General features: G+C 41.6%; 2 protein-coding genes across 6 annotated transcripts; one reads left to right on the forward strand and one right to left on the reverse strand.

Moving 5' to 3' along the window:
* Positions 1-9,992: 9,992 nt before the first annotated feature.
* Positions 9,993-19,589, reverse strand: COPS4 (COP9 signalosome subunit 4). Of its 2 annotated transcripts, XM_086464927.1 has the most exons (10): positions 19,468-19,587; positions 18,170-18,249; positions 17,197-17,348; positions 15,804-15,907; positions 14,784-14,937; positions 13,539-13,689; positions 12,983-13,153; positions 11,513-11,628; positions 11,058-11,142; positions 9,993-10,560 (listed from the first exon to the last, which is right to left on the reverse strand). In XM_086464927.1, exons 1-10 carry the CDS (start codon positions 19,539-19,541, stop codon positions 10,427-10,429), a joined length of 1,221 nt encoding a protein of 406 aa, XP_086321053.1. In that variant the 5' UTR covers positions 19,542-19,587; the 3' UTR covers positions 9,993-10,426. The 2 variants fall into 2 exon arrangements, with proteins under 2 accessions (XP_086321053.1, XP_086321054.1); XM_086464928.1 differs by lacking the exons at positions 9,993-10,560; positions 11,058-11,142 and adding an exon at positions 11,150-11,185 and having other exon boundaries at positions 19,468-19,589.
* A 358-nt stretch (positions 19,590-19,947) lies between these two features.
* On the forward strand, positions 19,948-59,805 carry LIN54 (lin-54 DREAM MuvB core complex component). Of its 4 annotated transcripts, XM_086464923.1 has the most exons (15): positions 19,948-20,149; positions 32,588-32,608; positions 36,825-37,537; positions 43,303-43,423; positions 46,336-46,481; positions 48,040-48,195; positions 50,522-50,738; positions 51,455-51,528; positions 51,678-51,875; positions 53,707-53,798; positions 55,046-55,117; positions 57,375-57,477; positions 57,669-57,806; positions 58,502-58,704; positions 59,272-59,805. In XM_086464923.1, exons 1-15 carry the CDS (start codon positions 19,948-19,950, stop codon positions 59,471-59,473), a joined length of 2,658 nt encoding a protein of 885 aa, XP_086321049.1. In that variant the 3' UTR covers positions 59,474-59,805. The 4 variants fall into 4 exon arrangements, with proteins under 4 accessions (XP_086321049.1, XP_086321051.1, XP_086321050.1 ...); XM_086464925.1 differs by lacking the exon at positions 32,588-32,608 and having other exon boundaries at positions 20,118-20,128; XM_086464924.1 differs by lacking the exons at positions 19,948-20,149; positions 32,588-32,608 and adding an exon at positions 34,057-34,118.
* Positions 59,806-63,701: the final 3,896 nt, after the last annotated feature.

Below are 63,701 nucleotides of genomic sequence, written 5' to 3' on the forward strand. Positions count from 1 at the left end.
GTGAGCACTAACATGAAGATGTGTTCCTAAGTAAGAACTTAATTTGATGGAAAAAAAAAAGCAGTAGAGGATCCTCCATACCCACAGAATTTGTTCCATCCAAGCTGTAACAATTTCTATGTTTTATATCTGTTCGAAACAAAATTTGGCCTCGTTTTCTGGGCTTGCTTTCTTCAGCCCCTAAAAAGTTTACACCCAATGTTGTGTAGGGCTATCATATCTTTACAGTTCAAGAAAATGCTGGATTCCAGCTTTTACAGGAGTGAGCTTTAACTTTTAACAGGATATTGGAGAAATAATACTGTGTTTGGAAGTGGAGCACCTAAAGCACGTTAAGTGCCACAGAGCCACGCTGAAGATGAATAACCCCAATATAGATTTCTGAAACATGACCAGTGTCTTCTGTTGTGAATGTGTTGGAGGCTTAGTGGGATGAAGGTTCTCCATTCTTGTCTGCACTCTCTCAAAGTAGCCTGACAACAGGGACGAAGAGGTAAAGTTACAGTATTAATGCAGCAAAGATCTGAGTGTCTATTTGCAATACTTATTACGTTGGTGAAATACACATGTAAAGAAACAAAAATATATCAGTTTAATTAGTCTTTCCTAGTATATTGTTCTTCAGTATGTGAGGTACACCAAAACTTCCAAATTCAGAGGTTGGAAATGGGAGCACAATGGCAATATTTCAATACAAGGATATTACACATGGAACAAGATGGTGGTTTAAGTTAAAAAATGTGCTTTCTTCTAGACTCAGAGAAAGCTACAACACACCTATAAGCTAAAGGTGCCCAGCCCACAGGCTAGAAGCCCCTCCTTACCCAAGTTTTACACACTTTTCCCCCCTCTTGCTACTTTCCCACTGCACTGCATGTACCTGGTGTCCATTGCCATCTCTGTTACTCTGCTCTCCCTTAGTGCTGTGCTAACAGCTAAAACACACAAACAGCATAAGTCAGGGCAACAGTACGTCATGCTGTAAGAGTCCTCAAGGACCTTCATGCTGCAAGGAAGATAACGGTCTCCTCCACACCAACAAGAGCCACTGGCTAGGCAACAGCTGTAGGAGCTTTCCCCAACAGCCTCTGACCAGGACAGTGATCATTAGGCATGATGGCAACCACAAAGCCGAAATCAGATTCATGAGCAGTTGTGCAGAACATCAACTTAAGTGATCACATCCAGACTTCCAGGGCAGGGAAGCTTTGAAACAAATGCATTCTCCAAGTACTGAAAATGTTTTGGCCCAACTCATGCAGGCACAGCTTCAGATAAACGTAGCAAAACAAAATTGGTAACTGGAGCACTAAGGACCTCCCCCCACCTTCCAAACCACTGCTACAATGCTGTCTCACAATATTGCCATAAATACCTTTTTTTTTGAAAAGACAAGTAAAAACCCCACAGAACACTGTATGTCGCCCCACAAAGCAGTAACCTGAAAGCTGCTCCCTGACCCTGATAAGTCCTGAGTAGACGATGTCACCTCCCAGCAAAAGTATGACTAACTCAGTACGGTGCAACCAGCATTGCAGCCTGAGATCCAAAACGCGACAGTTCAATGCGGTAAGACATATCAATTCTGTTAGCCAAGAGAAGAAAAACTGTACAGGCAAGCTCAGGAATAAGAGACCAGCAGCTGCTGGTGTTAATGAAGATCAACTGTCTTTTGTTCCCAGAAGGTAGAGAAGTGACTTTCAGCCAAACCAATTAGTTTGATGCTTCAAACTAATGTACATGTCACCACAAGGAGAACAATAAAGCTCCATTCTGAACAGCCAAAGAAATCTAATTTTAAGAATGGTATAGAAATTGTCCCACTGAACAGGCTCAGTATGGGCTAAACGTAGAGAGGATGTTAACACATGGTCTATATATTTAGCTTTTCTTGGCTCTTATCTTTACTGAAACAAACTAACCATTTCATTTGGCCATTCTAGAGGCTGACACATTAGTGTAATGTTGGAAGTCTGCCCACAGCGCCTCTTCATGTGCTGTCAGAGAACAGACTTACCTATGACTAGCATGCGGAAAAAAAGTCAAAAAGACAGACAACTGTTACATTGGATTTTTTGTTACTGACCACAAGCACTCGATCCATTGATAAGAAATGTTGTCTGACCTGAAACTCATATCTCAGCAAAAATTTTTGGCATTTGATTTGAACACAAAATTCAAGCATAAGACCAGAGCAAGAGGGTAAAATCTCACTGGTTTTTGGCTGGACCATCGTATGTTTAGGAAGATTAGACACCAGTGTTGCTATCAGTAGCATGGGACTATAGTGAGCAAAGGGGAATATCATCTCACAGTATATGCTGCTAACCAGAAGTATTCCAAGCAGTCCACAAGGCTCCAGTTAACCAGATGCCATTTGGTCCTGGCTGCTTCTGTATGCTGAGCGCCTTTCTCCAACCATACGTGAAACTGCCCAGGACCTATTGTTGCCAAGTTACCCAGAACCCGGCAGCTGGGAAAACAGAAAGGTATCCCCCAGGGCTTAATGGATATAAAAATTAGAAAATTTATATAAATTATTCAAATATAAATTAGAAAAACTTCTGTTAAAACGATCAGGGCTAAAAGCCACCTTTGATTCTAATCTCTCCGCCTCACCTCTGATAGACCTTGGGGAGGCATTGACCAAAGAGAAAAAGATAGAGGGAAAGTAAGACCTCCATTTCCCAAAGGTGAGGGGGAAACCTGAGGGTGGATGCTTATTAGACAACTCACCTTAATTGAAAAAGTTTGTGAATTACAGTTGCAGTGGGGCCTAGAAGACGACCAAAACTTTTCTTATTGACACAGGGGCACAAATTACCACATTAATGCGAAAAGAAGCTGAACACTGTGGCATCTCAATCCCGTCTAAAAACTTAATCATTCTAAATGCTTTGGAGAAAACAGAAAATGCCTAAGGCTTCGGTAACCTTGTGGTTACCAGGAGAGGAAAAATCCTATGGTAGCCATAAGACCCTTTTCAAACCAATTTGTTGGGAATAGACATATTAGAAGGGAGATGGGGCGTGACACCCAAGGGAACTCATGATATTTTGGCGTTCCCCAGATCAGCTAGTTAACTAAAACATCTTGGGCACTACTGCAGACACACCTGCCTTTCTCCCCCCTAAGACTGCCAAGGTAATACCTTTCCCATTGCCATAAGGGGCCGGAGAAGGGATAGCCCCGGTAATTGATGACCTTAAACAACGGAGAATCCTAATATTTTTTTTTATATTTTGACACCTCCATGGAAGAACTTCCCCTTCATTTGAGAGATAAAAAGACCCTTGGGAGGTTTTGCAAATCAGTTATATTGGGCCTTTCCGAAAAATCAGAAAAGAAAAAAATATGTGTTAATAAGCATAGAAGTTATTTCTGGCTTAGTCTAGGCTGAAGCATTTGCACGAGCAACTGGGGAAAATACCGTGCATGTTCTGAAAATTTGGTTTAGTTCCCTTCCCAAACCTAATTCTATTCAGTCAGAAAATGGCATCCATTTTACCACTGCCAAAACACAGGAATGGGGAAGGGAAGAGGGATTCAAGTGGGTATTTCACACTTCATATTACCCCCAAGCCAATGGAATAGGGGAATGAACCAATGGGCTCTTAAAACCAAGTTCTGAAACCTCATAAGCCGCATTGGACAAAGGCCTTATGGGATGCAGTTACGAGAGTCAACAATCGCTGGGGTACAAATGCGTGTCCCCGACTGAATATCTTTTGCCCTAAACCTTTAATTCTAATCCCAAAATCTCAAGCTCCTCATTCCCTGGAAAAAAACAACTTTCTCCCCTAGACAGCCAGTATTAGTTGTAAAGCCGACAATTGGAACTGTTACCCTCGTGCTAACTGATCCCTTTAACAAATATGCCTGCAAGGCTAAAGATGCAGGGGGAGAACACAAAATTAATACCCATTGGATCATGCCCTCGTCCTGCTAACACAGTCGAAGCCTGACTAGGTCAAGGTGACATTCTCTTCTACATTACAGGAAGACCAATGAGGGAACGTAGCGGAGAGAGCAACCTTAAACTCTTGTTGTTTGTGCTATTATTGTTGTTTGCTTAACGCTCATAAGTTTGGGTTGGATTTGTAAAACAAATATTGTTTTCCCTGTTGTTGTGATGTATTACATGGACCATGACCCCTGGGACAATCAGTTATCCCCTCAGAAACTTTGGGAATGAAGGGAATGATACGGAGAATGCTTTCATGCAGGTGGCTGAACAAAGAGCAAGCGTTTATAACTGGATGAAATGTGGGATATGTGGAGGACCATTTGGTCTATAAAGTTGGCCCTGGGTAGCCGTGCCACCGTTGCGAAATGGTTAGTGAGCAGTTACAGAAAAAGAAAAGGGAATAAAACATGGGAAAGTCCACGATTCCCCATAGCACATACAATTTCCAGAGAAAGGTAAATATTGTCTAGCTAGAACACAAAAATATGGCCGCTTTGTGGGCAATAGCATGTGTGAATGGAACTACGAGAACATAAGTATAGCTGTTCAAGTGGGAGAGGGGCCACATGAAAGAGATGAATTGGTATATATGTATCCCTGGATGAATGACGAAGGATATGTGAACAGATTTGCACGATTTTGGTCTTTTCCGCCTAATACCAGGAGACACTCTGGGTCATGATTTTATTTGGGGCCGGGAAGCAGGAGCCTATAATTGTAAATATTGTAATAGAATAGCTTGGCCCCATTGCAGGACAACGTGGAAAGAACTATGTTCAGCTATACCCTGCTGTGAAATTACCACAAAAGAATTGCTATACTGCTGTGTTGAAAGTGACCCATTTGGTTTGGAACCTACCCCTTAATTTTGATTCTTCACCTCATGTGGAACATTGGAAAGGACCCTTTACTAATGGATTGATAGCCCGTAATGGACACTATTGGATACGTTGGAACTGTGCATATAAGGTGTTGCCAGCAAACTGGTCAGGAGTATGTTATGTTGAGGTGCTTCGTCCCTTGGTTTTCTTGCTCCTGGGAACGGGCGAAGATTATTTAGATGTCCAGGTATATGGTGATTTAAAGCGGGGGAAAAAAAATCCAGAATTATTGATACCTCCCTCACAGATGGGACTAGCCAATCCTGGGGTAAAGACATGTGGACAACCCCCCCACAACGTATCATACAACACTCTGGACCAGCAACATGGAATCCTAATTAGTGGATTAGCGGTGCTCAAGAACCCAGCTATAATCTAAATCACATAATTTGGCTGCAATCCACATTGGAAATTACCATCAACCAAACAGCTGGTGCCCTGGTCCTATTGGCGGATCAGGCAACACAAATGAGAGCTGCAATTTATCAACGTCTCATGGTTCTCAACTACCTGCTAGCTGAAGAAGGTGGTGTTTGAGGAAAATTAAATAACTGTTGCTTGAAAAAAATATTACTGCAGGGATACGAAATTTGGCTTACATCTCCATTCAGACTTGGAAAGGCTGGGACTTTGATATGTTCTCCTGGCTTCCAGGAGGTCCTTGGGTCAAACGCATCTTATTCTATTTCTTATGTGGTTTACCTATATTATTGTTCATGCCAGGAGTTATTCCATGTTTAATACAATTAATTCAAAGTGTTGTTACAAATATGCAATTTGCTCTCCACCAGCATGGTGCAAGGCATGGACATGTAAACTAATTCCAAATATGGAGCAAGGTACCAGTATAAAAGACAGAAGCTGTGAAAACAGGGGCTGGGCCTCCCTCTCATCTTTGCTATGGACAGACCCCTTTACCACTGGACATTAAAAGACACGAAGACCCTAAAAACTCATGTGATCGACGGGAACTCAAAGCAAACGAGCACATAATTAAAAACTAGTCTATTTCAGCTTATAGAGTATGCAATTTATTTTTACAAGTAACAGGACAAACCCATAATTCAATTCACATTTCTCCACTGTCTTGAAATAATATTCCATTGGTGAAAATAAATTGCCTAGCAACTGTGTTATATATTTTACATAAACGTGTATTTAGATCCATCACGTACTCAGTCTAAAAGATTTGTAGTAGTCTTAAGGGGCAGAGACAGTTCCTGCTCAATTTTCCCAGAGGCGAGTTGAGAAAATATGATAGTAAATGGCATTTGGGTAAAATGCTAAACAGTCATGGTAACAGGGAGAGTGCTCTGTCTAATGACTGCTCTCTAAAGGTAGTGTAGTCATGTAACATCCCAGGCTTGTTGGCTCCCTCCATAGGCAACTAGGGAAAACAGAGCTCTTCTGCGCATGAGATGCCCCACACATATTAAAAGGTGAACCACTTTCCTGTGGTGCCTCTCAACTACAGGAGACCGGATGATTAGTTATTCACATGCTACATGAGAAGCAGCCTTACTCCCTGACCACCTTGCAGGCCATACTTGAAATGGTTTGGGACTACTCACACTGGCTGTCCTCTCTGGTACTCTGGAACCCTAAATCCGGTGGGCTAGTATTAACGTGTTTGTAAATTAAAGCTACGTGACAAGGTCCGTGTCCTCCCTTATCTGAAACACTGGCATTAAAGGGATTTTTGAATGGGGTTGCATTTTCCCACAAATACTATGGGACTCATTTGCCTGAACATGCAAGAGCTTTGTGTGGCCTCCTATCACAGCTTGAGGCTACTTCTTCCAAGATTTGGCTACGCTGAAGCGTAGAAACAAACTCTATAACTCGCAGAGAGTTATAAAGCAGGTATGTTTATTACAGTGCTGGGTGCAAGGGGGATCGCTCCTCCTATCTTGCACACCGGGTCACATTCTAAAACTCTATTTATCACACCAAAACATGCATATTCATGAATTAGTACAATTAGTTTGGGGAACAGGTGGGGATATTGTAATTGTTTCTCGGAACTCATTCCCCCTCTTGGCGCATGCGTGCTGTCATCTGATGGTCGTCCTTTGGGGGTTTCTGGAGGAAGGCTCATAGTCTTCTTCACCGTGTACTTTTCACCTTTGGTATAGAATCCCAGACTGGCTTAACTCCAAACCGAAGAACCAGTCCGAACTCGATGATTGCTTCACAGAGATAATCAAGTCCTTCTTTCTCATGCAAGCTATTCCTGATATCTTAAACATGTCAAGGCTACTTATGCTCATTTATCTTATGCTAGGTTTGAACTGTCTAGCTAACTAGCTTCTGCTAAGCTATGCTAAATTAAACTCTTCATTCCCCAGATCAACACACTTCGCAGCATGGTCACACCGGGTGTACATAAGCTTGAAACGGAAAAAACATTCTGCCACTTGACTGTCGTATAAGGCAAAATGCAAAGTGCCTTGCAGCGAGGGTTGGCACTGCTTCCTCTCCTGTTCCTCCACTCACATGTCCCACAGGAGTCACTGTCTGATGGACAGAATAAGGTGCAAGAGAAGTTTGCTGTGTCCTGCAGACATAGCCTTTCCCCTTCCAGTGGCAAATTCCACTGTGCGATTCAGCTACTCGTTAAGGAAAACTACCCAGTTAATTCACCCTCACAGGTGTGGAGATGCTGTTTAGACATTAGGTGGCTCTGAAGGTCACCAGGCATAGCAGACATTTCCTGGAAACAAAAAGAACAAACCAAACTGCATGGAAAACATCAATAAACATATCCTGAGCACAGAAGTAAAGAAAAGCCTTTATCAGAAGCTCAAAAAATATTGCACATGATTGATTCATGCTCCAAAACAACTAATCAGTTTAAAGAATAACTTTTAAATCAGATTTAGATAAGAGAACCTTCTAGGTACTAAAACCAACACCATTTTACAGCGGCCATTTGTACTACTACGTCTCTGACACGATATTTTCGCTTGGTTTCCTAACTAGCTTCTGCTGCACGTGCTTTAATCACGTGATCCATTTCATTCAGAGATTACTCACTTGCTCAGAATTAGGCCCATGCTGACACACATCTGTGGAAGCAGTACCAAAATACGCTCCCTTTTTATGCAACATCAGCTTTCAGAAGTACAGTTCTGCTAACTCAGACTGGGGTCTTTCGTTCTCATGGGTTACCCCTTGGAAACAAAGGTTGGTGCTCTTGCACATCTACAGCACTTTGGACCATCATTCCAAGTCCCTGACTGTTACTTGGGAAAATGCGGCATACTGAGCTGCCAGACCTATAACCTCAGCCCATGCAGGGCACAGGTCCCAGCCACATGCAGCTCACCAGACCCTCAGCCGGAAGGACACAGGACAGGTTTATAACTGTACCCAGCATACAAAATGGTGAACACTCAAAACTAACAATTGAGCACATCCTGCTTTCACAAAAAGCTATTCACCTGGCTGGGACAGTCTGAGTACAGCAATTGTGATCTGCGTCTGGCACCAATGGATCTGAAGCAGTTTTGCGTCTGCCATGAGGCCAGTACAGATCAAACTGCCTGTGGAGCAGGGCTACCCTTTGTGAAAACCTCTGATCACCACCACGAGAACAAACAGTCAATTACAGGAAAATCTTGCCCTCATTTTCTTTATCCCTGATGACCTAATTCTCATTGTTCTTGTTTTTTTAAAATCAATTGTCCTCTTTGGAAAGTATTTCAAAGAAGTAGCTGAAAAGACTAACTTCAGTTAGAAGATGAGGCTCACTTTTCATCTCCCCCAAACATGTTTCTTTGAGGGCAGTCTGCAAGAGCTGCTCAGAAAGCAGTTATGAGTTGTATTAAACTTACTGAACAACAGAGTTCAAATTGCATTAAGTGTTCATGCTTAGTGTAGAACAAGACCGGTTACCTGCATGAGATGTACAGGTGCTAACAGAAGACCCCTGCCTCGCTACAACCTCCTTTCACGTAGTTGTAGAGAGCAATAAGGTCTCCTCTCAGCCTTCTCTTCTCCAGGCTAAACAGCCCCAGATCCCTCAGCCGTTCCTCACATGAGACATAGTCCAAATCCTTTTCTAGCTTGGTAGCCCGCCTCTGTACCCTCTCCAGCATGTCAATGTCCTTCTTGTAGAGAGAGGCCCAAAACTGGACACAGATGAACCACTCTTCACAAGGTCACTGTCTTTTCTAAAAATCTAACAGCACAAAAGTCAAGGCATTAAGAGTTGTGGATTAAGCCAAAACCTTTGACTCGAGAAGACATCAACAACCTCCAGATTTTGAAACGAAAAGACTAGCATGAACATTGACTGAAAACTCATTAACAGATTACTTGACTGAAATGAAAAAAGAGCTACGGTAATCCAGATCAAAGCTGCAATTACAACCTGAATAGGATCACCTCCAACTAAAACGTAACCTCTGGAGCTGTTGATGAAACTCTCTGCCTTGGCTCTTCATTACCAGAAGAGCTCTCTGTGAAACCCTCTCCAGCAAATTGCACAGTAAGACTCATGTATCTGGCAGACAATAAGGACAGGGTAGAGAGCGCACAACTCCATACTGATAAACATCAGAAGGGCCACACAGATTCTTTGTTGCTGTGCATAAGCATTTCAAGTTAGTCCGGCTTATCACGACACCTCTACCTAGTCATCCTACCTCATTATACAAGTAATCTGCACAGTACTCTCCCTCCACTCCAGTTTCAGGTGTTTAACCTTTTGTAGTGCAGAATCCCTACCTGTCCAGAGTCTTTTGTTACATCTCCAATTCCAAAAAAAAAGCACTGTGGATACTTTTGTAAAATTACCAATTCATGCTGACCTAGGAAATAAAACAAAGAGCATACTTGGCTGACCTTACTTGGCACATGCTATGTTCTCATCACTTACCGTATCATTGCCACAAGCTCTCTTGGGAACATTGGGCTTTTTTTACCCCATCTCTCAGTACAGACAACTCTGTGCCCTGCCGCACCAATGCAGAAGGGTCAGAATTTCCTTCAATTAAAATTTCAGACTTGCGTTTTATAAACGGAGAAGGAGGAAAAAAAAGCTAGTTTTAATTTCACATTTTTAGGGGTGAGACTGACAATTCCAAAAATTCAATCCATTTCAAGTTACTGCTTAAAAAAAAAAAATAAAAACAGGTCCCTGCAACACTTAAACCAAGTGGCTCATTCCAGCCTTTATTAGGATAATTACAACTAAAAGAAACATGGCACATATTTTCACAGCAGGACAAGGAAGTAATGGATACAAAACTATAGCAATACAGTGGAAAAAATTATAATTAAATAAACCAAACCCAAAGCTTGCTGCAGACATTACAGCTTCTTCTACATGGAAACCACAGCATTCAGGACAGCAGAGTGCAATGCAGAGGCAGCAACAACATCATTCTACACTCAGAGAACTGGGGGACTGTCACACCAAACATGCTATCACCTAATTGTGTCCTAAGTCAGAGTGAAAGCAGAAGGTGGGAAAATGCAGGTGGGTTATTCGTTTGGTTAACAGTCCTACTCAGTTCCCTTCTTCCAGCACAGTAGGCAGTTGATTGCCTCTATTCACACAATGGCTGCACAGTCACTGAGCCATCTGGGCCTCCATTGCCTGCGCTGTCCATTCTGGGGCTGTCTGACTTATCTTCTCCAGCAGGTTGTTAACCTGGAAACACAGTGACTGAATCTGCTTGTCCCAAGTTGGCAAAGCTTCACGAGCTGAAAAAAAAAAACCACAAAAAAATCATCCCATAGAAAACAAAGTAAGCTTTAGTAATTCCATTTCCTTTCAACTGCAACCTTTTCTTCTGCCACTGCCCTCACCTACCTCACAGAGGAAGCCTTCCTTGCAGCTACATCATGCTCATTTCCGTACTCAAAGGCTACAATGATTTTGACTGTATGTTACAAGCCTAACTCCTGCATTTCAAAGTAGAATTGAACAGAGAACTTCCTGGTAAACCTGCTCCCACAAGACGACGGACAGAACAAATGCTCGCTTTCCCGTGGGTAAGAGAATGCACAGTAGGGAAGGTGGGTGAAGTGTGATCCTCCATTAAGGCAAACTCTGCCACCTCCCGGCCACAGCAAGATGCAGCAAGCTTACTTCAGAGGGAAGATACTAAGAAACTTGAATTTCCCTTATCCTGTAAGGCAGCAACTCAAAAAGCTCACTGTGAATGGTGCTAAAAAAAAATTGCTGTGGTTGAACTTACTCTCAAAATGAACAATTCCGTCAATCTGATCAATGAATCCATTCATGCGACCCTCAGTTATCATCTGAGAAGCTATCTTTTCTGCCTGATACAATGAAGGGAGAAAGATGTTAGAAGCGTCTTCGATTCTGAAAGAAGTTAAAAATTATTAAGACTTAATAGTCTGTGTGAGTTTCTCAATATCTCCACACATTTGGGGGGGAATGACCTACAAACAACACTAATTATGAAATAATTAGACATGATTAGACATCAGTGGCATCTAACGCCACTGTTGTTCATTCCACATCATGTACTTTCCTACTCATAAGATTTACTAGATATTTAACCTTCCTCATAATATGGAATATTTAATTGTTTCCCAACACCAAACTGATTTTCCTAATATTTACCAAAGCTATTTTCTCTTGTCTCTGATGCTCCCTGTTTTTACAAAAGATGTAGAAAACTGATACCTTAGCTGCAGGGATCTCCAGTAATGCTCCAAGCTCTTCAAAAGTAATGTTGTTGTAAAGTTTGCTTGCAGACAGTAAGTTGTGTTCAATAACAGCTCTGTCCAGGATACTGGAACCTTAGGGGTTAGATGAGAAAAAAACCCACTACTATAAGGTTGAAATACTTGGTTTGCATTGTAGAGGAGATGGAAAACGTTTTTTTTTTTTTTCCCAAGGGTTATGCATGCAGAAGGTCCAGATGCAGCTGCCTTGGATCAGTCTTATGCTATGCAGAAGAAAGTGAACAAAAAGAAATGGATGGCACGTGGTTGATTTTGAGACAGGTAGCATAAACCCTTTTATTTAATTTCCAGAATAATCAAATGGAGCCCTTGGCTTTGTTACAAGACTCAACATCTGAACTGAGGGAGTTTGACCTCCTGTGATCAGTTCCTAGCCTGCCAAATGGAAAGACCATTGTTTTCTTATTACTATTCATTCAGCTCTTAGGGGTACAATTAACCTCTCTCTTACTGTGTTTGTACGGTGATAAACCCTCATCTAATGTCTCTCTTCTTGATTTAACAATTTAACTCATTTGTGCTTTAACCTCTAGTTGAAGATAAGCACATTATTAAACACCACCTAACCTGCATTCTTTAACCTATACGGACAAACAGTACAGGTTATAAATAAACAACAAACTGACACAAGGAAAGGGCTGCAGCTTATTGTTAGTAAGTACCTTAAACAACTGTGTAATTGCAGAGGTGAAAACTGGTTAATTTGTCCTCAATCAACGAATATTGTTCACTAAGAATGTTTTCCTTGATTAATAGGTATTTCATGCTTATGTATTTTTCCACTTCATAGAAAACTAAGACCAGTGTGTTTAGGATTCCAGTGAAGTCATTACTTTACATTATTTCTCGCTGTTCAGAGGTTCCAGGAAGAACAGAGCTTGTAAGACGTCAGTGAGATGGATCCGAAATCTATCTGGAGACAGTGTGAGGTCCAAGTCACCAATCACTATCAGTCATCTGCCGGTCAAGCCAGGAAGCAGTTCAAATAAATTTATCATCCACACAGACCATTTACAGCCTATATGCATGTGATGTGTTTCTAGGCATCCTAACAGTGCCTTAGACTGGAGAAGCTCAAAAGGACAGAGACTCAAAGCATGAGGCAAGGTTAGGAATACTGGGAGGCTGTCAGTGAAGAGGACTATACATGGACAGAAAAACAAGACTTTTACAAGTTATCTGGTAGAAGAGTATTTCAAAACCTTCATAGCCAATCAGAAAGATGAACTATGGCCAAGAAGCTTTACTATTAAACTATACTCATGAGGGTAACATGCTGGGAAATAATTTTAAAATAATCATAGAAGTAATACTAAATTCCTTTCCATCACACTTCTTGACTGCATAGGGCAATTCTAACTCCTGTGGATGAACACCTAGCATTAGGAGGCTTTACAGAAATATGTACCATCAGCTGTAGTTGCTTTCTGGTGAGGCATTAGCATAGCTGCAAACTCTTGCAGTTGATTTCCACGGATAATTCTGTCCAGATACATTTTCTCCAAGATCCCATAGGCTGCAAGCTGCTGGCATCTCTCGTCCTTGAAGAGTGTAGCAAGCATGCGAGAACGCTGCTGTCCTAGGAGAGTCAAGAAGAATCCTCATAAATGATCACCAAAGCATTGAGTATTTAGAGGTAAATTAACAGAAAGTTATCATCTTTTTTTCCCAATAGATGCAATTAACCAACAAAGCTCCACCAAAGAAGGAACTTGGTTTTGTTCAGTTCTAAAACACTGTTCGCCACTGACTATCTTTTCCATCTTTAGCCAAGATGACACCTTATCAGTGGCAAAGACACAGAAATAATCCAACTCTTGAGTTAACAGTATGCCAACACGCAGTTTTGACAGTGTTCACCATTTTCGATTCCTCCCCACAAGTAATGCACAAGCTGACTTGCTCCAGGGGATATGAAATACCTATCTTGGGTCTTTTATAGAAAAATGCAACGTGTATTTTACCTGCTGATGCCAAAATAGTACAATGCAAAGCATGCTTCAGTGCTTCCAGCCGCTCAGTTTCATGGACTATGCTCTTATAGGAGAGCTCATTGTATCTTTGGGCAGCCTCTATGAACTTTCTTCTGTAATCAAGAACTCGAGCATAGCAAACCTAGACAGAAAGTATGTCTCAGGAAAAGAAAACTAGCAGGGGTGGCTGCATAATATAAGTGTGTATAAATTGCGACATTATCAAGTGTCAGCTCCCATAAATGCTGCTCTACAGCATCCTAGAGAAATCCGTGCAAACGATTAGCTTGACTTGCAAAGCCCTTGGTAAAGTGTCACGGAAAGCAATTGGAAGGGCATTTCCCAGCACTATTCACATGCTAAACATTGCAAAAGTATAAACACCAGAAACTAAGGAAACGAAACATTGTACAGCTGATACTGTACTCACGTAAGCCTCCCCTTCACTCCTGACATTGACAACTAGCACTTAGGTAGCAATTTGTATGTTTCGAGTGCTTGCTTTTCCCTTTCAGCTCTTTAACAACATTTGACACTTCTTCTCTCCCTTCCTTTGTGCTTTTCTAACGCTTACAGAAAATATTTACACTTCCAACTAAGCGCACACTTTAAAATACAGCATGGGGGGAGAAAAAAAGAAAAGGGAAAACCAATACACTGAGTTACAGCTCATGGCACATCTGTTTTGTGTTGTATAATCCTAAACGCCACCATACTTGATTGGTACTGTCACACTACAGTTATCGCTGCTCATCTCAGTTACTATAATGGTGTGAGAAATTAGAGTATCAACTATGTACACTGTAAACCCACAAATAAGCAGTTACTTTACTACTTGAGACATAAAGCTACTTTTATGGATGGGACTTACTATTTAATTACTGTTGGGGGCAGGGGGCTTCTGTTGTCCCTAACATTTTTTCCCCACCTCTTAGATTTACAGACAAAGGTAGGGGCAATATTTTCAAAAATATTTCAGATGTTTTGAAGCCTAAGTTTTATTTTCAATCAGCACAGCTGGCATTTAAGGAACTTTTATAGACTTATCTCCAAATCATAAGGAATGAACTGTTTAATTAGTGTTAAGATGTGGCTCTCAAGCTCCCAAAACCATTTAGAAGCTTTTCCCTTTGTCTCTTTTCTCATCATTAAAGTTTTAATGGCATTGCATAAAAACATCTCAATGGGGAATCATCTCCCTTTAGAAAAAGAAAGCAACAAAGAAAGTTAGACAACCTTATAATGGATTTGCAGCTGTTCATTTGTCGATTCATTCTGAAGCAGGGAAGCTCGATTAATATAAGCTTCTGCTTGAACAGGGTCATCATCCTCCAGATACAGCCTGGCAATTTTCAGGTAGGTCTCCAGTTTATAATCTACATTGTATTGTCTGTAGAGAAACAGATAGGCAAGTGCTCTGAGTTGCTCCACAACCCTTGCTCTTAGTTGTTCTAAACATATGATTCCTAAGCACCTGGCAATGTTTGCTATACCCTGCTTCCTCCTTCCCCAACACCAAAGTTAGTGCTCTCTGTTCTGGGTAAGGAAAGTTGAGATAAATGCCAATACAAAACTGGCTCCTACAAACACCAGAAAAAATAATGCTGTCCACCAAGACACAAATGTACACTCTTTATAATCTGTTTTTAGTGGATTGGAAGTTTGCTGTAAGTGAAGAGGCAACTGAGTTAAGAAGCAAACTTGCAGTAGAACAAATAGGTGCTAAACAGGTAAAACCTACAGTAATTCCTTCTACATTCATACACAGAAAGAGAATAGAAAGCACAGCCAGAGAAAAGCAAGGGTTCTAGACTTAAAAACACCCCTAACCCACAAAACCACAAACAAAACCCCATAAAAATCCCCAACTGTATTTGCTAATATCTGATTTCAGACTATGTCTTCATTTCGAACTGTAAAGGCAAACACATGGAAGAACTGCCACCTTTCAAGAACCTTTCAATAACCTTCAAAGCATTTTTGTAAAATACTACCAGAAACGCTGTTTATTGGCAAGACTAATAAATAGCGCAAAACTTCTGGTGCCGTGTTGTGACCCCCTAAACTGTTTACTGTAATGGATAGTCTTCAAGCTATACTTCTGTCATCTGGCAGTAGTTACGGCCTGAACTACTGAAACTCTGGGAAAATATGCAACCCCAAAATTCTCACTCGCTGGTCTGCATACATACTGCATAAGTACAAAGGGAGCAAGTATATCTAACAACACAGAACTGTGTCTAGCACAGTACTTACTTTTGCCCTGTTTCCAAAGGGATCCCCACCAATACTTGTGCTGCATTTCTCCAGTCTTCTTCTTTCTCATAGATTGATGCAAGATGTTGCCTTATTGAAGCAACCTAAACAATAATAAAATCAATAGCAAACACTATAAAAGTTGAATGGTTCTTTATTAACATTCACATTATTTGTTCTTATTCATGAATCCCCTCAACCGATACCCTAGCTTCACAGACACAGCAACCTGTATGCATGCAACTCTTCCCACATGAAGTGTCCTGTGTGGGACTCCTGGATCAGCCTTTAATACCAAGCTTTTTAAATACGAGTGCTGATTTGAAGCATTTCCACATAAACTTGTAACAACATAAAAGGAGTTTTTCTTCAGAGAGTGCTAAGTTTTAAAACTTACAAAAGGTTTTACAAGATGAAATGGAGCTTTTAAAAAGATGAGATGAGGCTTTCAAGAACTGGAGCACCAAGATTCACAAGCCATTTCTTGCAGTTATACCTCATATCATGCTTGTGAGATATGAATGAGGTGAACTATGATTAGATCCTACTACAGAAACTTTTACTTTGTAGAGCAGCTGTCAGCAGGTAAAATATCAGTGCTTACAATTTGGGTTTTATAAGCAGAAGTGTGGTTAAAAGAATCATCTGCTGTCTTGCACTTAATTTATGCATAATCATTATAACATATAGGCAAGCATGTTCAGTTAAAGTTTGGAGTAAAAGCTGCTTAAAAAGATAAAAGATAAAGAGAAGCAAATACAAATCATGACAGAAACTGCCTTGCTTTTCTTCTCAAATAGTAGATCCTAAAAGCTTTAGATATAAACATCTTCTGTAAGAACTCTCACATGATGGTGAATACTCATAAGAAAACCAAGGACTGAACTGAAAAAGAACTGCAGCACATTCAACAGTTACCTAAAACTAAGACTTGAAGAAAACATTTTTTTCCTGCTAAAATTATGACTAAAACACACACTCACTGAGATATTTATTTTGAAACAAAAGCTCTTTGTCAAGATGCTTCTCGCTTTACATCACTTCCCTGTTCCATTAGTTGGGTAAAATGCAATACAATGAGTACCAGTCTGTCTCTCAACAGTACCTCCAGTAGCTCAAGTATAGTTTCATTGTAAGAAGCCATTTTCTGGTAGCGGAGGAATTACATGCCCAGCATCCTGATGAAGAGACAAAGTCTGCATTCTTTGTATGGTCCTAAATATTCTCTGCGTTTAGCTCAGGTTTTGCACGTACAGGAATGCAAAACTGGACTCTCAAGTAGGAATCTGTTTTGAACTGCTTTTTTAAAGACTTAAAATAGCCAGCAGATAACGGGAAAAAAACCCAAAGCCAGACCCACATAATAAAATACCCCTTGACATTGATCTCTCACCTGCTCCTCAAATGAAATAACTCTAGGCTGTATCTTTTCCAAGGTGAAATGGTAAATTTCTTTGGCTGTGCTGTCAGGAAGACTTGGAAGATGGGTACAGAAATCTGTCAGTAGCTGACGTGAGATCACTAGACTGACATTCTCGTTCACCACTGGTTCAGAGATGCATGGAAGAAAAACACAAGATGGATGCAATGCTTGTCAGTGCCTTCACTGTAAGTGATCATTTGCTTTTATATCAAATTTGAGTATTTCAAGTTTTTAAACCTGTATCCAAGTGAAGGAGTTTTCTTCCTTTGTCTATAAAAGGTGAATTTTCTTCTCTCAGAAACAGTTTGTTTACACTAGAGGTCACCAGAGTTCTAATCCCTGACAGATAATAATGAATTTCTCACTTTGATTTACGTTTAGAGAGCTGTTTCATTCTGAATTACTGTTCTCAGCTGCTGAAACATCTTGGACAAAGTAAACCTTTAGGCTAAATTTCGCTAAGTGTATTCTCAACTTATTACGACAGGTATAATTTACAGAGGTATTCAATAAGCCAGTCATTCAATACAACACAAAAAAACCCTAATCATTTCTTCCTGAGTGTTTTTCAAACTAACTTGAGATGAGTTCCCTCATCTCAGGGGTTGTTTAAATACCTTCCCTCAGGAAGGAGGGGGTTGTTTAAATACCGCTTGGCATCCAGCATCAATTTTAGCATTCAGTAGAGACTACTGTATGTTTTCACCTTCCGATGCTATCACACTGACAGCTTGAACATTGTAATAACTTAAAAAGCCTACAAGTCCATTCTCCCTTCACTTCTGAATATGGTGATGATGGCTCCTCTTCTAGTTGTCTTTGACTTCCAACAGGTCCAAAGTGTCATGTATTTATGTAGCCTCACATACAGCTACCTAATATGCAATTCCACAGACCTCCGGCCTTCACTCAGTGTGCAACCGATTATACCAGATGAACTTACTTGCTTCTACAAAAGCTTTCAAAGCTTCAAGTTGTTCTATATCCAACAGCTGAATGGCTTTTTCCAATATTTGACGATATCTGTCCACAGATTAGAAAAAAAATAATTAAAAAAATCACTCCTAGGGCACATTTTTCACTAACAAATTCTGTTTCTCTGCTTATTTCCTATGTCAGAGACCTAGGTTTGCTTATATTTTCTATACCTTTGAGGTGGCAATTTTCCAAATTGTTTGTGCTCAAATGTCAGGAATATTCACCTGGAATTGGTATCTGGCTCTTTTTAAATCCCAGGACTAGATTCTCAGATAACATAGCTCATAATTCTGTTACCTGTGAATACACGTGCCACTTTGAAGGTTGGGGAAAAAAAAAAAAATCATGTCCCTAGGGTGGTGCATAGAAAAAAGTAATGAAATCTATATTGTTCGTGGATTAATAGAGTTAGTCAAATATGGAAAACACTATATTTGGTAAGAATGAGAAACAGTGCTGGGAGTGGGTGGTAAACAGTATGTTACGGTCACTTGACGTGAGCACAGGCACATACTACGCATTTTTAAGTGTTTACTCTTGCATAAATAGCAACTCCAGGTTTCAGCCTTCATAAAGCTAATCAAATTTTGCCTAGGCCATAACCTTAGTGTGATTAATACTGATATAGTACTACATTCAAGTTGAAGCCACATTTTGAGAGGAATATTTCCAAGTTCTTACAGGAAACTACTAAAAGTGGAGCAATTCCTGTAGAAAATAAGCTACTGGACTAGGACTTGGAGAATTTCAGTTGACTAATCGACATCTGACTGAACCCTCGGGGGAGAGAAAGTCTATGTGACACTGTAAGTAGCTCAGACGCCAAGGTTTGCCATCCAACACACCCACCTAATGAAAATAATAATAATAATAATGAAGTTACTGACATGTCTACAGCAGTCGAGGAAAATACATTCCCCGACTATCAACTTCGCGCAGCCGAACTCTGAGGGGCGGCGGGGAGACACGAGGGAGCTACGGCGAAGGGTGAGGCCCCGCGCGGGACCTGTGCTAGGACACCACCAGCACAGAGCGTGCTGCCGTCGTTAGAAACGAATAATAAATAAAAATTTGCAGAATCGTGAGATTAAACCTTTCTTTCTTTCTTTCTTTCTTTTCATTTAAAGAAGCGGGGTCGTTGGACAAAAGCCGCCTCGCCCGCCCAAGGCCCGGCAGCCGCCCACCTCCCTCACCCAAGGCCGTAACCCCAACGGCCGCTCACCCGCCTCGCCCCGCCACGGGAAGGCCGGCGCCGGCACTCACTTGCCCGCCAGGTCCTTGTGAGAGCCGCTGGAGTTCATCAGCTGCGCCAAGTCCTGCCTCACCGCAGCCGCCATCTTCGCCGGCCCGCCGCCGTCCCCCTCGCGCGCCGCAGAGCTCTTCCTATCATAGAGCCGCGCCACCGGCCGACTAGAGAGGCCGCGGCGCACCGGGTCACGTGACGAGGAGCGTCCTCGCGGGGACAGCCCAGCCGAGGGGCTAAAAGCTCAGGCGGGCCCCACACACAGCTACCCCCACGACCCTAGAGCGGCACGTATAGACGTGTATAAGCGCGCGCGGGTGCGTGCGCTATAGGAAGCCTCGACGCGGGGCAAGGCTGGATACTCCTCGAGCGGCGCGCGCGTCCCCGGAAGCGGGCCGTCTGGCGCGGGTGGGGCGGGCCCGGAAGCGCGGGGCGGGGCGGTGCGCGCGGCGCTGCGCTGCGCCGGCGGTTGCCGGGGCGGCGCGGCGCAGTATTATGGGATGCGGCGGGGGAATGGCGCGGGGCGCGTGATTTTGAACAAACACGGCGGCTTCGTTGCGGGCGCCGCCGCCGCCGCGGGCGCCGAGCAGGGTAGCGGAGAGGAAGGGACCGGCGGCGGCGCGAGGTGCGGAGGGCGTGCGGAGACGGCGGCGGAGGAGGAGGAGGAAGAGTGCCCGCCCGGTGAGTGCGAGGGGCGGGAAAGCGGCGGCGGGAGGACGAAGAAAGGGGGTGCGGGCTCGGCGCCGCCGCTAGTGGGGAGAGAGCGGCGGAGCGTTGACAGCCGCCTCCCTCCGGGAAGGTACAGGCCCGGCCCCGCTGGGTGCGCTCCCCGCGGCAGGGCGGGCTCCTGGGCCGCCCTGCCGACCTCCCTGGGCTTGTGGGGACACCCGTCCTGGTCGCCTCTCCGTCGCGGGGGATGCCCGCTCGGAGGGTCTCATCACAGCTGCTTGCTGAGATCAACTGCATCCAAAGTCGCAGCGGAGCGGTAGGGTTAAAACGGACCCGGGGAGCGGCGGGGGGCCGGCGGCGAGGCTTCCTCCTCGGACTGGGGGTCTGTGCGGGACCCGCCGCCGCCCCCTCCCCTGCCGGTCCGGAAGCAGTTGTGGTTTGGTGGCAGGGCAGCTCGGGGGGGCGCCCCGCGGGCGGCGGCGAGGCGGGGCGGGGCGCCGGGGCGGTGCGGCGGGGGCAGGTGCGGCGGGGGCGGGCCGCGGGGGACGGCGGTGACGGGGTGAAAATGGCGGATCTTTCGAAATACGGTGGCGGTCGCTGACGGAGCCCGGCGGTTCGCGGCCGCCCCCGCGCCGCCCGCTGATGAGGTGAGGCCGCGGGGGGGAGGGGGGGGACGTGGGGCGGGTGTGGGGCGGCCGTTGCCGGCGTCGCGCGATGCCAACGGTCGCGGCCGCTGGGGCTCGCCTCGCTGGGCCTGGGGCCGGCGGGGCCCTGCTCCTCTGGCCCACAGGACAGCGTATCGGGTAGTGGGGAGCCCTTGGGGCCGGGCGGTCCCGGGTCTCTGGCTGTGGAGGCGACGGGACGCGGTGGCGTCTGGTTTAGGCCCGGGGACGATTTCCTCGCCCAGACTTGCCGGTGAGGGCCGCCGGAGGGGACCAGACTGGCCCCTGAGGACCTGCCGGGCCCGCGCCGGACTTGATCCGGGGTGAGGACGTCCTGCCTTTGTTTGCGGGGGTGCTCTCTCGGGCGCTGCTCTGCAGAGCAGGGTGCAGTGAAAACGGTGCAAGGCGTTTTCCACACTTCCTTAACTCATCCAAGTGCGAGGGCGTATCCGTGGCTTCAGCGCGCTACTGCACGGCCGTGGACAGCCTCCGAGTCCGAAGTGAATTTAGCTGGACCATCTTTTGGGGTAGTTGTAGCTTCTCTTCATCGCTCTTGCTCATTACAAGGTATATTGGCGGTCAGAATGTGTTATTAATTATTTGTGGTCTTGACTTTGAAGCACGTCATGTACTAAATACATAGTGTTTGGTGTGAAGGTTTTGAGTTCTGGAAAGCACTGTGGCATTGAGAGCATGTGAAATTGTCCACCGGAATATAGCGTGAACAGGAGGAAAGTTCTCAAGCTTAAGATTTCAAGTGAAGAAAGAACAGATATTTAAATGATCTTTCATTAAGTTCATCCTTCTGAATAGTTGCTTGAAATAATTAGTTATTGTAGAAAATACTGAATATAGAAAAAGAATTCAAAATATTCTTTGCAATGTTTACAGAAAACTGGCGGTAACAAGCAATGCCTTGTGCCTGTGGTTCGCTTTATTCACAATAGCCTCTTGGCTTATTGGAGGCAAGAAGAACAGCAGGTTATCAGCTGAGAATATTTCTTTTGTCAGGGGAATGCTTTCATAAAATAAAATGCATTATACTTGTCTTGTTTTGTTCCCATCCAGTTTACATGGGCGTCAGCAAGTGGTAACTGTTGGTTACATGCCTTGTGCAGACTTGTGTCGACCTACAGAGAGATGTATGGCTCTATTACTCTGTAGGCCAAGCACTCTTAAAGGCTGACTTGGACAGCTTCTCTAATGGGTTAAAAATGTACTTTGTGCTTGTTGTAATGTGGTAAGTTCCAAAAGTTTGTTATGCAAGGTTGATTGTTCAGGTTATGGATGAAGAACACTCTGCTGTTGTTTGGTTTGCTTATACTTCTGTGATGTCCGAGCTCAGATAGTTTGTAACTGATTGCTCTGAATGGTTCAGCTAGAATTCTCAAAAAGCTTTAACTGGTTTCAGGTTGAGTATCTGCTAACCAAAGGTAAATTTGAAGTGTTGCAATGAAGAGTGCTGTCAGATTTCAGCCTTGGAGACATTGTTATACGTTGGGATGTCTTTTATTTTGGGTTTTGAAAAGCAGTCAAAGCCCTTTAGATTCTTTTCCCTTACAGTTGTTTGAAAAATTGGGGGGGGGGGGGGGGGGAATTATGGTAGATTGGGGGGGTGTGTTTTGATTTCTGCTTCAGTACCTAGGAGACATCTCATGGTTGTTTTTTTTGGTTTGTTGTTTGTTTTTATTCTTAGCTGCAGGAGCCCCCAGTAAGAAGTGGAAAACATTTCTTGACCTCTTGATCCAAGGGTTTGTGTTTTGCCAGGCCTTACATTTGGGTAGTTTGGTTTCCTCAGTTGCTTGGAAAACCGGTAAGCAGCATGTGGCTTTCAGTACAGCCTGTGACTAGGCTTATTCACTTGGTAACATTAGAAAACATTAAAGTTTTTCTTGCATGAGAAAGGATGAGACTGCTGGAATAATTCCTTGATCTGCGATGAGGGCACGTAGCTACATGATGTGAGAGATTCAAGTTTCTCATGTTCCAGATCTGGAACACAATCCAGATTAGTGGCTCCTTAACTCTTCCAACTTGTGTGTCGTACCCCTTCACAAGCAGTACTTCTGCAATCAAACATGTTACTACCTACGAGAGGGTTATGCCTGTAGTTTTGGGCTCTGCTCTGATCTGTCATACAAGTTCCAGGTACATACCCAATTCCCATCTCTGTGGTCTGGTTGGGGTTTTTTCCTTCCTTTGGAACAACAGCAGTTTCTGCTATGAACTCAAGAAGCCTATCTGAAGAATATTTTGGAAACTTCTTTAGATGAATCTGTTGTTCCTGTGAAGTTTCTGGGGGTCTGTTGTTGTCGGGTTTTTTTTACATATACACTTAATAGAAAGTTCCCGGTGGTCTCGGGTCTGCCTACATAGCTTGATCTGCTCTTCCCACCAAATATTTGAATGGAACAGGAGACACAATCTGCAAAAAAGTGAAAGCTTTCTGATTTAAAATCTAGTTAATTGTTCATATTGTAGTGTCTGGGCAGAGCTTTTGTGGCAGCTTTTGTAGTTTCATACTTGCTTTCAATGTTTTTTTTTTCCTAAGTGCTGCTCTCCCATTTATTTGGGAGAAGATGTGGCTATGCACTGCTATAATCCCATGAACGCTTGTTGCTGCTTTGCTGGTGAGGAAGATGGCTATGCTCTTCCTGGCAGCTTCTTCCTCTTCCATGCTTTCCCCTTCTCTTGTGCTTTCTTAAGCAGCTATGTAGACCACAGTTAAAGACTGATCTGCATTAAAACTAGCTTGGCTTTTGTTCTAGGTTGTAGTGAACCTACACAAAATGACCCGACACAGTCTAGTGTTCTGCCACCGCTGAAAGAGTCGGATGTGCTCTTCCCCTTCCCTCTGTGCAGGAAGTAAAAATGCCCAGCTGGGAGGGGAATGAGGTTCCTGGGTTTCCACATCTCCCTGACCCAGCTGGATTGTTGGCTGTGGTGTGATTCCATAGTACCATTCTGGTGCTCATAGACTTTGAACGGAGCTATCTCAGTACACTGACCCATCAGAATTTGCTCACTACGTTGTGGCGTAGCTTTCTTCCTGGGTTGAACACCAGCGTCAGCAGCGTGGAGAAGGTAGGGCTGTGACAGCCCACGGTTTGGTTTGGATGGCCAGCTTTAACTACAGAAGTGTTTGAGAGCACAAGGAAGAATGTTTGGAAATGAGTAGGTGGATGCCAAAGGAGGACAGGAGAGCTTTAGCAGTAGTGCTGGCTTAATATGCACAGGGAATTGGAGTATAAGGAAAGTAACGCTGCTGATCATGCACACACAGTTGTCAAAGTAGCAAAGGATGCTATTTGACGTAATAGTGCAATAAAGATATTGCTAGAATGTTTTTCACAGTAAATCCTAAAACATTGTAGCAGGTCCTTGTTATATGAGTACTTAATTACCAGTTTGTTGTCAGATAAAGTTTTTTAGCTGTTTCCATTTAAAGTTATAATGGAAGCTTACGTTACCCAAAACTTGCCAAGGGAAGAAGGATCTCCTTATAACTGGCGTGCGGGCAAGTGGTTGGTTTGTTTGGTCTCTTTTTCTTCCAGCAATTCTTAAAAAGAAAATGGCTAGCATCCCTGTTATAAACATGGCAGTGGTGACATGAGCTTAATCTTTCTTGCCGTGACAAAAAAAGAAAACAACCAAAAACCTTAACTGTGTAATAGAAAACTCCCATGTCCATACAATTTGGTAACTGTTACTTTCAACACATAGGAGTTGCTATTTTGTGTACCTTGCCCGTTCCTCTGATACACTGCACACAGTTGTACATGTGGTGCGTCACATAGGGAGTGTTCACTTAACGGAATGTAGAGTAATGGGAAGGGAACGATGTGTGTATGTTGAGTGAATTATAGTTGCCTTGGGAACTATTATTTTCAATTTGCGACTATAGATTGTTAAATTTGTGGAGAAGAACATGGTATTTTCTTAGTATTCCTTGTAACCCATGAAAAGAGACTGAATACTCACACTAGTTATGTGTTCTGCATTTGATAAGGAGTAAGGTTGGGGCTTTTCCTTGCTCTCGTTTGCCATTTGTAAGTCTAGAACCTTGATTCTCTGCAAAGCATGCAGACAAACTATCTCCGTATCTTGTCTTCTGAGGAGAATGGAAGTTATTTTGTCTGTGTTCCGTATGCGTATTTTGTTACTGTGTTAAAATTACTTGCTTTCACTCCGCTGTTACCTATGCAGACATGGTGGGTTTGCAGTAATAGGTGATTAATTTTTCCACTTACCTTTGTTAATCATAGCTTTCTTACAGATAAATCTTTTTTTGGTTTCATGACGTGTTTTTTTAAGGCAATCTCTAGCTTAGCAAGCTTAAACAGAAGACTGTTGAAAAAATGCAGTGCTGAGTGATTTTGTAATTCTTTGCTTTACGACAAAACAAACCTTTCCATTTTAAAGACAAAACGTAGAGTGTCAGAGTAAGGAAATGCGGAATGCATAAAATGAATGACACTATTTTACCCACTATTGAAATGGTAGCAAAATTGAAGGATGGCAGTTAATTAGGAGAACTGAAGTACAGTAATATCACCTATGTGCGGTTGTGGACTTTCATTTGATAATATGCCTGCAGTACAGGACGAATCTTGGGTGTACATATGCTTCTGTGAAGGCCTTTCTAGCAAATGAGAAAACTCATGTCCAGTGTCAAGAGCGTCTTTAAGAACAGTATTTCCTATCTTTTTGTGCTATTGATCTTTGTGAATTTCAGTTGCCTGTAATAGTTGATATATGCTTGTAGGCCCTTGGCAAAAAGGGAGAACACAGCAAACAAGGAAATTAACTAGCATGCTCTTTGTTTTGGTTGTAAAATGAGTCAATAAAATTATTTGTTTCTCTAAGATATTTTTTTTCCTTCAAAATCAACTTAGGCAAAGTGCCCTTCACTTTCTTAACTATGGCTTGTTTCTTCTTTGCATATTAGGTGTTTTATGTCACTTGCATTAATAAGCAGTCAAGAATCTGTGGGACCTACAAGCTTTGTGTTTTTACATAGTGTGTTCAGTCTTCTCTTGAAATAAGTTTCTTCTGTTTGCTGGGTTAATGTCGGGAACATTAAATGAAGAGTGGATTTTTTCTGCTTGCAAAGAGGATTTCTGGTGCCAGTGCTACAAACTGGCCGCAGCAGAGCAACCAACAAAGCTTTAGTCAATTTAACACTTACAATGATATTAGCAAAAGCTGTCAATTCTGTTTCCTGTGAAGAAAAAAATTTAACAATTGCATGTGAGCTATGGATTCTCCCAGGAGAGAAACAGAAAACATGAGAGGGAGACTACTTGTGAATATTTACTGTTGCTACTGAAATGGCTGGGAAAAATAAGAGCTCATTCTCTCTGTTGAATGAGAAGGTAAGTTTTGGTGTTATGTCAGCAAAAAGACATAGGTTCAATAAAAATCTTTGACAAGTTGGTTGTCCTGGATTCTTAAAAAAAAAAAAAAAATCTTAATGACGTTGTTATCATGAATTGTTACATTTGCTTCTGTTTCTAATATTTGTTTATGGCTGCAAAGCAAGCTTTGTCCTTGGAAGAGAGTTCTCTTGGTTGTCCAGATAATAAAAACCTAGACTACCCTCAGCAATGCAGAGGGTACACAGTTTTGCACAAACTTAACCCATAGTCACTCACATTGCTGCTGCTCAGTTGGGTTTGATAGGCTGTGGAGATTGACATAGAGCTGTTTGGGTGCATGTCCTGAGCTGGATTCTGGGGGAACTTACTGAGGTGCTGAGGCACCCTCTGATTCAGAAGCATCCAGCTCGTTGTGGGTATGTGGTGCTTTAACAGTGTAGTGATCAACTAGGGCAGCTGAGTCACAGCGGATAACTTGCCAAGGCTACAGGTCAGCTCTGATGTCCCATTGTATATAACAATACTGTTAATCTCCAATCCCCAAAATTATAAATTGATAGTTGGCAAAACCTTCTTTTGTGTATACAGACTTGTCTTAGATGCAGTGAAGAGGGAAACTATGAGCTAGGTGACTTGTCCAACTGGTTGTAGAGCGTGTTTGTCATGAAAGTCAAATTAGGAAGGATATCCTGTAAGGAGAAAGGGACATGTTGAGCAGCATGGAGTGTGCATGCAATAAACTCTTCCTTCTAGGTGGCCTTAGTATAAAGCATCTCCAGGGATAGAGTAAGATACAGTAAATATCTGTCTGTAGCTTTCAGGGTGTTGAAAACAAACATTGTAAGAGATAATATGTGGTCCTAGTCACTGAAAAGCTTCTCTCTGGCTAGTCCTGTCTACTTTTTTTTTTTGAGGTGTGGATCCAAAAGCTTAGCTGTTGGTTTTCCTATGTACACCTAATGAAACTTACCAGTTTGTGTTTCAGAAGCTCTTCAACCTTTCGTTGTGTTATGATAAATGAGACTTCAGAGGTCTGAGAAGTCTACATTTGAAGTGGCCCATGTGGTTCTGGAGCAGAGATGAAGATTTCACTAAATTCCCATTTATCCTATTGAACTGATCTCTTGACTAAAAACCTTAATGTGGAATTTCATTCCACACAAGCCAGTCAGCTGTTGCACTGTCCGGGTTATTTAGATAAGTTTCCCCCAAAAGGAATACAAAGATGCTTTATCTAGAGATTAAAGTGGGAGGGATGGGGTAATAGTGGTTTATTTGGCATAGTTTGCCTGCAGGCAAGTTATTTATCTTCAGCTCAGTCCTTCTGCAAGTAAATATATTCTGTACTTGTTAAGTGTTGTCATGTTTAAGGCTGGTAGAGCTGCTGAGATCTGCAGCTAGAAGCCTGTTTTCTGGCAAACCACTGCAATGTAACTGTTGAGCTATTTTTGCTTTTCTTTCAATGCAACTCAAAAATGAAGAAAGCCAGCTTAGATTTCTAGTGTAAGTTTAAAAAGCAGTAATAGCCATAACAGCTTTCACTGCTGTCCAAGTCTTGACAGGACTACCCTGAAAGCATTGCAGTTTATGGTCTTAGATTTTTATGTGATTTTTATCTCTGCATTCTTCTAACTTTGAAGAGAAATATACGATTGCATAAGAAGCATAAGGAAATAAGTTTTTAAGGCAAAACTCTTCTCTGTGGCATGTTAGCATATTTTTGGAAATTAAATACTGAAATCAGTGTGGTGTGTGGTTTTTTGTTTCGGTTAGAATTAACTTTATGTATTGTACCTTCTGACTGGGCAATGCTGCTGAAGTGTACGTGTAGTGCACTGCATAATCATTGTGCTTCCTGGCTTGCAAAGTCTCAGTAAAATTGGTCACTTGCAATTCGGTTGTGATGAAGCTTTGCTCATAAATATAGCACTAAAATGCACTCTTGCTGAAATTACTGGCAGCAAGCCTAAACTTAAAAGGTGCCCGGTATGATAACACCTGTTAAAAGTCTGTGGGGAACTAGATATCAAGCCTATGGTGGCAGTTTTCATGCTTGTTGGTTTTAGGAGTGTTCTTGGTGTGATATTGCTGTGTATTCTGAATTCTTCTGTAGCCCCACATTCAAAGTGTTTGGAATTTGGAAAGGTAGACATGGCTTGAAATGCAGACTGATACCAGTAAAATGGTATGGTTTTGCCCCCTTCATAATGGACACTTGACTAGCATGTGAGAGCTAGGTAACAGCTGTGAGCCGTATTTGGGAAAGTAATTTGACCTTTAAGTGGTTTAGTTTTTTAGATACTAATGATTCTGGGTGAGTGCTTGGTGTTTTGTTGTGTTGTGGGTTTTTTGGGTTTTTTTTCCATAATACTACTTAGTCCCTCAGAGTGGCTAGAATGTTCTTCCTTACTAGTCTTGTTTTGTAATTGACGGTACATTTGGGCAATGTAATATTTTCTTCTTGTGGTGAAAAAGGGGTTATCCAATCTGGAGTTAGATATCTGAGTGTTCTAAAATACTGGTTTTCTAGCAAGCAATGCACTCACATGTATGTGTAATGTAATTCAATCACTTATAGTTTGTATGTTGTGCTGCTTTCATCAAAAACTTTGTTGTGGCTTTTTTCCTCTTCCTCTCCAGCATCTGTTTTGCCTGAAAGGTTCTCTGTGACTTCTGGGGATTTTTGGTTCTGTACTATATGTAAGGTCTTTGTTAGTTTGACTGTAAAGGTTGCTTTTGTACTTGGTGTGTGTAATCTAATTTCTGTGGTAGCATGCTGTGATTCCTTGTATGTGAGAATTAACTTTTGATGTGAAGAAACAGCTACAGGTCACAGGATAGCTGCATCTTAAAGTATATTTGTAAAAGGAGTTGTGGTGAAGGAAGAAGATGCAGTCATGTTGCGTGCATCCCTTCTAAAGCTTAGGGTATGATCAACTAAAGATTTTTCTGGTGAAGGCAGTGTATTTCATATCAATATATTGGTAAAGCATCTCATGTTTCAAAGACAATAGGACATGAATATTTGTAAGCATAAGTAGAACTTTTTTTTTTACAGCATGTCTACAAAGAACATCTTCTGTTTGTTCCTCTGGGTTTTTTGGCTCGTTGTGTTTTAACTGTCCTTGTTACTATTTTGTTATATGTCAACGATAACAGCGTGGACAGCTTGGTAACTGTTCCATGGTTAAATAATTTCAAGATGCTTTTTTTTTTCCATCCATCCCAAGAGCTGGAAGATTAGGAAGGGGAATGGGAGCAGGTGAATGAATTGCTACTGCATTGTTGCCACTGGATCATATTGGTTCTCTCTGTGGTGGCAGCTTCCAACTACTTGAGGCCTGTAATTTTAAACTGCTTAATCTTGAAGTATTACGATCAAAAAATTGGAGATTTTTTTTTTTTCAGCTCAGCAGCCTTCTGGAGTTTACATGTCGTCACTATTGGAGAGAGCAGATAAACAGAAGCTGAAAAATTTGATAAGCATTTAAGCACGTGTACTTTGGTTGCAGTGTGGCTGACAGCATCTCATGCTTCTCAGATAAATCATCAAGGATCCATTCTGTATTTCCCCTACTTCCTCCTGCTTTTGCCTCTGTTCTAATGAATAGATTTAGGAATGAAATAAATTGTTTTTAAACCTTTACTAGTTTAAGAAGAATATAATAAGAGAAATATGCTGATTTTATGAATATAACTTCATACAAATACTGTGGGATTTTTCAGTTTTAATATCCTCAAATCCAAGCCATCTGACAGTCCCCTGCTCCAGTTTTATTTGAAAGAGAAGTGATGGTGTTGTAACATTTTTGTATCGGCAAAGGAAATGCCAGATGTTACCCCTTTTTTGTATTGGCTAACTGGTGATAGTGTATTCTTTTGGTTTCCCCACCACCACATTTGCATTTAGAGTCCGTTGCACTTGCAGTGAACAATTACTTGTTAGGTTGTCCACTATTACTTCTCTGCCAATCTTCTGACCATAGTTTCCAGCCTCATTTCCCCCCACCTGGCTTAGTAAATCCCTTCAGAGATACTGCAACTATCGGTTGTTCTCCCTTACGTGTCACGGATTATTAGGCATATGCCTTGATTCTCTTAAAAGCTAAGAATGTCAACTTCATTGATCTTCAGAAAAGGCTTGGCCTTTTGAGGCACCAAGGATGTGTGCAGATGCTTGTAAATCACTTAATGCAAGGATTCTGATTTTCTTCTTGTTTGGGGAGCTGCAAAACTGTATGCTGCATTACATCCCTTAGGAAGAAAATTGTAATAATGAATATATGGTTATATTTCCATCTTCTCATGGTTAGTGATGTAACTAGCTTCACAGACACGTCTATGGATAATCACCCCAGTGGTGACCTCTTGAGGGTAGGGATTTTTTTTTTTGGTGATGTTTCATCGTTCCTCTTCATGCTTCTTTTTAAGGGTTTTTGCAGTTCCTGGCTCAGGAAGTTGAATGTATTTGCCCTTGCTGTCTCTTAATAAAGCTATGCTTAAGTGTGTGCATTTATCCCACCTTTAAAGAACTACTAGCTGCTGTATCTGTCAAAGATACTTTGTTTCAGTTAGGATTTACTTAGCATGCAGCAGCAGTTTTCCTGATCCCAAGAGAATCCCTGTTATTTTAGGGGCTATGTTGGACTTAATGCATTTATGAAGCTTTTGGTTTTGCGGTGGGGTTTTTTGCACTTCAAGATAGGTGCTTTTAAAAAATCTTTTACTGATTCGATTTTCCTGTTTTCTGGTGAAAGTGACACTTCGGAATTTAGTTGAAAATGAACATTGCCAGTGAGTTAAGGCAGGTCTGGCCCATATTTCTTAAACCTGTCCAGTTACACCAGAGTCTTCCCGTGGCTGAGCGCCACCAGACCTGTGCAGTGTACTGAGAAGTGAATAGGAAGGGGACCGCTAATGGTCACAAATGGTGATGAGTCACTTGGTCTGCTGCTTCATTGTGACGACCTTGCTAACACGAAGCACCATCCCAGAACATCCTGTAAAGTTGGTCTCGGCAGCCCTATTTTTGAATAATCCGAATTTCTGAACAGTTTTCCTTGCAGTACATAGCCTGGCTGATGATTCTGTAACATATCCTCATGTGAGTGCTGTACTCTTAAGTGCTCATGGATGCAGACTGGAAGGTTAGCTATTCTTATCTTAGTGAAATGGGGGCATTTCTGGAGATGTTATAAGATGCAGTTAGTTACTGTAAAATACAGGCATTGTTATATCTTGCATTTTCTTTACTTGTTTGCAGATCAGTGTGCTTTATTCTGTTGATTCTCTTGATTATCCTGTTTAGTGTGGCTGCTTTGCATGTTTTATCAACAAAGGTGTTGATATAATCTGTCTCAACACTTTACCTGTTAGTTTCTTAAATTCTGCGCTGACATACTAGTGACAAAAAAAGAAAAAACAGATCAAAGTTCACAGATACCTGTCAGACACAATTCTGTATTTTTGCCAACAATGATGACATTCTTTATCTCCGTCCTTATAAGTCCCCTTTACCCTTAATGACATTATATATATATATATATTCCTTTTTGCGAGTATCAAGTATAGAGATCTATGCTGTGGGTAAGATGATCAGAGGTGGTTCACTCAAACTGAGATTTTGTTCCTCTCCTCCTCCTAACAGTACCTAGCATTTTTTAAAGTTGTTACTCCAAGACTCTGATAACAATATGCTTTAATCCCAGGTTTTTTTACATGCGTTTGGCTGGTTGGGTGTCCTGAGCTCTGCTGGGATGGTCTCTTTCTAAACAGATCTTCATTACATGAATTTTTTTCTCGAGCTTTTAGTTTAGTTGCATAACCATTATTTTGTAGGCTAATATTCTCTATTTAGTAATCTGATCCTAGAATTTTTATGGAGCCCCACATTTTAATAGTGTGCTTATCCACTTCCTTGATTTAGATTGTTTTTTTTTTCTTCAGGTTTTGAGCTAAGTAAGTGTAAACACTTACTGATGCATCTTTTGGGGGGAGTTGTAGGTACAGCACTTGCATTATCAAGTGACTCAAAGCATAATTGCTGAAGTGAAGGAAACTTTCAAGTCTTTTCAAGTGGTTGAAATAATACACTACCCTGTCTTGAAGATCTCAAAGCTGTTAGAATCTTAAAAGAGGTTGGCTTGATTTTACTGTTGGAAATCACTTTAGTAGAGGAGCTGAAAAAACAGAAACAGTGTATGTTTGGTATAAAAGCAATAAAAAAAAATAAACAGCTGAAGCACTGAGAAATCCTGGCTAAATAGCTAACAAGTAGAATCTGCTGGGATGTTGAAGCTGCCTTTGAGAACAGCAGCCTCTCGTATAGCTAGGATGATATTTTCATTGTTGCATTTCATAGAATCATATAATAGTTTGGGTTGGAAGGGACCTTGAAGATCATGTAGTTCCAACTCCCCTGCATTGGGCAGGGGCACCTTCCACTAGACCAGGTTGCTCAAAGCTCCATCCAGCCTGGCCTTGAACACTACCAAGGAGGGGACATCTACAACTTCTCTGGGCAACCTGTTCCAGTGTCTCACCACCTTCACAGTAAAGAATTTCTTCCTAACATCTAATCTAAATCTACCCTCTTTCAGTTTGAAACAACTACCTCTCGTCCTACTGCCACACTCCCTGATAAAGAGTCCTTCCCCATCTTTCCTGCAGGCCCCCTTTAAGTACTGGAAGGTCTCCCCAGAGCCTTCTCTTCTCCAGGCTGAACAACCCCGACTCTCTCAGCCTGTCCTCATAGGAGAGGTGCTCCAGCCCCTTGATCATCTTTGTGGGCCTCCTCTGGACCTGCTTGAGCAGGTCTATGTCTGTCCTGTGCTGGTGGCCCCAGAGCTGGATGCAGCACTGCAGGTGGGGTCTCACAAGAGCAGAGTAGAAGGTGAGAATCACCTCCCTCGACCTGCTGGCCACACTTTTTTTGATGCAGCCCAGGATGTGATTGGCTTTTTGGGTTACGAGCACACATTGCTGGCTCGTAATAATTTTTTCATCTACCAGCACCCCCGAGTCCTTTTCCACAGGGTTACTCTCAATCCACTCATTGCCCAGCCTGGATCTGTGCTTGGGATTGCCCTGACCCAGGTGCAGGACCTTGCACTTAGCCTTGTTGAACTTCATGAGGTTTGCACGGGCTGACTTCTCCAGCCTGTCAAGGTCCCTCTGGATGGCCTCCCTTTCCTCCACTGTGTCAACCCCACCACATAGCTTGGTGTCATTGGCAAACTTGCTGAGGTTGCACTCAATCCCACTGTCCATGTCACTCACAAAGATGTTAAACAGCACTGATCCCAATACTGACCCCTGAGGAACGCCACTCAACTCCACTTAGACATCAAGCCCTTGTCTGTGACCCTTGTAGCCAATTCCTGATCCACTGAGTGGTCTCTCCGTCAAATTCATGTCTCTTGAATTTAGAGACAAGGCTGTTGTGTGGGATGGTGTCAAATGGTTTGCACAAGTCCAGGTAGATGATGTCAGTTGCTCTTCCCTTATCCACCAACATTGTAACCCATCATAGAAGGCCACTAAATTTGTCAGGCACGATTTGCTCTTAGTGAAGCTGTGTTGGCTGTCACCAATTGCCTCCTTATTTTCCATGTGCCCTAGTATATTTTCCTGGAGGACCTGCTCCATGATCTTGCTGGGCACAGAGGTGAGACTGACTGGCTTGTAATTCCCTGGGTCTTCCCTTTTTTCCCTTTTTCAGTATAGGGATTATGTTTCCTTTTTTTCCAGTCAGCGGGAACTTTGCCAGACTGCCACAAGTTCTCAAATATGATGGAGCCACTTCATCGGCCAGTTCCCTCGGGACCTACGGATGCATCTCATCAGGTCCCATGGACTCCCCATGTGCACCTTCAGGTTCTTTAGATGGTCTTGAACCTTCTCCTACAGCACCTTCTGCAACTTGAGTGGTGTGGCTGGAGCACTTGCCGGTGAAGACTGCTGGTATCTATTTCAGTCATATCCAATAAGCAATGAAGAAATAGAACAAGTGGATTGTGTTGATTCTTTTCTTGCTGTTGTTGATGACGCTAGCCTGAATCTATTAATGGAAGCCATCTGTAAAATGATGAGTCCTAGTAACTGTAAAATCTTCCAATGTGATGTCCATAAGCTGTTAAGCCAGTAACCATGCATAATGTTTTGTTTCTTCTAACTTGTCAGTTACTGATTCCAGACTTGATGTAGTAGATGTCTTTTCCTACTGCATTCTAACTTGCAAGTGGTTTGTTTGAAGTTGGAATGCTGTTTAAAACCCTGACTCTGTGCATTTTAATGTAAATAATATAAATATCCTTTCAACTAGATGTAGGTATTTAATAATGATTTACTGCTTTTTAATATAACCAAATGGCAAGAATGAAGAATGTAGATAACCGTTGAACTCTATAACTACTTAAATAGATGTAAATATTCTATGGACATACTGTTAAAAGATACTAAGAATTACCTTTCTTTTAGGGAATAGCACGTATGAATGCAAACCAAAAGCAAGTATTTTAGAATTATCTGTCATTACTGAAGCTCGTGATTTTTCTACTGTCTGATTTTGATTCCCTCCTTTTCAAACCTGGAGGCAATGATTATTTGGATTGCGACTGACCCTAGGTGTCTAACTTCTGCACCCAAGCCCCATGTGCTTGTCAGTATAGGATGGTGGGGGGTGGGGGTGTGCCACTTGTCCAAGCTTTTTGAAGCTGCAAGATCTAAGACACAAGCCCATGCAGGTTGATGAGAGGAGATGATAAAGCAACACAGCTCAAGAGAGCTAGTGGCCTTAACATGTGCTGGAACAGTCTGCTTTTACTATTCCTATTTTTGTGTAATATCGTAAGCAGTTAACCAATATGACTTTGAGACAGCAATGTGATACTATTGCTAATGTGTCCTTTGGCATAAGCTGTTTTGTCTAGTGGTAGTTACTGGGTCTGGCATCACTGCAAGCCGTACTGGCATTACTTTCGGAGAAACGCTTTCCAAAGAAGGTATTTCTGGCAATGACATCAGGGAACTTTGTATCTTTAAATGCCTGCCAAGAAGTGAGCTGTGTGTGAGTTTGACCATCGGTCATCAGGACAAGTTCTTTCACAACTTCGGCTTCTTGAGTATCATGGCACTTTGGTATGGCTTGTACTCTGGAGGTGAGGGGAATCAGGATGGCATCCTTCATGATTAGGAAGGCCTTGGACTGCTCCAGCACAGCCTCCTGAGCTCAGCATGGAAACTACGTAGATTATAGCAGGGTTTTTTCCCCTACCCTTCTACTTTGTGAGTGAAATTAAGCTGTTCTGTAGTTAGCTGCTGTGTAAAATGGAACCACTGTGACCCTGGAGGAATCAATGTCACCTTGACATTTGCCAGTGTTTTTAGTGGCACAGTTCCTTAATTATGAATGTTGCTTAGTACAAATAACTCAGCTCTGCTTTTCCTAGCAAGCAGGAAACTGAATTTTCGAGGATCCTGTCCTCTTGAGCTTATGATGAGTACTTGAGAGCATGTACACATACCCATGCAGCGTGCTCGCTTGTCCAGTGCCCAAGCCTGCTGGTGGAGTCAGCATGGGGAAAATGCCATATTAAGCTGATCTGTTTTCACTCTCTGACAGGGATACAGTTTTAGTGGGAAGGGTAGATGTGACTATTTCCAGCAATGTCTTTAAGGTTTGTTCTGGGTAAGGAAACTTGAGATGAATGCCAATACAGAACTGGCTCCTACAAACACCAGAAAAAATAATGCTGTCCACCAAGACACAAATGTACACTCTTAATAATCTGGTTTTAGTGGATTGAAAGTCTTTAAGGTTTGTTAAGTGAAAAGCGACTCTGGCTTTGAATCTCCCTGTAATTTTTCTTACATAAATTGGTCACTCTTACTAGTCAGCTTAAAAAATGTTTTCTTTCAGATGGGATATTCTTTGTTTTGTGAACATGTTTCGAATTAATCATGAATTTGGGCACTGTATTTTTCTTCTGAGTATTGAGAAAAAAAGATATTGAGCTGCTCTTTTCGTGGCTAGCGTAGAGGAATTATCTATCTGTTTATCTTGGAAGGGCAGGGCTTTGGCTTGGTGCTGGGATAGGTGTGCTGTTAATTGAACTTGTGGGGTTTTTAAAGCCTGTCACTAGACAGCTGTTTTTCTGAGATTTCCAAAAAGAGGATTTGGCAAGATTTAACCTTTTACATCTGGTATGGATAACAAGTCTCTTGAGGCAAGATAACCTGCTAATCAATGTTGACATGTGTGAGGAAAGCTATTATCATCTGTTGGATTTTTAGAGCTGTTTAACTCTTACTTTATATTTCAGTAAGCTTAAATTTTTGTGGACAAGGTGCCTGTATCTTGAGGGGGAAACACTACTTCTTTGTGTTGTCAGGAGTGGACCGGTAATCCACAGCAAGTCAGTGGCTTGATTTCACTTCAATGGATGATGTTGAAGGGGTTTGATATAGATTCTGAAAGTAAATCCAGCTTAATGTGTTATGTTTTGATAACAGTTGGGGTTTTTTCATTATATCCCTCTTGTGAATGCACAATACCTTCACTCTGAAAAAAAATTTTCTACTATATTTTCTTCTTTCGTAATATTATTCATAAAGCTTTGAAAATTTATGTTTTCTGGAAGCCAATAACTTTTAAAAATATAATTGCAGTACCTGCTCCAGTCATCAGTGCCACAACTGCTAAAATGGAGGTGGTTTCAGCAGAAGTCAACAGCTTGCTCCCCGAGGAAATAATGGACACCGGTATAACTCTGGTAGAAGATGACAGCATTGAGGCGGTTATTGTGTCGTCGCCAATGGGAGATTCTATTCCCATGGAAACAGAACTGGAAGAAATAGTGAACATAAGCTCCACCAGCGACTCCTCAGCTACGACTATGACTGCAGCCACCACAGAATCAGTTACTGTACCCAGCAATCACTCAGGCGACACAACAGTGAACACCACAACCCCAAAATCTGTAAAGCCTACCTTTCCAAGTGGCCTCCATAAACTTGGTGCTCAGACACCCGTCACTATATCAGCCAATCAAATTATTCTGAACAAGACTGCCGATATTAAAATAGGCAATCAGAGTATTAAACCAGATGGGCAAAAGCTAATTGTAACAACTTTGGGCAAGTCTGGCCAACCTATTGTTTTAGCATTACCCCACAGCCAACTCCCGCAGGCGCAGAAGGCCATCTCCCAAGCCCAAGGTGGAGACTCCAAGGTACAAGGCCAGCAGATCAAAGTTGTTATTGGAGGTCGGTCAGAAGTGAAACCTGTTGTTGGTGTCTCAGCTTTGACGCAAGGAAGTCAGCTGATAAACACTGCGGCCCAGCCTTCTGTTTTGCAGACCCAGCAATTAAAAACAGTACAGGTAAAGTGAGTTATGCTGATGAAACATCTTAAACAAGTATGTTGCTGCAACTGTTGTCGGTTTCCGTGACTGATTGATACACGGTTGCTTTCAGCCTTTACATTCATTCCTTGAATTAAAGAATACAGTGCTGATCTTAGCCCATGCGTTCATCTGTGGATGCATTTACCATTTTATGCCGTTTATCTCTAGCTACTGTCTAGAAACTTAGGATCTGCCTCAGAGAAAGTGAGCTATTAAAATCCAGTAAATTGAAAATAATTTTCCCATTATTTTCATTTTATAGAAATAAATATCCATGCTTTCAGGAAGACTAAATTGAACTCTATATGCCTGTTGTTCTTTATTTAAAATGTACGCTGCTTTATTCCTCTATGAAAGATTAGCTTCTGTCTATTATGTTTAGTTTGTTTAAATAAACTCTCTGAAAAAAAACTTCCAGCATTTGGAAAAGAACAGAAAGGTATATCTTGTCTACCTCAAATCTAGCTAAGCTTGTTAATAGATACTGCTAGACTAGGCGCTATTGTAAGATGGACACTTTAAGGTCTTGTTCCCAATCTCTGGTATGGATCTTGAGATATTTGAAACCACAGAGAATCTGCTGGGATCTGAAAACATGTTGAAAAGGCTTAGATTATGATCTGAATAGTCTGATATTCATCTGGTATATCGCAAAACTAAATGTGAGTGACTTTATTCTAGGTGGAAGTGAGGCAGAAATAAGACCTCATGAAAGGGAAGGAAAAGGAGAACTTGATGCAGGTTATTTACGGTACAAATGCAACGAGAAATTAAACTCTTAAGTATGCTAATAAAAACTAATTTGCTGCACTTGAAAAATTACAAACTTTTAGCATGTTATTAGCCGAATGGTAAGTTTCCTGACTATTATTTCATGGCAAGCGAATGTGAGCAACTCTAAGATGGTTTGTTTTAAAGCTGCAGATGATCCCTGCACAGAGTTCTGCTTTCTTCCCTTCTGTTGCTACATCATACCTGTGGAAAACATGTTTAATAAGGGCTGTTTGAAACATATAAACTTTAAGTGACTACTTTTTGTACCTTGATCATTAATGATATGGTTGTCCTTATAGCTCTCAAAAAGCCTATGTTCTTGACTCAGCATAGGAACATTTGAGAGTGGATCGGTTCCTGTTACTAGTCTTCGGTTACTGACTGCCAAGTGACAGATAGAGGAAACTGAGGAGAATGACTTAGCTGTGATCCACTTTTCCTTGCATGAGATAACCTGTGCCATCAGTGACTGAAATACAGTGACTTGGTGACTGACTTCTGCTGTTTGTCATTAGGAATTCTACAGGTTCCTTAATAGAAGCTGTTACAAATGGACTTGCATCCATTTGTAAACCTAGTTAATTGCAGTTTGAGTAAATTTGTTTTGTTGTGGTCTCTTTTTTTTTTTATTAAACCTTTGCTTCCATTTGCAAAACATTGAATTGTTAACACCTGGCATTCCGTTTTTCCTATAAAGAGAGGGGGAAATAAAAATGAAAAGCAAGAAGGCAACGTTCAGTTGGTTATACATACCTGATACTGCAAGAAAGATAATTACATTAGAACTTCCCAAACAGTGCTTTTCCCTGTAGGAAATTACTAAAGTATCAGAGGGATATGTGAGGCTGGGTGAGAGATTCATGGTCTATCCTATCCTGAATGACAGGGGAGGTAACCCATGCCTTGAGTCCCTGGCTTAGAAAATTAAGTCATGTATTTACCCCATCATCCTGAACAAGCCTCTTAACCTTTCAGTGAGTGGAAAAGGAAGCTGTGAATGCCTCCCTGCCTCCCAAGGGTCTTGTGTAACTTATCTCTTGTGGCTTTGTAAATGAGGTATTTCAGATGCAAGGCAGCACAGCAGTTCAACTCGGTGCTGAAAAGTGAATTGCTAAAAGATTAGATGACAAAGAGCTCTCTTCTGTTAGGTCCTTACTGTCGTAGGGGCTTTGCAGGTCATTAAAGAAACTCAATTAGCCCTGCTGTAATCTAATTGTGATATTTGAAATTTTAGCACTTGAGAAAAGGCATAATTGATAGAGCTGAGCAAAATGTTGCTTGGAATCTGGCGCCCTCTCTGTGATGTGTAAAATGTGGCAGGACCTTGGGCTTCATTTATATCCAGAGGTTTATTACTGTCCCTTGGCAGCTTGTCCTGATTTACTTGAAACCACTGCCCTGGATGTGTGGACAAAACTACTGGGCAAGTGCATCTGCTTTCAGCCTGTGGCTCCTGCCTGCATACAGGCTTAAAAACAATGATGTTCCTGCTGGTGTACTACTTCAGTCCAAGTGCGTTAAGCAGGAGTTTAGCCTTGCAGATGTCCTGGCCCATCGCCATTGCTGTCACTAAGCTAGTCTAACTTGAACTTGTCTTGATGTAGTAACTGGCTCTGCATTTCAGCAGCTAAATCTATGTGTCCATAGCATTGCTTCTACAATGGCAAAACAACCGCTAAGCCACCATTGTGGTTTCATCTTGCCATGGAAAAGGACCTTGTGCACTCCCTAATCTCAGCAAATTCCCATTCCTAGTTCAGTTTCTTTATCTTCTCTGACGTGCGCTGTTCTCCTCCTTTATTTCTGGAGTCACTGATTTTTCATATTATGCTAAATATAAATGACATGGGGTGTGGCTACATGGACAAGCTCCCATGAGGTCACCTAGGAAGTGGATTTATAGTGTGTTAGCTCCTTTTTGGTAGCTGGCTATGTGGGTGTTCAGTCCAGCAGTAAATGTGAGGTATGCATGTGCCTTTTTATTTGACAGCTGAAAACAGAGTCTCGCCATAGAAACTTGCTAGTTCATCTTTAGTGGAGGGTACTTAGGAAGACATAAATTAACCCTTTAAATTAAGATGCTTGGAGAGAAATACCTTTATTTAGTAGGGGGCAGAGGCAGGGAAGATAAATACCTCTATTTATTCTGTAGGGGGAGGAAGGTTGGTGTGTGTTTCTAAATATAATAATTTTCTTATGGAAGAGCTTGTTGCCCCAGGAAATATTTTTGCAGTCTAATTCAGAGTAACTTGGAGCATGCTCAGCTTACATAGGCAGAGGAATAATGTTAACCTGCTTGTGATTTGTACAGGCAATGGCAGAGGGCTCCAGAGAACTTGCTCTTTCTGAAGCATCGAAGGGACAGTCTGTCATCTTGATTATTTCCTCTGGCTTCTCCAGTCTCTACTGAAATGGGCAGTGAGTTTCTCACTGATGCCTAGAAGGCTTTTACAGGTGGCTGGGGTTATTGGCTCCAGCAGCAAAAACCCCTGAAAGGCTTGCTTGGCAGCAAGTAAAGGCAGGAGTGCACTGCCTGCACTTGGGGTCCAAGGTCTGTTCCTCATCTATAACCAACCACATTTGAGTTTTGCCATGGTTCCTAAGCCCTGAGGGGATTCACTTGTTTTAGACCTCCTTCTTTGTAGACAAAAAGCAAGGGGGAATTTATCTGAGGAGGATCTTGCAAGTTGAGTCTGAGGGAAGCAGGGCTCCTTGTGTTGACCAGCTATTGTTTTGGGATTTTCACTTTTTTTTCTGAAATACTTCATGTGAATGGGTAGCTAGTATTTTACACATGTGCTTAAATGACTTACACTTAATGTAAGTCATTTAAGCACATTTATTGACTGTTACTGGGAAACAACTGCTGTTGTCCGGAGCTGGCTATTCCTGCTCAATGTTGATCACATTCTGAACCAGACTTTGCCCTCACTTCAGAGAGTAAAAGCAATAGCAGCTGAGTTACAATAATACCTTATGGCATGGTAATAGTAGTTTCAGCACAACAGAAGTCTCAAATCAAGTAGATGAAATGTGGGGAATTTATCAGAAATTAAAGTGTGTGTAAATTTACCAAAAAATTTACTTATAAAATGCCTGCTCAGCTGTCAGCTGTGTATGTGCTAAGATAACTGAATCCTTGAAATGTTAAAATGGCTTTGAGTTAAATTTGTAAATTGAGCTGTGAATGAAGCTTCCTTCTCCAAACAACTTATGTTTCAAGGTTTTAGGTAATATATCTCCAAAAAGAGCAGTTGTTTTTTCTTGTGTTTCATTTTAAGCTTTGGCTATTGTATGCCACCTATAAAGCAGCTAATGTGGTCTGGGTGCAGCGTATTTGAGCAAATGACCTTCACCTGCCAATGGTCTGAAGTGGAGGTTTCCTCTGAGGAACGCTTGTGCTGTAACTGTGGAGCAGCACATGGCTTCCTTTAAATGAGGTCTGTTATCTGGCACTGCCTGGTGTCAGAGCTGGTAATTGCTGGCTTCTCTTGGCTGGGCACAGCTCAGGCATGCAGAGGTGATGTTTGATTTCCATTGGAGGCTGGAGGGCTCCAGTGCCATAACAGGGGGGAGCTCTGGCTTCCCCAGCCATGCCGTGAGTGTGCCACTGGAAGCAGCCTCACGCATGCTCTTTACTGGGCACCTGGGGAATTCATTATGTGCTACTGAATACTTCAAATGTTTTGGTGTTACTCTACTGTAAAGGAGGTGTTTTCAGTCAGCGAATTCTATAAATAGGGGTTTGTGTTGGAAAACATAACCTCCAGCCTACTCAATTGCTTCATTAAAGCACTCACAGCTTTCTCAGGCTGTTAAAAGTAGCTGTCATCTCTCTGTCTTTGCACATCAGTGAGATTTCTCCAGTTAGCTACTTGAGTAACAAAGGTGGTTCTGCGCCTTCAAGAGGTGGCTCGCCACATGGATGCCAATGTTGTCCCTCTCTAATATTGCTGGAGTTGGTGGCTGGTGTCCATAGGATGTGGCTGGGTGTGTGGGGTGAAGAGGTAGTATGGGCCTGATATGCGGGGTGGGTAAGTGTAAGAGCTTCAACAATGCCTTCCAGTGTGCTCACTTGGACATGGGGAAGATCCTCACGATAGTCTGCATCTGCAGGCAGCCTCTGCAGTCAACAGGTTAAAGTAGTCTTTGAAAGAAGTCAGCCTCTTAATTGAACTATTCATGATCTAGATGCTGGTGTATAGAAACTATTAGGATAAATGCATCTGGTGGTTAACTTCTGTCAGTGTGGAAAAGGGTAAAAAGTCTTGTTTAAGACTTAAGATCATAAACCCCTCCTTATCTGTCTCATTGAATTGCAAATACGTATTCCTGGTCCAGTTGTGTTTCAGGAGACTGAATGACAGAAGGAAAAAAAGACCCCGTTGTACCTGGATGTAGCCAACTGATTTGTTCTTGGCTAGTGAGTACCCAAAACTTTCAGGGACTGATGATCCATGTACTTTTTGAGAACAGCTGCGGTAGGCTGTTTTCCCATTTGCAGGATAAAAGTGTGGTGCTATGTCAGTATTGGTCGAGAGATGTTTCAGAGCAATAGCTGTCATATTTAAACCACTCAAGGAACAAGGTTTGTCCTGGTTGGCTGAAGATGTAACTTTTTTTAAAAACTTCAAATATTGAGAGTTGTGCATTTAATTTAAACATTTTTATGTAGACCAATGGCATATAAAAAATAATTTCAGCATCTTGAAGATTAGGTATGTTTGCATAGAGAGATATCTTACAAAAAAAGCTATAAGGCATTTGGCTATCCTGCTTTGATGGCTGGTTTTCAAAAGTGGCATGGATGATATCCTAGTTCTCTCTATAGTGAGAAATGGAGGTGAAATAAGATATAAGCAGTTATTCTTCTAATTATGTGTGTGAGTATTGCACTTACTTAAGAATACAATAAATTAGATCCAAAATGCTCAAGTTACTTTAGATCTTTTTCCTCCATCTTTCAGATTGCGAAGAAGACTCGAACCCCAACTTCTGGCCCAGTCATCACCAAGCTGATCTTTGCAAAACCAATCAATAGCAAAGCTGTTACAGGGCAGACCACTCAAGTGTCACCAGTCATTGCAGGTTGTACTACTTTGACTTGGTTTGCTTTACCATTGTTTTCAAAAGCTGTTCAAAGAGATGATGATTGTAGACATTTTTCTGTCTCAATTTTTACTGTAGTTTCTGTTGAAGTACCTCAAGCACTTGGAAAAAAAAATCGTGAGAGAATTTTTGGGATCGAAACAGATAAATGCAGTTGTTGGTACCTTTGCACTTTGCTTGTTTAGAATTATCTTTGTGATTGTAGAGTTTGATCATTTTGCTTTTACTGTAAGATGTTTCTATTTTCTGGATTTTTGGGAGGAGAAAAAAATACCTCACAGCTACTCAATTGACTGTGAAAAGAGTGAAAAGGCTACTCAATAAACAGACAGTATTTGTAGATAGATTATATAAACAGGGAAAATGAGACACATGCTGTTCTATTACTTTAATCTGCTTATAGTGGGACTTAAATGTAATACACGCAAGTAAGAGGAAAAAAAATGAGTGAAAAAAGTGAATAAAGCTGTGCTGTTTCTCACCTACTTCAAAAATAAGCATTGCAGAAGAGTCTTAGGTAAGTAATTAAAGCAAGTAAGAAATGGTTTGGCTTTTCAGAAAACAAATCTATGTTTGTGTCCTTTTAAAAAAAAAAAATTAAACTAAAGAAAAAACTCACAGTGTATTCATTTGTTTATTATGGTAGTGGGACTGATGTGTCCCTTACTAAATGCATCATTGCATGTATGCAAGTAGCATCTGAGGCATCTAAATTATCTCAAAAGGACGAATGCAGGAAGCCAGAGTCATCTTCAGAGCTTTGAAGGATGTCTTCAACTGCTTCCAGATTGACCAGCCCCAGTAGGCCTATATTTTCCACATATTTAAATTAATTTGTTAAGCTTTTACAGAATTGGGGCTTGAGCTGGTTTATAAAAGAATGCAACTGTCTCCAGTATTCGAAACTTTGATAGATGCAAGTGAATGGCACATAACTGAAACAATCTTTTCTTTGTCGGGCTGCCTGCCTGAGGCCCAACTCATGTTTCAGGTGAAAGAGAGATTCCCCCATCCCACTCCCCAGTTTTTCCCCCTTTCTCAAACAATTCCCTACCAAATGTACAGATCTGTGAATAAGAGTGCTTTACTGTGTTCATAAATATTTAAATTAAGCTGTTTGTGTGTTTAAAAAAAAACAAACAAACAAACAACAAATAAAAAACCCCAACCCAGAAACATTAAAAACTCGCAAAACGAGTCACTTGAAGCTGCATTACATTTTCATCTGGCAGTACATGAAAATTGGTAAACAGTAAGGACCCACAACAAAAATAATACTAATAAGATCATATTTTTAATTTTAGTGCCTCTGGAAAGAAGGAAAACGTCCAAATCAAAACATACCTACATAATATTGACAAACATACAGTACAAAATAAACACACTTCCAGCTTTTAAATCGGTATGTTGGAAAATCAAGAGTACTGAGCCCCTGAGCCTGTGAGAGAAGCATCAATGGGAGATGAAGATGCTTCTGTAATTGAGAGAGAAATCTTTTTAGATACCTGTTTGTCTTCTCACCATCCCAAATAGCCAGCACAGCTTGCCAGCTTTGGGAAGCTGGCATCATTTTGGGGAAGGTGCAACATTTCTGTTGTGTTTTGATTTTGTATACCTGAATTTGATAAATATCTTTGATTACCTGGGAATTTATGGAAAATGAGGTGGAAGCTGTAAATTTTAAGGACTTGTCAGTATAAGCAGCCAGATTCTGTTTAGGAAGCTGATGCCAAGGGGCGCAGAGGGGATGTAGTGAGAAAGGGAAAGCTGTCACCAGGAAAAAACAAACTCAAAGCATTGAATACTGTAGATGGTACAATTTGCACAGGCTTTGACATTTTTCAGGTTGCATGTGGCTTTCGCAGCTGCTGGCACAATCTGTGCTGTTACTTAGGCTGCATAAAACTGAAAGTTATTTTAGAGCACATAGACCTCAGAGGAAGGCAGCTTTCCATGAGGATGATGCTTTTTCTTGTTAGTTCCAGTTGACTTCATTGTCGTGCCACTGGTTGATTTTGGATGGAAAAGTTATGCTGGTGTGTGTTTGTTTCTTGTTTTCATAAATGTAGTACAAGATAATGAGTGACAGAAGCTATGACAGAAATTAGTCTGAGCCAAAGTGCAGCAGAGGGAAGCTCAGTGACCAAGCAGTCTTTGAAAAGAAACTTAGAAGTATTAAAAAAGGAAAAAAAAGAAAACCAAATGTTTTCAACTCTGGGACACTTGCAATATTCCTAAAAGCGATTTCATGACTTGGAGCAGCTGGTTTTCATGTTTAACCTTTTTTGCTGTTGTAAAAGCAGCTAGTTTGTAGAGTTCCACCACCACCCATATTTTCATGGGAGTGTTGTATATTCTGTTAGGCATTGAAAGAAACAACCAACAACACAGAGAAGGAAAAAAAATTAGAGTTGAGCATAAACAGACCAAACACCTTTTTGTTGGTCACTATAACAGTTCATTTCTGATGGCTGAGGATTTAAAAGGAAGTAGCTTCTTCCCCCGCCCCCCCCCCCCCCCCATACTCGGTCTCTCTATATGTTGGCAGCAGCCCAGGGATTTTCTAGGAAACTGCCAGCTGGCTGGGTGTTTGTGTGCAGCACAGGTGTACTGGAGGGCTGCGTGTCTCAGGGTGCTGTCCAGGCTTTAAAGAATTTTCAGCAGAAAGCTCAATGTATGTTTTGGCTTTTTTAAGCCCAGATGAACTGTCTTTTTATTTGCAATTTTCTTCTTTGTTGCTGAATCTAACCTAAAGAATGCTAATGTCCTTCCTACCAGGTAATACACATTCAGAAGTAGGGATCAATTGCACAATATGCAGAGAAAACTTTGCTTTAAAAGTTAACGTAAACAGGGATAACTTGAGCTGATGGTATCTTCATTGTTTATAGGTAGGGTTCTTTCACAGTCTGCTCCAGGAACACCACCAAAGACAATAACAATCTCTGAAAGTGGAGTCATTGGATCAGCATTGAATACAACAACACAACAGACACCAAATAAAATAGCTATCTCACCACTCAAATCCCCTAATAAGGTAAGGACCTGATTCTAGCTGCAGCCTTCTATCCCTCCTGCACAGTGGTGTGAATGGAGCTCTCTGTGTCTTTGCTACTAGCTGTTTATGATCCTGCTGCTCTAGAGTTTCCACTGTGCATCGCGATGCTCTGTGGGAATAGCCTAAGCTAGATTTTTTGCAATTGGCTCCCTTACTGTGGTTTTAAGTATATATGCATTTCTGCATTAGTTTCTCATTTCTGCCATTTCTTGCCATTCCCTAAACATCCACTCCGAAAGCAGCTATTTTCTCTTAGCCAAGTGCTCAAACAGTATTTTTTTTTAATGCCTTCATAAAACGTCGACAGGCTATTGAAGAGGAGACATCAATTATGTTAATAAGTCAGCACTTATTAACCATTGCCTGCTACTGCATAGATGATTTAGTCTTCCCTAATCACGTCTGAAGTAAATGAGATTTGCAGTAGTCCTTGACAAATACAGAGCTGGAGATTGGCACAGGTGGGCAATAGATAGAAAAGGTAACTCATGCATTGTAAGCTGCTTTAGACAACTGTCATGGTGAAGCTTGTATTTTAGACTTGATAAAATTGTCTTGAGGAATGTTGCTGGAGAAAGGAAGAGTTGAGGGGTGCAAGATGCTTGATGCATTCAAACTAAATATTGTGGATAAAAACTAGCGTAAGGGTAAAGACTGTGCTTTAGTTATATAATGTTATACAAATGGAGTGAAGGACTTGTGTTTGAGAATTATTAGTGAGGGAAGCAACATGAGGAAGAAGTAAAAAAAATCTAGAATAAAAATTAACAATGAGTGGGGGTGAAAAGACTCCTTAGGGTTACATCTTGAATATACTGTAGATAAGTAATTCGAAGTATCTTTTTAAAAGCAAAAGGTTTCAAAAATTGTGAGTTTTCTTAAAGCATAAAGAAGGAAGTTTAGAACAAAAAGTAGAAAACCAACCTTGGAAGGGGTGTGGCTGTATAGAATAAAATATTCAAACACTACGCTTTGCAGAAATGCAGTCACACGACTGGATCTCTATGAGTATCTGGAAAGTAGATTTGAAAATACTGATATTCTTGTACTTCAGCTGCATCAGTAGTAGAAGGTGAGATTTATTCCCCCTCCCCCCCCCAGCTCTCCTTTAAACTTTCAATTTTGATGAAATAGTCATGGTACTGATTATAAAGCTGTTATTCAGAAAATCCATCCTGATAGTGCTTAGGCTTCAGTGGGATAGTTTCCTTAAAAAAAAAAGCAAACAAACAACAAAAAAAAAAACCCACAAGAAAACAAACAAAAAAATCCCAAAACTAAAAAGCAGCAGCTGTTCTAGCTTTCTGCAGGGGCATTTTGGTGCTGGAAACCAGCAATGCCTTGAAGTTGCTAACGTGTCTAATGTGCTGTTGTACTGTCGGACCCATGTGAGTTGTGATTAAACACAGCATCATTGCTCACAGAAAGAACTCTTTGTACTGGTGGAGAACTGTACTTTAACGAGGAGGGAATGTATATGTACAGGATCTTGTATCCTGCGCAGAGATTTAAACTGCTTCTTTGTTTTGCCAAGCAGCTAACAGTGGTGTCAGTGGCCTCCCAGCCTCCCAGCTCCCCCCAGAAGACTGTGGGTGTCCCACTGAATGTAGCGTTAGGACAGCAGATCCTCACAGTGCAGCAGTCAGCACCCTCATCCCCTGGGAAGGCTATAGTCAACAACACAACCACCCAGGTACAGACTGACTTTTCCTTTGTCTTCTAGTGTGTCTTTGTCTCTTTGCTTGTGGGAAACTGGAGTGTTGAACCTCAAATTGGCAGTGGTCAGTCCCAAGGTGTTCTTGTAATGGTGTTTGCTTAAGAACTGGCAAAAGCATTGTCCCAAGGAGCATGTGCTTCTTCAGTTGAGGGGTGCAAACCACAACATACTGTTAGAGAGCAGCTTCCCAACGTGGAAAGCCCCACATGGTGCAAGTTCTCAACTCTGTGTACTGAATCTCCCAAGTCATCTGAAAGGCTGCCTGTGACATGAGGAACGGTTCTTTGGGTGGTTTTATCTCTTTACCAGTGTTTCTATGTCACTGACTAGGGCTGCTTTCCAGGTTTTCTGAGGTTTGCAACACTAGAGTTCATATTCCTGTGGTGGATGTATGCATAAGCAATACACCATGGTCTGAGACCTTCAGAATTAGAAATAATTAATTTCCTGTGTCTCATTTCTAGAAAAATATCTGAGTTTTCCATAATAGCTTTCATAAATTGATTTGCATTAATGAATGACAAGAAAAAAATGACCTTTCTTACAAACTGCAGATCTTACTTTTTTCCTCTTTTGTAATATTAGGCAAATCTTTTTCTGTCTTAATGTCTGTATTCCTGTTTTGGTAAACATGAAAGGATGTGTATAAGTGTAAATAACCAGGGTGGCTACAGCAGAGAATAAACACAGTTGCATGTACAGCACAAGACGAGAGACTCAGACGGACTTTGCCAGTCTTGTCTTACCAGTAATACAGGTGGTAATTGGAATACTGATACGGGGATGTGGACACCAGCATGATTTTAAGTTTTTCTGGGCTTTTTTCAGAGTAAAACTGGCAAAATTGTCTTTTTGAAAAAGTTGTTAAAGGTTAAGTCACTCTAATGCAATCACCCTAAATGACAAAATGGAGATGGTTGTGTGGTATACGTACTGAGTTCTGAACTAAAGCTATCTGACACAACACAACGGTTTCATCTGTCTTCACTGGGCTCAAGAAAATGCCCTCAGAAGAACTGTCACTTGAATTTTACAATTTTCCCTGTTGTCCTTGGATGGTAGCCACTAATTTGTGTGTTAGAGGGAACTTTGTCCATGCTGGTCTCTCTGTGATAGCATTTAGGCTGTCATTGGGCTTGCAGATAGTGCTTATTTTGAATTGCTCTGGGTTGTTGAGGTTTCAGTATAATAAAAAATTTCCCAAGAAAACACCTTTTTTAAAAAAAAAAAAAAGAAAAGGCTTATAATTTGCACATATTCCACTGGAAATGAGATTTTTATTTGTGTAGTTGCTGAAAACTGGGGAGTTGGGAAAATGTTCTAAGAAGTCACATCGTACTATCAACCAAATTTAATATGAAAACTTAATGCCAAGGGCAATGATACATTTAATATCGATATTCAGTTACTGAGAATAAAAAGCTGAGCTCCAAAAGAAGTTAGATGGAAGGAGAAAAAGGAGGAATAAACCAAGGTTTGAGGATGTCAGCAAGGCTGGAAAAAGATGCTGCTATCAAACTGGTAGACTTATGAATGTATATAAATAAAATAGACATTTGCTTATTATCAGCATGTAGTTTGAGAGAAACTGGAAGGATGAAGTCTTGTAGATTCCAGATGTACCATTATTCCAGCTGTGAGGTAGCACAGGTCTGCCAAACTCCCTTTCCCCTTTCCCCTTTCTGATTTTTTTTTTCTTAATATGTTTGTTTTGCTACTCTTCATTGTTCCTGCTTCTTTCATTTCTCAGATTGTGCCCTCTTTCGCATGTCTTCAGCTATCGGTTTGTGGACTCTGTTCCATTTCCTTCTCAAGGGCTGCACAGTGATTTCTGTGTGTTAATCGCAAACTGTCTTAACAGGATGTATCTGTACACAGAGATAAATCATGCTGCAGTCCAGCACAAACAGTTCTGCAAGCTCCTATCATGTGTTCTTATTAGTAGGAATATTTCTAGGTTTGTTCATTGCTTGATTTTTTTAATACAAACTGAGTAATATTCTCTGTAGTCACCTGAAGGTTTTTTGGCAGACAGTGTATCTGGGGAAGTGGACTGAGTCATGCTACTCATGTAAATATTAGTTTACTTTGGCGTTTGATATAAAGCATTAAAAATGGAACTGAGTTTGGTCTGAGCTGTTGAGAGGCATTTAATCTCTTCACATCTGTTTTACTTTTGAAAGCAAAAAAGGGGATAACTGACTTGTTTCTCAAGGATATGAATGGATTAGAGAGTTGCTCACTAACAAATTGAGGAATAAACACACTGATGTTCTTTGTGCTGGCTGTGTTGGCTTAACAGGCTATGAAATCAGCAGTGCAGACCATTACTGTAGGAGGAGTGGGTACATCTCAATTTAAGACAATTATTCCCTTGGCAACTGCACCCAATGTTCAGCAGATTCAGGTACCTGGAAGCAAGTTCCATTATGTCAGACTCGTTACTGCCACAACAGCTAATAGTTCAACCCAATCGGCCAGTCAAAATCCAAGTACGAATACACAGCCTCTTCAACAGGGTAAGTTCTGGTGCTAATGTATTGTCTGAAGTAAGTATTTCTTGGGGTTTTTCATGTTTATTTTGTAAGATTGAAACGAGTACATAATAGAAATCTATCAAGACTGCCGGATGTACTTGGTTTTGTGGCAGACTCCTATAAATTTCATATTCTACTGTTACCTCTTGTTTGTGCGTGGAAATGCTCCTCTGTGTCAAATTGCTCAATAGTTGGCCCTGAATCCTTTGAGCATTTTAGGTTGCTTTTCCCTAGTTTACCAGCTTTGTGGGTGACTTATGGCAAGTCCCAGATGCCCTGTATGAAAAGTGTGAAGCCAGGAAAGCCCACAAATGTATTTCCAAAACACAAAGATCCTTCTACATAAAATGTTTCAGACGCGCCAGATGTTTCTGCTGGTTTCTGTCCATGCTTTCTGGAGCTGAGATAGAGTAAGTTTTCAAGTCAAGCTGTGGGGTTTTTATTCTCCTCTGGCCAAGGGAAATCCAGTGTCCAGAGGAGCTCTGCATCTGAGCTGATTTTTAAGCCAGCCAAGTACCTGTTTACAAAGGTGTACTTTAGACATAAGTGTTATGTGCCGTGAGTTCAGTCAGTTAATCTCAGCGTGTAGTTACAGTATTAAGTACCTTTGCATTATGCGCATGTGAAAGTCTGGAGGACTGAAATGTGGACTTTTAGTGAATAACATGTGTTAATGTGATGTTGTTTCTTAACATTAGCAAAGCCAGTGGTGGTGAATGCAACCCCAGTGCGCATGTCTGTTCCCATAGTGCCAGCACAGACTGTGAAACAGGTAAGCCTAAATGTAAAAGGCATATTCCTGACTTATTTTGGATGGACAGAAAAAAATGTCCAGTTTCAGCACTGTCACGAAATGTTCTATTAATGAAAGTGCATTCTGAATCAAACCATTATTTCATAAAGACCTTTTTTTCTCTCCAGGTGGTGCCCAAACCAATCAACCCAACTTCCCAGATAGTTACTACTAGTCAGCCCCAACAAAGGCTTATTATGCCAGCCACTCCACTGCCACAGATACAGCCCAACCTCACCAACCTCCCACCAGGCACTGTACTGGCACCAGCACCTGGCACAGGAAATGTTGGATATGCAGTCCTTCCAGCTCAGTATGTCACACAGGTATGGTGTTAACCCATAGATAAATAAGGAAATAGTGCTGTGGAACATACTGCCTTCCTCTTAAAGGTTCTTGCTGCCCAACTGTCACCTAACACTAAGGGGACAGAGTTTCTTGTAGGGATCCTTGGCAGAATGATGATGGCACTAAATCATAGTTACAATTAAAGCTTTATTTTTTAACAGGATTTTTTTATTAGCATAGCATAGGACTTACAGTCAGAATAGCATGGGATTTCTATGAGCAGAATCAGTGTAGTACAATTTTATAAGTAGCGTACTACAGAATTTATAATACAACTTAACTTATCATTTCTAATCACCTAGACCCTCTGCAGATCAGGTCAGATCTTAATACACAGTTTGCTTTATCAATATAATGATCATAATCTAAACTTGAAAATCATATAAAAGAACACAGATCACGCAGTCCTTGGAGGAAGCAGATGGTGGTGGAGGTGTCCCTTTCCTGGGGCGGGTCACAGGTCTTACCATCCAGCAGCAGTTCCAGTCCAAGTTCCTTACGTAGGACTTGTAACTGCTTGATTTTATAGACAGTGCTCTGTGTGCTGTTATGCTTCCCTGTTCTGTGACAGGGTCATCACCACCACCTCATTGTCCGGGTGCCTGAGAACTTCACAGCCAGTAAGGAAGGGAGTAATCGGCCTGGTGCCCAGGAATCTTGAGGCCAGTAGTGAGGGGAAGAATAAATGTGTTTGGTTTGTCTACTTGGTTCACAAGACCTTCAGGGCCTGATAATGAGGGGAAAGGGAACGAATATGTGACCCATTCTGTTATAGAGAATGGTTGCTTACATTATAAAATGGTGTTAGTTATGCTAACCACAATACCAGGGGTTAGGAGCAGGGCGTACCGGTCACACCAGCCCAGGTCTAGGGATTGGGTTTTTGTTCTTTGCCAAGATCTGACAAACATTCAGAATGGAAACGAGAATAAATGAATTGTTCTGCTGAAGGCTGACCAGCCAGTCTGTACAAACAAGGACTCTGTCAGCTCATGGCATTACTGATACCAACCTCATTGCTGGTTCCTTTCTAGTTTTGTCACAGCTGCAGTTTGCCTGTGAAAACTCTTACTGTGTCCTTCCAGTCCACTTCCGCAAATCTTACCTTAAACTAAGTAAAAGTGTTTGTTGGACATCTCCTCAGAGGTTTTGTGTTCCAGACACAATCTGTCCCCTTTAGCCTGACCCCAGTAGGTCTACATCTTGTTATGTGCCAATCTATCTCCAGAACCTGTCCCAGCAGGAGAAAATGGCCTGTGTGTAGGTAATACAAACGAAGGTAGCCCAAAACATTGTAATTTAGCAGGTTCTTATGAGGTTATGTTTTTTTAATGTGAAAAACAAACTGTGGGTCCAGGTATGCAGAGAAATTGGAATGTAAATAATTTTACTTGCTTTTATTTGATTCCGTAATAAGTGGCTTGTATATTAAGGAAGCTACTGAAGTACTTTGTGCGGGAAGCAATCCTGCTTTATTAGGGGCAGGGTTGCTTAGGAAAAGTAGTGGAAAAATGAGCATGTTTTTAGGAGCTGGAACTGTTTGTGGTCTGAACATTTCTGTGTAGACTGTTATCTGTACAGCTGTAGACACTGTAATAGAGAACAAAAATATAATCTAAAATTATGTTTTTATGCAACTATGAAGGCAGGAGGTTGCTGCCTGGTCCAAGTTCTAAAAATGTCTAAAACTGCTTACAAGCATGTTGTTTTTATAACTATCTGGAAAGCTAATTAAAAGACTAGCTACACATGCTCTTGTGTATTCTGTAACTTATTCTATGTTATGCATTAAACTTTTTGTTTTGTTAGCTACAACAATCATCGTATGTATCTATAGCAAGCAACACGGGCTTTACAGGGACATCTAGTATCCAGTCCCAAGCACGGCTGCCATTCAATGGGTGAGTGTTTTTGACGGGGGGGGGCAGGGAACCAACAAAACCAAGCCTGCAGTATAGGCTGCTGAATGAGTATCTTCTTTCAGTCCCATTATAAGGACGGGTGGGAGCTGAGGTGTTGGAGTTTGGTTTAGGGCATTTTCCAAGAAAATCAGGTATACAGCGTCGTTATTACCTCTAGAGACTAAAGGACATGGATCTGTCTGACAGTTGAGCCAGTCTATTGATCAAAGCTGTGTTTTCCTTTCTGTTTTTTGAACTCATGTAGCAGGAAGTTGACCCGAAAGCTCTCTGTTGCTCGTTCTTCATTTTGCATCAGCACCTGGGAGCTACGGGCCTCAGCTGTTTCTTGACATTGCTGGGAAGAGGTGCTGGATGATATAAGAACTAGATGTTTAGCACATGCAGAAATCCAGTCAAGCAGCAAAATGGAACTAAAGCCCAAAGTGGATCCTGATAGGAGGCTTTGGTTTTTTTCAGTCTTGTATTTTTCCTTTAAGGATGAAAATAACGCTAAAATTTATCATTTTCCGTTTGCCAATCTAGTAGGCTTAGCTGTTCTCACAGTCCTTTTGTGTTATTGTTTGCTGGAAATTGTAAACGCCAAGGTGCTTTTTGTTGCTCTAACCTCAACTGATGCAAACTAATCCCAAATCCAGATGCAGCTATTCAAACGAATGGGTTTGATTTAATCTCCCTGGTTTTATGTGCAGAAATTGCTGGATAGGGACGGAACGAATCTCATCAAAAGCGATTAGTGACACAAAATCTGAGTTTTAAGAGCAGTTAAAGACTGTCTGATGTAAAATTTATCTATAAACTGAATTCCATGTTTTGGCTTGATTTCCCATTATTCTGGAGCTTTTTTTTTTTAATTACAACTAGAACAAAAGGAAAGGCACAATCACGTTGTGTGAACCTCGGCTGGATCTAGTCCCCCTGCATGTAGAGGGGTTCTAGGGAAGTTTTCGCTGCTTCCAGTTTTCAGTTATGATGCTTCTTCCTGTAGCTTTAAGCCTCATTTCTACTTTAGGCATGCAGCCAAATTTGCAGCAAATAACCTAGCTCTTTCGGGGTTGGAAAGGCACTATATATAATAGCTACTTAAATGCAGTCAGCCGAAAACCTAGCGCAAGGGGAATAAAGATTTTTTGGAATTTTTTATTATGACCTATTTACTTTAATTTAAAATAGGAAGAAACTGATAAAACAATGTGTGTTTATATACATTCCCTTTTTTCCCTCCACAGAATAATTCCTTCTGAATCTGCAAACCGTCCCAGGAAGCCTTGCAATTGTACTAAGTCTCTATGTTTGAAATTGTAAGTACAGCTTGGTTTTGGGGTTTTTTTTTAAGCCTTATTTTTGCCATCACAAACTTATGCCAAGTATCAGAATATAATGTTTTTAAGTATGTTAGAAATGTTATGTCTAGATGATAATTGAAGTTTGCTGTTGATATTGGTGGAGATGTTGCAGTGCCTGTTTAATTTTGCAACTTCTGTGAGCTATATGGACCCTAACTTTTTATAAATGTCTAACTTTGCAGCCTTGTTGCATGGTGGAGCCAATTCCACTCAGCAGCTGTACTTGTGGTGGTGTTGCTATGAGTGAAATGACATCCCATGGTATCATTAGTGGGTATCTGCTATACTTTGAAGTGCATCAGTAATACCATGATGTATCAAGTACTTAAGAAAAATTGGGCTGTTTATCTTAAATGACTGAATAGACAAGTGATTCTTCACTGATAGGTCTGAGCCTTGCTCATCATCATGAGATATTTTGCTATACCATTCAGTCACATTGTAAGAATTTGACAGAAAAGCGTTTTAGGCTGAGGAGACACTAAGTTTCTTTAACTTGAGGCAAAGTCAGTTTACAGATTTGGGGGACAATAACAGGAGGAGATAGTGTAATTAATCTGCGGTTCTCTGAATCCTGACAGTGAAGAGGAAATCAATGGTGTGATGCTCAAAGGGAAAGTGATGCAACAGTATCTGAACCCAAGTTAAGAAGTGTGTTTAAACTTTTCAACTTGGGTTTCTTTTAATGTAATGCACCCATCTCTATGTGGGGAGGTGTGCCCTGTGCTTCCTAGCCTCAAAATTGTCTGTTGCACAGAAGACATGGTAAATGGGAAGATACATAGCTATTTTTCCAAATGTTTTACAATATGCGTGACTGACTTCATATGTTAGGTGTTTAGGGTTTTCTGCTTATCTTAGTCTTTGGTGCCTGAATGCTCTAGAGATTCTGAAAGAATAACAGCATCACTGGTGATGCTTTGCACCTTCAGAATGCTCTTTGGAAACAAACTTTTCTTGTAAATTGCTGTAATTATATCTTTAAGTGGCTAGGCATTGGTGCAAGGCAAATGGCTCATTCACTGTGGCAAAGGTGCTTTCTCACTAGTAAAACTTTTTCCTGTCTGGGAGGGGAGTTGCTTTTTCCCAGATGAATGTTGAAGGTAGGCACATAGCCTCTTCTACAAAGAAGAGAACTCGGAGAAGTTATTTGCTCACTGATGCTCTGGCTTGATGCTGACACTGTTTGTTTTAGAAACCAGGATCGTTCCACTACTGAATTTTAAACAGGACAGAAAGGAGAGCTATTACAGGCTGTAAAAACTTTTGATGTAGTTAGTCCCTGGGGATCATTCAGGATACTAAACATCACCAAAATGCAGTTCAACCAGTTGAAGGGTTGTAGTGGACTCCAGGGCAACCCTAATCCAGTTCTTGTACAGTTACCCTGAGCAAGCCAAGTCAGTTTTACAAGGATTTAGGCTCCTAAAAATGAACGTATGTTCCTAGCAGGATTATAGGATGGTGAGATCTTGGGTTTGGTGGGAGGTAGCAGAGGTGCATAAGAGGCATGGCAGTGTGATTGGATTTTCCCGACAATGTCTTGCTGGTTTTTATTCGCATACTTGTTCCTTTAAGAAGTCTCTGACTACAGCTCTATCCTCATTCAGATCCTTTCCCCAGTTATCTGTACTTCAAAGCCTATGAGGTGTACCACTTGTTATTCCTTTTCCATTCTTCCATCCCTGCTTTGGTGAACTCTGCGTTGGTTCACAGCTGCAAACAGCTTATGGGCAAGACTAACAACAAAAGGCTCCTTGCTGTGTTAGTCAATTTGCCTGTTGATTGGCACTCCAGTCACTTGCCTTTTGTTTAAGCTGTACGAGAGCTCCTGAAGGCTGATGCGAACTGGCTGGGTCAGGAACTGGCTATGAGGTTGCTGTGGCGGGATGGCCCTCAATATACAGATCAGCCACCTAGCAGTCACCCTAGAAAAAAGTCTCATTAGCTTCTCTTGCTGCTATGGGGACCTGTGCTATGCGAACAGCAGCTCAGACAGACACCCTTGAGCTATACCTGTGTCTTTAGACAGTAACCAGACCTGTGCTAGAGGATTTCGGCCTTGCAATGATGCTGATACCAGTTGTACATGTGGAGTGAGCATAGGGTGACCCTCGCGTATCACCAGACTACAAACTTCTGCTGCTGCCATCAGTACTAATGCCAATGTAATGGTCATGTTTACAAATGCCTTCTGTCTCTTCTGTTTCAGGTATTGTGATTGTTTTGCAAACGGTGAATTCTGCAATAATTGCAACTGTACAAACTGTTACAACAACCTGGACCATGAAAATGATAGGCAAAAAGCAATAAAGGTGAGGGGGCTCTTCCCCTGCTCCTGGGATGAAAGCAGTTTAGCTTGTGTCTTCTGAAGCTACGGCACAGGGCAGAGTGGGTTTATAATGCCCTGATCGCCTCCCACTATGCAAGGCTTAAGTTCTTTTATTGCACCTCTAAATTCTGCTCCCTGCATGCAGTGACTGACCCTTTGGGTCTGCATTGACAGGCCTGCCTTGACAGAAACCCTGAAGCCTTCAAGCCCAAAATAGGGAAGGGAAAGGAAGGAGAATCGGATCGGAGGCACAGCAAAGGGTGTAACTGTAAACGCTCGGGATGTCTCAAAAACTACTGCGAATGTTATGAGGTACAAAGCATTATCTCATCTTAAAGATACTGGCTTTTTCCCTTTAGTGCTGTGACTTCTCTGATTTACTTTGTCTCTTCTTTGTATTGCTGTAATGTTTTCTCTTTTTTTCTATTGCTATAATGTTATCTCTTCTTCCAACAGTTTGCATGTAGAAAGCCATGAGTATGGCAAAAGAGATCACTTCTGTTGTATAAGTTTAATTTTAAACTATGTAGCAACTTTGAACTTGGGCTTGGATTTGTCCTTTACTGAAGAGCAGTATTTCCTAAGGAAGTCTACTGTACCAAGTCCCTAGGAGGAGTTGAAGCAGCATCCCACAGACACTCTGCGATAGAATATGTCTGTGGAAGACAAAAGCAAAAGTTGTTGTTGCCTTAGCTATCTGATCAGTCTGTGGTTGTAGAGACAGTGGCAGACTGACCCCTCTCATACCTCAACCACTTAAATTCCACCAGAAACAGGTTGGTGAAGAAAGGGATGAGTGGGAAATGATTGATTTGCATTTGATTCAAGTGTACGTTCTGGGAAGGCATCTCAGTTTGAGGTGAGACTTGGGAGAAAACTACTACTTGGAGGTTTCTTCTAGCGGCTAATTGATAAGAGATTAAAACAAGATCTCCTTTCCGCTATGGCTTGTCATAAAGGTAGTCAAGGTTGCAACAGGTTTCTCATGTCTTGTTTGTTTCTTTCAGGCAAAAATCATGTGTTCTTCCATATGCAAATGCATTGGCTGTAAAAATTTTGAAGAAAGCCCAGAGCGAAAGACATTGATGCATTTAGCAGATGCTGCAGAAGTTAGGGTCCAGCAGCAGACGGCTGCAAAGACCAAGTTATCTTCCCAGATCTCAGATCTGCTGACAAGGCCAACACCAGCACTCAGCAGTGGTGGTGGGAAGTAAGTTAATGCAGCACCCTGTTTCAGTTGCTTCTATCATGGTTTTTCTCATGTATGTGACAAGTATGTCCCTGTCATCTTTGAATGTTACCTGTGTAAGCTGTAGAAGCAGGAGCACTCAGGCGAATGGAGCTTTTCATTCATGCAACTGTGCTTTCTGTGGAACCTAGGGTATGCCAAGCTTAGCTCTGTTCAAGCACGTAACTAAGCGTTGTCTTCTCATGGTTGCCCATTTGGTCACAGAAAGCATGAAGTACAAGTGTCCGTTTACTGAGAGGATATAATCCTTGAGCTGCCCTTATAGTAAAAGCTGGAGAATTGTTCTATGCACCTGGGCATTTCAAAGTCTACTTCAAAACGTACATCAGTGGAAGCAGGCACCAAAGCACAATGGCCCACCAGTTCATTTAACTGTAACTGGCTTATTCACTCCCTGTTGGATATCTAAAGGCTCTTGGAAGCAATGGGACAGATGAAATCTCATCTTGTACTAAAAAGTGGCCCAGCCTTGGAGTTAGGTGCATTGTGTGTTTTTGCTGACAGCGAGTGGATCTTTCTTTGTTTCAGGCTGCCCTTTACGTTTGTAACCAAGGAGGTAGCTGATGCAACCTGCGAATGCCTTCTCGCACAGGCAGAGCAAGCGGAGAAGATGGGCAAGTCAAAAGCTGCAGCAGAGCGCATGATACTGGAGGAGTTTGGACGCTGTTTGATGAGAGTGATTAACTCTGCAGGGAAGTCCAGAAGTGACCCTTGTGCCATGAACTGCTGAGTCATGCACATGAGCCACAACAAAGCAGACTGAACAGAACACTTAAGGCACAGGGACACTTTGGTTTGGCATAGAGGATTTAATAATATTTGTTAATTTGGTGCTTGTTGTAAATTGACCTGCATAAGACTGAAACAAGAAAATCTTTTATAACAAGATGTAGAGCCTTTTAAATCTTAGCTAAATCCTCTTCTACTTAAGACAATGCCTAAAGGTCAATTCTTCCTGCTGTACAGCTTTTACTTTGGGTTTCTTAAAAACTAGTTGTGTACTCCCCTTTCCCCCAGAATAATTGCCTAAAGGGCATATATAAATTATTATAATATATATTATTTACAGTGTGTGGAGTTGCATTCCTTTGTGCATACAGGAAAACACAGGTGATGTCAACAGCCAGGTGATGCTTTTGGCGACAGGCCTGTAATAAAGAGCTAGCAGTGTATCCAACATAGTTCTGAAAGGAAGTGTGTAAGAATGAGCATCTAAACGGAAGGTAGTACTTGTATTTAGGATCTGACACAGCACATTCCTCTAATGCATGGAGCGCTGTGAAATACACAGGCAATAATGCAAAGAGGGAGTTGCTTGCAGATTTAGCATTGGGCACGTGGTGGAGAAGCTTGCGGGAGTGGGGCCCAAGGAACTTAGTGGTGAGTGGAATTAATAGGAAGATTTTGATAGGAATGTGGCTGAGAGCTCAGGTGTTTCTGAAGCTGGAACTTGAAGGCTAAGGCACTAGCCTGTCCTTAGAAGTGAGGAAGAGCAGCCACACCACAATGCTGAACTCTGCCCAGTGTACAGTGTTACCCAAGTGTGTAGCAGATGGATGCTGTTGCTTAGGTGAGGCTTGTTTTTTCAGAGGTCTGCAGCAGCCTAAAATCCCTCACTGGAGGTAGGGCTGTGCAGTCCATTGTGTTTTCTAGGATCAAGCTGTAACCCTGGAAAAGTCTTTTAAGTGTGAGAAGCTAAGGTCATGGGAGACAGTGGAACCACAGTTGTCTTAATGAGGACTTGAGACAATCTGCATCCAAATCGACTTGCAGACTCAGGTAGGGATCATGTTCAGCCTGGTTGTGGGTCTTCAGGATGCTGCTTCTCTGTATGTTGGCAATTTGCTTGGCTTAAGGTTTTATTTAGTGTTGTTTAGAACAACTGTGAGAGCCATGATCAGAGAGGATGCTAGCACAGAATCAGGATTGCTACCAAAACAGATGAATGGATTCTTTTTCACAAAGTGGGGGTGGGGCGGGGGAGGAGGGGCAGGGGAAATCAACTATAATTGTGTATAGACTAGGACAGGGGATTTTTTCAGTATGTGTTACAGGCAATCTCAGATCACATTTTTGATAGTGGAACACGTTTGCAAAATTAACCTGGTAGGTTAATTACCTACCATGAACGTCAATAACCACGTTTAATCACAGGCATTTTTATTACCTGTCTCACTGCAGCCTGAACTAGCTAGGCTTTTCCAAAAGGGATTTTGTATTCTTCATGTAAAACTGTAAATACAGAGAAATGCAGCAGAGCTCTTTCTCTGGGCTTTCTAGCAGGGGCAGGCTGAGCAAAGGTAGGGGCTAGGCAAACCAGCAGCAGAGCTAAGTGCCTACATGTGCGATGGCAATAGAATAGGAGGATGCTTCCACTCCTGTCTTCACACCATGGTCCTGTGCACTAAGCAGAAGGCCCTTTCTCCTTGACCCTTCTCTGGTGCCTCCTTGAAATGCCTCGGGGGCACGAAGGGCCTGGGAGGCGGCCAGCAGCAGTGGCAGGCCTGTTGAGTGGCCATTGCAGACAAGGTTTGACCTGCCAGTCACACTCTGAAGGGCTCTGTCTCCTATGAACATCTCCCTGAGCATAAATAGCAAGTTCATTTGTGCAAATCTCTGAAAACGGAATCCACCTCTCATGTAAGTAAATGCCATTTTTTTCATGATCGGGACTTGGATTTCCTAAAAAATCAGTGCAGTAACTTTACATGTAGTTAGTGCAGATACTCAGTTTACTTCTAGTGACCTAATATAGTATGTCCAGTAAGATTTGTATAAATGTAAATTAGTGTAAGTGAATGAAGTAATACCTACTTACGTTATTTTTCAGATTGCAATATGCCTTCTTTTGTTTAGACTTCAATCCATGTTAATTTTGTATATATTCTGTCTTACTCTAAATTGCACCTTTTGTGATGTGTATTTATATACAGTGTGCAAAAACACTTGTGAAATTTAGATTACAGTTGTAATTATGTATAATGGCATTGCTTGAGAATATTTTGCTTGTAAAGACTTTGAAGGTGCAATCAAATTCTCTTAGTTCTTCTATTTTGTTTTGAATATGCTTTCTCAAATATTAAGCTTGGATTCCTCTCTACCCTCTCCCTGATGTAGAATGTGTGAATTGGTTTTTGTACTTCCTTAGCCATTTGCATCAAACTGCTGGACAAGATTTACCGTGAAGTTCATCCAGTTACATAAAAATAATTGGGAGTGGGGCAAGGGTTCATTTTCTAGTTCTGTTTACATCGGAAAGTAGAAAAAATAAATTTATATTTACTAGACCTATTCAAAGAATACACTTTTCTATATTGTACAAATAAAAGTCAGATAAATCACAAAGAAAAATAAACATTTATACTATTCTGTAGTTATGATTTTTTTGCACTCCTTTCCTTCAGCACTGACAAATATACACAAAAGGTTTTCACTAAAATACCAAAATAAATCTATTAACACTAGGCCCACTTCTGATGTAAGTACTGCCTTGGATTTTCAGTATGAGATCAAATCCTACCAGAGGTAAAGCCTTGGTTACTGGCCTACTGTCATGTATAGTAATCCATGGAACATTGTGGCACAGTTCATGAAGGGCCAAAATGTGCTGACGGAGCCAGCACCAGGTAGTTGAGCCTACGTGGTAATTTCTCGGTTTCTTTTAAACTCTTTAATGAGAAAGCATAGGTTTTTTCACATGCACTGCCTGGAAAAGAGTTAGGCTCGGACTGAGCAGAAGGATGTGCAAGGCCATTCTGCAGTGCTCTTGAAGACAGCAGGGTGCTACACAGACCTCATTGAGGACCCCAGGCAAAACTTTGAGGCAAATGCTTTTCAAGAGCCTTAGGTTGCTCGTTAGATGCAATGCACTGTTTTCTTGTGGCATTTGTGTCTTTTTATCTTTTGGGAAGGAGGTTCGTAAGCAGCTCTTGCAAAGCTATATTACTCACTTGAATTAAGGAATGTAAGTTGGTTAACAGCTTGTGGTTTGTTTCTGCAGACTAAAACCTGGGTTTATTTTTGTGCATCAAATTTCTACATTCAGCTTTTTTTTAGCGGCTTGGTAAGGGTAGTATATGATCAATGCTCAGGGAGTCTTAGGAGTGTTGTTCAGATGTTGAGTGAACAGAAGGTGTTACTGGACTGAGCTTTTCCCCTGTAGCACACCAGCTGCCATGACAGAAGGCTGTCACTTACCTTAGGCTGACGCAGAGGACTGAGAGAAGGACTGAGGTGCTCAGAGTGACTTAGTGGTGGGTTTCTGTGGACCTTGTGGAGGGTGTAATGCTAGCAAGAACAAGCATGCGTCAGAGAGAGATGGTGAACATCTGAGCAAGGAGTTGCTGGGAAGAGAAAGCAGTGTCCAGAAGACACTGAGAAAAGGAGTGGTTCAGAAAATTACTTGGTCACAGTTGTGGAGTTATGCTAAAAAATTCCACTGAAATCTGACAGTTCCTGCAGTGTGAGGACAGCCAGCAGTATCTGTGGTGGGCAATAGCAAGTCTGTATTTTTAGAAAATAATGGCAATTGGTACAGGGTTCCTAAAAAGCAACTGTCAAGCTTTCTTATAATATTGGATAACTTTGTTAAGAAAACTGCTGCACTTTATCTAATAATATGCTTTTGCTCAAACATCATCCTACCAAGCCCTGTAAAATTTCCTCAACATCTCCTAAAACCCTCTGTCATCAATATTTGAGTGAATTACAAAAGGATGTGTGAACTGTGGTGGTCATGGGTACAGGCAGGTCAGGCATGGGAATGCACGGAGCCCACTGTCAGCCTATTTGTGCAGCAGTCTCTGGCTCAGTTCACCAATGAGCAGCAACTGCACAAAACCCATGAGAAATTCAGAAATGGGGAAGCCCTGTGCGCAGAATGCCTAACAGCCAGGAAGCTCATGTGCATCTTCATGCAAGACCTTCCTGTTTGGGAGGAGGCTCAATATGAATCGAGC

Source organism: Leptosomus discolor, chromosome 4, assembly GCF_034619465.1.
Source record: "Leptosomus discolor isolate bLepDis1 chromosome 4, bLepDis1.hap2, whole genome shotgun sequence".
NCBI classification, from domain to species: Eukaryota; Metazoa; Chordata; class Aves; order Leptosomiformes; family Leptosomidae; genus Leptosomus; species Leptosomus discolor.

Bases quoted from the DNA above. Each gene is read 5' to 3' on its own strand.
- LIN54 (XM_086464923.1), top strand. From the start codon at position 19,948: ATGCGGCGGGGGAATGGCGCGGGGCGCGTGATTTTGAACAAACACGGC. The intron at 48,196-50,521 runs GTACAGACTGAC...TTGGCTTAACAG, and splicing joins TCAACAACACAACCACCCAG to GCTATGAAATCAGCAGTGCA. The intron at 58,705-59,271 runs GTAAGTTAATGC...TCTTTGTTTCAG, and splicing joins CTCAGCAGTGGTGGTGGGAA to GCTGCCCTTTACGTTTGTAA.
- COPS4 (XM_086464927.1), bottom strand. From the start codon at position 19,541: ATGGCGGCTGCGGTGAGGCAGGACTTGGCGCAGCTGATGAACTCCAGC. The intron at 18,250-19,467 runs GTGAGTGCCGGC...ATCTGTGGACAG, and splicing joins CACAAGGACCTGGCGGGCAA to ATATCGTCAAATATTGGAAA. The intron at 14,938-15,803 runs GTAAGTACTGTG...GTTTCTCTACAG, and splicing joins CCTTTGGAAACAGGGCAAAA to ACAATACAATGTAGATTATA.